The sequence below is a fragment of the Anomaloglossus baeobatrachus genome, chromosome 6, assembly GCF_048569485.1.
Source record: "Anomaloglossus baeobatrachus isolate aAnoBae1 chromosome 6, aAnoBae1.hap1, whole genome shotgun sequence".
Taxonomy (NCBI): domain Eukaryota; kingdom Metazoa; phylum Chordata; class Amphibia; order Anura; family Aromobatidae; genus Anomaloglossus; species Anomaloglossus baeobatrachus.
In genome coordinates, this window is record NC_134358.1 from 561,691,822 (window position 1) to 561,763,910 (window position 72,089).

Genomic DNA, 72,089 nt, shown 5'->3' on the forward strand with positions numbered 1-72,089 from the left:
TGTGTGTAGAGGGCACTGCTGTCTGTAGAGGACACTGCTGTGTGTAGAGGGCACTGCTGTCTGTAGAGGGCACTGCTGTCTGTAGAGGGCACTGCTGTCTGTAGAGGACACTGCTGTTTGTAGAGGGCACTGCTGTCTGTAGAGGGCACTGCTGTCTGTAGAGGGCACTGCTGTCTGTAGAGGACACTGCTGTACGTAGGTGGCACTGCTGTCTGTAGAGGGCACTGCTGTGTGTAGGGGGCACTGCTGTCTGTAGAGGACACTGCTGTCTGTAGAGGGCACTGCTGTCTGTAGTGGGCACTGCTGTCTGTAGAGGGCACTGCTGTGTGTAGGGGGCACTGCTGTCTGTAGAGGGCACTGCTGTGTGTAGAGGACACTGCTGTCTGTAGAGGGCACTGCTGTCTGTAGAGGGCACTGCTGTCTGTAGTGGGCACTGCTGTCTGTAGAGGGCACTGCTGTGTGTAGGGGGCACTGCTGTCTGTAGAGGGCACTGCTGTGTGTAGAGGACACTGCTGTCTGTAGAGGGCACTGCTGTCTGTAGAGGGCACTGCTGTCTGTAGAGGGCACTGCTGTGTGTAGAGGGCACTGCTGTCTGTAGAGGACACTGCTGTACGTAGGTGGCACTGCTGTCTGTAGAGGGCACTGCTGTGTGTAGGGGGCACTGCTGTCTGTAGAGGACACTGCTGTACGTAGGTGGCACTGCTGTCTGTAGAGGGCACTGCTGTGTGTAGGGGGCACTGCTGTCTGTAGAGGGCACTGCTGTCTGTAGAGGGCACTTCTGTGTGTAGAGGACACTGCTGTCTGTAGAGGGCACTGCTGTCTGTAGAGGGCACTGCTGTGTGTAGAGGGCACTGCTGTACGTAGGTGGCACTGCTGTGTGTAGAGGACACTGCTGTCTGTAGAGGGCACTGCTGTCTGTAGAGGACACTGCTGTGTGTAGAGGGCACTGCTGTGTGTAGAGGGCACTGCTGTCTGTAGTGCGCACTGCTGTCTGTAGTGCGCACTGCTGTCTGTAGAGGGCACTGCTGTCTGTAGAGGGCACTGCTGTGTGTAGAGGGCACTGCTGTCTGTAGAGGGCACTGCTATGTAGTAATTTCAGATGAGGTCAGTGCGCCCTCTAGTGCTTACTTAGTGAATAGCATTTGAGGAATTTTCCCGCCTTCTCGCTGCTGTCTTGCTGTGTGTAGAGGGCACTGCTGTGTGTAGAGGACACTGCTGTCTGTAGAGGACACTGCTGTCTGTAGAGGGCACTGCTGTGTGTAGAGGACACTGCTCTCTGTAGAGGACACTGCTGTCTGTAGAGGGCACTGCTGTCTGTAGAGGGCACTGCTGTCTGTAGAGGGCACTGCTGTCTGTAGTGCGCACTGCTGTCTGTAGATGACACTGCTGTCTGTAGAGGATACTGCTGTCTGTAGAGGGCACTGCTGTGTGTAGAGGACACTGCTGTCTGTAGAGGGCACTGCTGTCTGTAGAGGGCACTGCTGTCTGTAGAGGGCACTGCTGTCTGTAGAGGGCACTGCTGTCTGTAGAGGGCACTGCTGTCTGTAGAGGGCACTGCTGTCTGTAGAGGACACTGCTGTCTGTAGAGGGCACTGCTATGTAGTAATTTCAGATGAGGTCAGTGCGCCCTCTAGTGCTTACTTAGTGAATAGCATTTGAGGAATTTTCCCGCCTTCTCGCTGCTGTCTTGCAGTGTGATATCTGATATTATCTGATATTTCGGGGTGTCTGCGCCCCCTGGTGGAGCACCGCTGCCCCTTTGGCTTTTTCTCTATAAAAAAAATTGTCTTGTAGTGAATGCAGCCGCAGGTTTTTACAAGAAAAGTGACGGGGCTGAGATCCGAGTACATAGGGGCCTGAGCAGCGATTCCCCATGTATCTGACATTGATGACATATGCTGTAAACCATCAATAGGAGCCCGCCTCCAGCTGATACTACCAACACTGTATATAGGGGCACTCTATATCTGACACTGTATATAGGGGCACTCTATATCTGACACTGTATATAGGGGCACTCTATATCTGACACTGTATATAGGGGCACTCTATATCTGACACTTTATATGGGGGCACTCTATATCCGACACTGTATATAGGGGCACTCTATTTCTGACACTATATGGGTGTACTCTATATCTGGCACCATATATAGGTGCACTCTATACTGACACTGTATTTGGGGCACTCTATATCTGGCACTATATATGGGGGCACTCTATATCTGGCACTGTATATGGGGGCACTCTATATCTGGCACTGTATATGCCAGCACTCTATATCTGACACTATATATGGAGTCATGCTATATCTGGCACTATATGGGTGTACTCTATATCTAACATTATATATGGGGGCACTCAATATCTAACATTATATATGGGGGCACTCTATATCTAACATATATGGGGGCACTCTATATCTGGCACTGTATATGCCAGCACTCTATAGCTGACACAATATATGGGGGTACTCTATATCTAACATTATATATGGGGGCACTCTATATGTAACATTATATATGGGTGCACTCTATATCTGACACTGTTCCATATCTGACTCTATACATTTGCATGACAATGAATTTCATTTCGTATTTGCAGCGGGGCTTAAGGCCCCGTCACACTAAACAACATCGCTGCTAACGAACAACTTTTGTGACGTTGCTAGCGACCTCGCTGTGTGTGACATCCAGCAACAACCTGGCCCCTGCTGTGAGGACGTTGGTTGTTGCTGAATGTCCTGGGCCATTTTTTAGTTGTTGCTGTCCTGCTGTGAAGCACAGATCGCTGTGTGTGACAGCGAGACAGCAACAACTAAATGTGCAGGCAGCAGGAGCCGGCTTCTGCGGAGGCTGGTAACCAATGTAAACATCGGGTAACCAAGAAGCCCTGTCCTTGGTTACCCGATATTTACCTTTGTTACCAGCCTCCCCCGCTCTCACTGTCAGTGCCGGCTCCTGCTCTGTGCACATGTAGCTGCAGCACACATCGGGTAATTAACCCGATGTGTGCTGTAGCTAGGAGAACAGGGAGCCAGTGCTAAGCAGTGTGCACTGCTCCCTGCTCTGTGCACATGTAGCTAGCTGCAGCACACATCGGGTAATTAACCCCATGTGTACTGTAGCTAGGAGAGCAAGGAGCCAGCGCTAAGCAGTGTGCGCTGCTCCCTGCTCTCTGCACGTGTAGCTGCGTGCGCTGGTAACCAAGGTAAATATCGGGTTGGTTACCCGATATTTACCTTAAGGCTACTTTACACGCTGCGATATCAGTCCCGATATCGCCTAGCGTGGGTACCCGCCCCCATCTGTTGCGCGACACGGGCAAATCGCTGCCCGTGCCGCACAACATCGCCCAGAGCCGTCACACATACTTACCTGTCCGGCGACGTCGCTGTGACCGGCGAACCGCCTCCTTTCTAAGGGGGCGGTCCGTGCGGCGTCACAGCGACGTCACTGAAGCGTCACTGAACCGCCGCCCAATAGCAGCGGAGGGGCGGAGATGAGCGGGACGTAACATCCCGCCCACCTCCTTCCTTCCGCATAGCGGCCGGGAGGCAGGTAAGGAGAGCTTCCTCGTTCCTGCGGTGTCACACGGAGCGATGTGCGCTGCCGCAGGAACGAGGAACAACTTCGTTACTGCTGCAGTAACGATATTTGAGAATGGACCCCCATGTCGCCGATTAGCGATTTTGCACGTTTTTGCAACAATGCAAAATCGCTCATAGGTGTCACACGCAACGGCATCGCTAATGCGGCCGGATGTGCGTCACCAAATCCGTGACCCCAACTACTCCGCATTAGCGATGTCGCAGCGTGTAAAGCCCCCTTTAGTTACCAAGCGCAGCATCGCTTCAGTGCATCGCTGCTGGCTGGGGGCTGGTCACTGGTTGCTGGTGGGATCGCTGGAGCGTCTGACTGTGTGACTTCTCACCAGCAACCTCATAGCAACTTACCAGCGATCCCTATCAGGTTGTATCGTTGTTGGGATCGCTGGTAAGTTGTTTAGTGTGACTGGGCCTTAGGGTACGCTCACACGAGCGTATAACTCGCATGAGTATCGGACCGCATCACCCGGCGCGGCTAGCTTCTCTGCTGACAGGAGCGGCTCAGCTGCATGTATTTCTATGCGGCTGACATGCTCCTGTCCGGAGAGTGTGTGGCCGCACCGAGTGATGCGGTCCGATACTCATGCGAGTTATACGCTCGTGTGAGCGTACCCTTACTCTCAGGATAAAAGACATGTTTTTGGATGTTAAATGATCAGCTAATTACACAGATTTATCCTGAATGATGGTGCAGGATTGTTCCCAGGAAAGGGAACTCTCTGGGTGATCTTTTATCACCCCCATGTTTCAGGTTGCATCAAAGAATAAACAAACATCGTCAGTCAAAGGATTTTTTACCTGCGGAAAATCATGCGGTATTTGTTCACTAAGTAACAGCCGGAAGCTTACAGCGCTACCAAATGTGATATAAAGTAATTTATTGTGACACGGATCACTTCATTTATTGCAAAAAGTGTACAAAGTGCAATATGCACTAGATTAGATACACAATCCGTAAAATAAAAAAAAAAAAAAAGAATGTCAGAACATATACCGTATATAAAATAAAGAAAAATAAATAATAAATATTTGGGTGAAAAAAAACATTTTTTTGATATATAAAAAAATGGAAATTTTCATAGTTTAAAATGTTTTTGTGTTGCAAAAGTAACTCTTAAGAGATTAGCAGAAAAACGTTTTTAGAGAAATATACCTCATACTGCGCTTATTGAATGAAAGGGCTAAAAACGCTGGAAAACGCAAAACTTGACATGCTGCATCTTGAAAAACGCAGCCAACAAATGATGCCCAGTGTGGACAGCAACATAGAAATGTCGGACTTTGCTGGGGGAAGGAAATGGATGCAATTTGGTGCATCTTTGTGACCTCATAAACGCACCAAAAACGCAGCAAAAGATGCCCTGTGTGAACATAGCCAAACACCTAATGGCATGAATTTCTGCAATGACACCAGGTTATTATATTAAACTGTATTTGCTATGTATAAGTTTTGTATATAATTGTGTATTATTTTTTTCTTGTTACTTAGGTTGAAGAAAGCCCCCGCTCCATCTAGTTCACCCTCAATTATACATTTTGTCATTAAGGCTACTTTCACACATCCGGTTTTTGCAGTGCGGCTCAATCCGGCTGTGAAACCTATGCAACGGATGCGGCGAAAACACCGCATCCTTTGCATAAGTTTTTACATGCGGCCCGTCCGTTTTTTTTCCGGTTGCGGCACGCTACTGAGCATGCGCAGTGGAAGAAACCGCATGCGGCGGCCGGATGCGTTTTTTGCCGCATCGCGGCGCATCCAGCGTCCATAGGCATGCATTGAAAAATGCGCCGCAGCGGCCGGATGCCACGCGATGCGTTTTTTTTGCCGGAGAAAAAAACGTGCCAGGGAACGTTCTGTCCGGCCGCCGCATCGGCTAAATCTGCCGCATGCGGCAAAAACCGGACGGAATGTAAGCCCATGCGGCACAATGCGGCGCCAATGCAAGTCAATGCTGGAAAAAACGAAACCGGTGGCAAAAAAACCCAGTTTCTTTTTTTCAGCAGAGCGCCGGATTGTGCCGCACTGCTACAGCCAGATGTGTGAAAGTAGCCTAAGGCTACTTTCACACATCAGGTTTTTTCCATCAGGCACAATCCAGAAAAAAACGGGTAAAACGGATCCGGTACCGCATCCATTTTATCCCCATAGATTTGCATTGTTACCGGATTGTACCGGATGGCTTTGCGTTGCATCTGTTTTTTTCCGGATGCGGCAAAATTAATTAAAGCGGCGGCCGGAGGCAACGTATCTTGTAACTTTTTTTGTCCGGCAAAATAACCGCATCGCGCCGGATCCGGCACGTTTTACAATGGAAGCCCATGGACGCCGGATCCGGCGCAATGCGGCAAAAAACGGATGCGGCTGCCGGATCCCTTTTTGTAAACTGCGCATGCTACAATGTTTTGAAAAAACAGATCCAGAAAAAAAAAAAAAAAAGAAACGGACAAAAGGGATGCAAAAACGGATGCAAAACGGATCCACCGGATCCGTTTTTTTACGCATCCAGCATAACTGATCCGTTAAAAAATGGATCCGGTGGATACGGTTTTTAAATTTTTTGCCGGATCCGTTGGATCAGGAAAAAAAAGGATTGTGCCTGAATGCAGAAAACTGATGTGTGAAAGTAGCCTTAAGGGGGCTTTACACGCTGCGACATCGCTAATGCGGAGTCGTTGGGGTCACGGAATTGGTGACGCACATCCGGCCGCATTAGCGATGCCGTTGCGTGTGACACCGATAATCGATTTTGCATCGTTGCAAAAACATGCAAAATCGCTAATCGGCGACATGGGGGTCCATTCTTAAAAATCGTTACTGCAGCAGTAACGAAGTTGTTCCTCGTTCCTGCGGCAGCACACATCGCTGCGTGTGACGCCGCAGGAGCGAGGAAGATCCCCTTACCTGCCTCCCGGCCGCTATGAGGAAGGAAGGAGGTGGGCGGGATGTTACGTCCCGCTCATCTCCGCCCCTCCGCTGCTATTGGGCGGCGGTTCAGTGACGCTTCAGTGACGTCGCTGTGACGCCGCACAGACCGCCCCCTTAGAAAGGAGGCGGTTCGCCGGTCACAGCGACGTCGCCGGACAGGTAAGTATGTGTGACGGCTCTGGGCGATGTTGTGCGGCACGGGCAGCGATTTGCCCGTGTCGCGCAACAGATGGGGGCGGGTACCCACGCTAGCGATATCGGGACTGATATCGCAGTGTGTAAAGTAGCCTTTAGTCATTCTTAAATGTTGTGTGTAGTGAGGAATCCTCCAGCCCTGATATAAAGCTGTTATAGTATCTGCCATTACTACCTCTTGTGGTCGGCATTCCACAGTCTGACTGCTCGAACTGTAAAGAACCCTTTCCTATTTAGCTGCCGGAATCGCTTTTCTTCCACTCGCAGTGAGTGCCCCTGGTCCTTAGTATTGTCTTTGGAAGAAATAAGTCATGTGCAGTCCTTTATATTGACCACACATGTATTTATACATATAAATGAGATCTCCTCTGAGACGTCTTTTATCCTCCTCTCATCATACGGGCGGCCTCCATTACTCATCATACGGGAGGCCTCCATTACTCATCATACGGGCGGCCTCCATTACTCATCATACGGGCGGCCTCCATTACTCATCATACGGGCGGCCTCCATTACTCATCATACGGGCGGCCTCCATTACTCATCATACGGGGCGGCCTCCATTACTCATCATACGGGCGGCCTCCATTACTCATCATACGGGCGGCCTCCATTCCTCATCATACAGGCGGCCTCCATTACTCATCATACGGGGCGGCCTCCATTACTCATCATACGGGCGGCCTCCATTACTCATCATACGGGCGGCCTCCATTACTCTATGAATATAGAAATGTGGCACTCCTTGTTCGCTGGTGCTTGGATAGGGTCCCACCCCAGTTCAAAATATCAAAAAAATCCAGCACTCAAAGCATTGAAATGAAATTATTTTGAATTTTTATTTATTCGTTTTTAGAAAGCAATTTTGTGTAAATGTTAATTGACGTTTCGGTCTTCCGACCTTCATCAGATTACACTATAATAAAGAAATACATAAAGAATTTTTAGATGTACAGAAATATAATGGCATAATACAATCATGGTATCAGAAAAGGCAGAAATTTCACCTAGCAATAATACATTAACCATGAGAAATGACATATATATTCTTTTGATGTTCTTTGTTTTTACACTAGGGTTTAAATACAGAGGATGAAAAGTATATAAATATGATTATATATTGATTCTAAATATATACACCATTCCCCTAGTCCTCTCTTCTTATTATCTTTTGCTTCTCTTTATCTGTTTTTTTTTTTTTGTATTTTGTCTCTATACAATATTATAGATAGTACTTCTTATCTATTATATCCTTAATGTGCTGGTACACCACTCTCCGTTGTTTCAACGGACAGTGGTGCTCCTTTATTCTTATTATCTTTATATTATAGTAACCACATGATAAGGGGGCACTATTTGTCATTGTCGATTTACGTGGTCTATCCCTTATAATTCTTCCATCCGTCGCTTATGACCGTGTTTTCCGTCCAGTTGATTGGATGTGAAGTGGTGTGGGCTGTCTGCGCAAGTCCGCGCTTGCCAACCATTTGGTTTTACATGTTGCCAGCCAGGATCGTCACTTCCGGTTCGTGGACCGGAAGTGACGTTCCGCGACATGATATGCGCTAATTAAGCGGTCTATTTAAACTTGGGTATTGGGCTGTCAGATCACACAGACCGCAGACCCGGACGGGCAGCTTCTCCCTCTTCTCCAGGATTTCTCATATGTTATACTAGAGCCTTTTTGGTGAGTGTTACTGCACGGTATTGTTTCTTATCGCCTGTTTGATTTTACCAGATTAGTTTTTTAGTGCTCCTATTTTTCATTGTGCTTTCATTCTATGCAATTTAATACTGAATTAGCAAGACATAATTTTTGGTCCTTGCATTTTCCTCTATTTTTCTTCTCTTTTTTTTTTTTTATCATTTATTCCAGTATATCATATTTCCTACCTTTATTTCTAGGAGGACATTGTATCTGCCAGTGAAGTGGCTCAACTGACAGATCATCTATTCAGATTTTCTGTTTTTTTGACATTTTTGTATGTCATTTCTCATGGTTAATGTATTATTGCTAGGTGAAATTTCTGCCTTTTCTGATACCATGATTGTATTATGCCATTATATTTCTGTACATCTAAAAATTCTTTATGTATTTCTTTATTATAGTGTAATCTGATGAAGGTCGGAATACTGAAACGTCAATTAACATTTACACAAAATGGCCTCCATTACTCATCATACGGGTGGCCTCCATTATTCATCATACAGGCGGCCTCCATTATTCATCATACAGGCGGCCTCCATTACTCATCATACGGGGCGGCCTCCATTACTCATCATACGGGCGGCCTCCATTATTCATCATACGGGCGGCCTCCATTCCTCATCATACGGGAGGCCTCCATTATTCATCATATGGGCGGCCTCCATTATTCATCATACGGGCGGCCTCCATTATTCATCATACGGGCGGCCTCCATTCCTCATCATACGGGCGGCCTCCATTCCTCATCATACGGGCGGCCTCCATTCCTCATCATACGGGCGGTCTCCATTCCTTGTAGTAGTCTAGTTGCCCGGCTTTGAACTGACTCTAACTTCTGAATGTCCTTTTTAGGCCTCCGACACACATCCGTGCTGCTGGTACGTGTTTGCCAATTTTTTCACATACCGGCGGCATGGAGACACGTGGATCTATGTTTTCACTATTGTATGGACACACGTAAGTATTTTGGAATGGAACGTGTGTCCGTGATTTTTGCACGCTGACATGTCCACGTATTCTCCGGCCGCACGGGTGTCACACGTCCCGCACCCATACCACACGGATGTAGTGTGGCTGCGGTTCCGTGTGACACGCGCCGGAGAACACGTGTCATTAATTTTAAAATAAAAAAAACAAACTCACCTCCACCAGCCCCGCAGATTCTACCGCTGCAAACTGTTCCTGCCGGCCGCCGCTCGTTATGAGCGTGTAAAGGAGGTGGGCGTGATGTCACGGGCGCTGATCTCCGCCCCTCCGCTCGGCCAGAAGCAGCATCAGCGGGGAGTGGACGGAGCTGAAGCCGAAGATCAGGACCCTGGACAGCAGCGCGGACCACGTGAGTATGTAAATTACCTGTTCTCCGTGTGCTATCGCGGATAGCACACGGAGAACACACGTGGACCGCACGTACCCGAGACACGTACTTACCACACGCAACACGCAGGGAAAATACGTGTCTCGCGGCACGTGCGAGTTTTTAACGGAAGTGTGTTTCAGGCCTTAAAATGAGCCCAAAACTGGATCCCATTTTCCAGATGTGGCCTTACAAGTGGTTTATAGAGGGGTAACAATACACGGGATCTGATCTCTCTTTTTTAACACCCTAAAATCTTGCTTGCTTTAGCAGCTGCTGCCTGACATTGAGTGCTGCTGGTTACTAATAAGAAGTGATAAGAGGAAGACAGAAAAAGCTCGTGCATAATGGATGCGCAAACTGTGATACAATATTGCTATGGTCCTCAGTAAAAAACAGTAAATACACACACAGTAATAATAAAAAAACATGCAGTTATCAAAAACCACGTCCCCATAGATGGAAACAAGTGACATGACCAAGCGGTGAAGGTACAAAATGCAGCTGTAATCACAATTATGAAGAGTAATGCAAGTAAACCTCAGATGCATACAATTAAGTCAATACACCAAGAAACGCATATTCATGCTCAAATGATCGCCAATATCAATTGCAGGCACTTGTTGCAGAATATAGGTCCTGCTACACGTATGGGAATGCTGGGGTAAATGTAGCAAGGACTAACAGAGTTAAATAGATGGGTAGAGTGCTCAAAAAGGGACTAACGTAATCTCAACCCTATTTTAAAATGTGCAATTTTTATTAATATTCATTAAAATGTACCCACAAACAGGCACACAAACATAAATGAGAATGGATCACGTTATCCTTGTAAATAACCAAGGAGTTTTATATACACACTCACTTTAGGAAAGGGAAGGGAAAGTAATATAGCCCTATAAGGGTAGTGTATCCCTACCTAACAACGGAGGGTATGACACCATTTGGCAGTAATTGGCAGGGGTGTCTGTATCCCATTTTTCTTTCAGCTCCTGGGGTATAATGGGGAGATTATCTGAGCCCCTTGTGATATGACTCTAGGTGACTGTAATATACTTTTGGGGTATACCACCCTGTAACATATGTGGTTGTAAATAACTCTTATGGATCACTACCTTGCATAAAGATAATCTATTAGGAATAGAAGTCTATACGTCTTGTACAGTGCTAGTATCATGAATAGGGATTCCTGGTTATAGATCAGTAAATTGATACCTTCTTGATCTAAAGAAAACAATACAGGGAGGAGTATTACCATTTGGGAACTCATATATATTGTACTGTGCAAGCACCACTATAGGGCTTTCCATCCCATCCCTATATCAGGGTCAGGGAGAGGGAGAGCCGACGTGGAACGGGGGCGCCCGGTAACTTATGGTGTCATACCCACGGTATCATGCAGAACTCAGTTGATCCCAAACAATATGTGATTAACAAAAAAACCTGTCGTGGTGGCTCAATAATCCAGAACCCCAATAGAGCTGACGATGCACCCAACCTATAGGCAGGACAAGGAGGTCATGGTAATACCAGAAGGGGACGTGGGGTGACCCCCACGCGTATCGCTGTGGACAGCTTCGTCAGGGGAAAGTGTGCTTTGGACTCCATCACACCAGATATATATAGAGGCCAAAAGCAGCAATCAATGAGTTAATAATTAAATGATTAAACCTACCGTTGGTAGCAGCGTGGCATTATGATATGGGCGCCGCCATGATCGGAAGTGAGGTATGAACAGGAGCTCCGGAAACTGGAAGTTACGTGTCCACCATGTTATCAGTCAGAGAGCTTTACAAACCAGGACGCACGCAGTCATAATACAGTATACTAACATTCTGTGACACATTATACATGGCAAACTTGGCTTGAAACGGCAAAATAATAGCGCCGAGATATGGGCGCCGTCATGGCCAGAAATAAGGTCGGAGCTCCGGCTCCGGGAATAGCAACTCCCACCATGTCCACTGCGCACGTCTGAGCATGTAAGGGACGAAGCCCATAAGTTCTATGTTGCTACCAGGCATGTGCAAGGGGCGTGTATGAAAGGAAACGTGACCAAGTACCTGTTACGCCCGGGTGGTGGATCCTCTGGGCCGTGCACCGGACTCCCCCAGTGGAGCAACTCAGAGCTAACCCTATACAGGGACTGTCCGGTCACCCCACCAGAGGGCCTGGATGCACGGTTGCCAGAGCACGAAGTGGTACAAGAGCAGAATAAAACCGGTAGAGGTTGTCGGGTAAAGCCGAGGTCAGGGAAAGGGTTCAGACTGGAGCAGATAGTAGTGTCACAGCAGACAATCCCCGGAGGACCACTCGGACAGGTTGTAGACAGGACCAGGTGTAGCTTTGGTAAGACTGGTTCCCGCAGGACCTCTCGGACAGATTGTAGACAGGACTAGGTTTAGCTTTGTTAAGACTGGTTCTGTGGAAGACACAATGTTAGGCCTGAAACACACATCCGTGAAAACCACGTCCGTGTAAAACGGGCCGTTTTTCGGGTCCGTTTTCCGTTTTTTAGGTCCGTTTTTATGGTATGTGTGTCCAGCGTGTGTATCCCGTATGCTAGCCGTATGTGCGTGTGGAATGTCCGTGTGTGCGTGAGTGAAATAACTGACGTGTGTGTGTTGTCCGTGTGAAATGTACGTGTGTGATGCAAAATGTCGTTACTACATGTCGGAAGACAGAGTTGCGCGATGAGAATGAACTCGGGTGAACTTCACCCGACTTCATTGTCATGCCGCGGCTCTGTCTTTGTGCCGTGTACTGATTAGCGGTCACCTGTGAAGGATTCACCGGTGACCGCTAATCCCCCGAGTGACTGAAGTGCCCCCCCCCTCTCTCATACTCACCGATCCCCGATCACCGGCGCTGCACGGCGTTCACACTGCTCCGGCGGCTTTTTCTAATTTGAAAAAGCTGGCCGCTCATTAAACAATCTCGTTTTCCCTGCTTTCCCCGCCCACCGGCGCCTGTGATTGGTTGCATGCAGTGAGACACGCCCACCATGCTGAGTGACAGCTGTGTCACTGCACCCAATCACAGCAGCCGGTGGGCGTGTCTATACTGTGCAGTAAAATAAATAAATAAATAATTAAAAAAAAATGGCGTGCGGTCCCCCCCATTTTAATACCAGCCAGATAAAGCCATACGGCTGAAGGCTGGTATTCTCAGGATGGGGAGCCCCACGTTATGGGGAGCCCCCCAGCCTAACAATATCAGTCAGCAGCCGCCCAGAATTGCCGCATACATTATATGCGACAGTTCTGGGACTGTACCCGGCTCTTCCCGATTTGCCCTGGTGCGTTGGCAAATCGGGGTAATAAGGAGTTATTGGCAGCCCATAGCTGCCACTAAATCCTAGATTAATCATGTCAGGCGTCTCCCCGAGATACATTCCATGATTAATCTGTAAGTTACAGTAAATAAACACACACACACCTGAAAAAATCATTTATTAGAAATAAAAAACACAAACAAATTCCCTGAGCTGTCACTGAGGTTACCCGCGGCCACCGCTGGATCCAGCGGTGGCCGCGAGTTACCTGACTGACAGCAGCTAATCGCGCTACTCATCTCATTAGCTGCGTGGAGCTGACAGGAGCGGCGGTGTATTCTGCTGCTCCTGTCACCTGCATGCAGCAGAGCTGGAAGCGACGTTGGAGGTCCGTGGATTACGCCGGACATGGAGGGCTTTGTTGGGGTTAATAAATTGGTGATGAGGGACTTTGTTAGTGTTTTTTATTTCTAATAAATGATTTTTTCGGGTGTGTGTGTATTTTAAATGTCACTTACAGATTAATCATGGAAGGTATCTCGGGGAGACGCCTGACATGATTAATCTAGGACTTATTGGCAGCTATGGGCTGCCAATAACTCCTTATTACCCCGATTTGCCAACGCACCAGGGCAAAACGGGAAGAGCCGGGTACAGTCCCAGAACTGTCGCATCTAATGTATGCGGCAATTCTGGGCGGCTGCTGACTGATATTGTTAGGCTGGGGGGCTCCCCATAACGTGGAGCTCCCCATTCTGAGAATACCAGCCTTCAGCCGTATGGCTTTATCTGGCTGGTATTAAAATGGGGGGGGACCGCACGCCGTTTTTTTTAATTATTTATTTATTTATTTCACTGCACAGTATAGACACGCCCACCGGCTGCTGTGATTGGGTGCAGTGAGACACCTGTCACTCCACTCAGTGTGGGGGCGTGTCTCACTGCAACCAATCATTGGCGCCGGGTGGGCGGGGAAAGCAGGGAATACGAGATTGATTAATGGGCGGCCGACTTTTTCAAAATAGTAAAAGCCGCTGAAGTTTTTATAACAGCCGTGCAGCGCCGCGCCGGAGATCGGGGAACGGTAAGTATGAGGAGAGGAGGGGGAACTGACCGACAGACAGCGAGAGGGACAGATAAGACAGAGAGACCGACCGACAGACATAGAGACCGACCGACGGACTGAGGGAGAGAACGAAACAGAAAAAGAAAAAAGACCGACATCACATGAAAAAAGCACAAAACGTACAGGGAGCAAACAGAGATGCGTCCATGTCACTCGGACGTGCGCACAAACCCATTGACTTTCATTGGGTCCGTGCTGCGTGTTGCGTGCAGAAAACGGACATGCTTCCGTGCAAAACGCACACAGGTACGGATCACGGACACGGACAAACGGACATGCATCAAAAACGCACGTGGAGCTTTTATCATACAATAACATTGGTGCACGTTTGGCCGTGTCTCCAGTATACACGAAAACGGACCAAACACGCACGTGTTTCACGGATGTGTGTTTCAGGTCTTAGAACGAGACACAGCAAGATGGACCTGGACTCCTAGCTAGTGAACTTTTAGAACAGGTGACGCCCTCAAGGCAGGAAGCTCCTTAAATACTCTAGTCTAGATTTAGGCAATATCCTGTTTCAGGAGTGCTGGCCCTTTAAGAGGAGGTCAATGACCGCGCACCCTAATGCACATGCGCGATGCCCGAGTTCCAGAGGCCAGAGCAGGGAGCGGTGTCGAGGAAGCAGGGGAGTCAGGCAAGGAGTCCAGGGGAGCGCCAGGAGCGGGAGACCGGAAGCCTGGAGGGTGCCGAGGAGGACGTATGACTGAGGATAGGTGATCCGGGGACCGGGGCGGTGTGTGAGGAACGGCGTCGGGACCCGGGGAGCGTGACAGTACCCTGATATTGAAATAGGTATCCAAAGAATTTTTCAGGGTAAACCAGACAGAGACTTGAAGCCATGATTATAGAAGCCATTATCAGAGAACCCATACGAATATCCCAACCTTAGGCCTGCAACACACATCCGTTGAAAACGTGCGTGTTTGGTCCGTTTCCGTACATACCGGAGATACGACCAAACGTGCACATATGTTTTTTTATGTTTAAAGGCACAGGTGCGTGTTATTTGATCTTCCGTGTGTTCGTGTGCGTCCCACGTTTTTTCTCCGTTTGGCACGGAAGCATGTTCGTTTTTGGGACGGAGCATGCACACACGGACATAATGTTAGCCTATGGGAGTCCAAATAAAACGTTCCTTGCACGGATGTGTGGTTATGTTGTCCGTGAGAAATGTCCGTGTGTGATGCAAAATGTCGTTACTACATGTCGGAAGACAGAGTAGCGGGATGAGAATAAACTCGGGTGAACTTCACCCGACTTCATTGTCATGCCGCGGCTCTGTCTGTGTGCCGTGTACTGATTAGAGCGCTACTCACCTCAGTTGCTGCGTGGAGCTGTCAGGAGCGGCGGTTTCTTCTGCTGCTCCGGTCACCTCCATGCAGCAGAGCTGGAAGCGACGCTGGAGCATCCTGGATTACGCCGGACATGGAGGGCTTTTTGGGGCTTAATAAATTGGTGAACCAGGAAATGTGTTTGTGTTTTTTATTTCTAATAAAGGATTTTTCAGTTGTGTGTGTTTATTTACCGTAACTTACAGATTAATCATGAAAGGAATCTCGGGGAGACGCCTGACATGATTAAGCTAGGATTTAGTGGCAGCTATGGGCTGCCATTAACTCCTTATTACCCCGATTTGCCAACGCACCAGGGCAAATCGGGAAGAGCCGGGTACAGTCCCAGAACTTTCTGGGCGGCTGCTGGCTGATATTGTTAGGCTGGGGGGCTGCCCATAACGTGGAGCTCCCCATCCTGAGAATGCCAGCCTTCAGCCGTATGGCTTTATCTGGCTGGTATTAAAATAGGGGGGGACCGCACGCCGGTTTTTTAAATTATTTATTTATTTATTTCTATACTCCATAGTTACACGCCCACCGGCTGCTGTGATTGGGTGCAGTGAGACACCTGTCACTCAGCGTGGGGGCATTTCTCACTGCAACCAATCATATTTGCTGGTGGGCGGAGAAAGCAGGGAATACGAGATTGATTAATGAGCGGCCGGCTTTTTCAAAAGAGGAAAAGCCGCCAGAGTTTAGAGAACATCCGTGCAGCACCGCGCCGGTGATCGGGGAACGGTGAGTATGCGAGAGGGGTACTCCATTCAGTCACTCTGGTGATTAGCGGTCACCGGTGAGTCCTTCACAGGTGACCGCTAATCAGGACGCGACACAGACAGAGCCGCGGTATGAGGATGAAGTCGGGTGAAGTTTGCCCGAGTTCATTCTCAGCGCGCGACTCTGTCTGCTGTCTGCCGACATGTATCACCGACATTTAACATCACACACGGACATTTCACACGGACAACACACACACACACACGTCAGTTAAGTTTCACACGCACACACGGACATTTCACACGCACACGTGGTTACCATACGCCGGACACACAGCCACCACACGTGCGTTATTTACGGAACAAAAAAACGGATTACGGACATGAAAAACAGCCCGTATTACATGTGCGTGGTTATCAAGGACGTGTGTTTTAGGCCTTAAAGAGAGAATTATCCCCGTGGTGATGTGGTGAGTCCATACCACACAGTGTGCATTTATCACATAATTTGTTGTGTGTTTTCACACGGGACATACAAAGACAGAGTTAAATTCTATAAGTCAGATATTATTATACACATGGTATCAATTACCAGTGGGTTTAATCATAGGGTCATAGGTCATTCCCATTAGTACCGCCAAGTCTGCGGATTTATCATGTGATCACACCATGTAAGCCATTGTCACCCCGGTCTGAATATAATTCCCGCTGGTACCGCTGGATATGCGGATTTATCATATAAACGCGTCATGTAAACCATTGTGACCCCGGCCTGAATGTGATGAGAACAGAAACTCTCATCCGGCCCTGGGAAAAATAACAATGGAAAGAAATGGAACATCCCATCTATTGCCAGGCTCAATGTGCATACACCAGTTGGATTAAGAGTGGCCCATGCATATATGACCTATGGACAAAGGACGATATAAATAATCCCCTGTCATGGATATAACGCCTATAGGGAGAACCTGATACCCATAGAGAGAAAAGAGGAAGGAAAATGGATCCAACGTACCATTGTAATGGTGTAGAGTTATATAACATAGACAAAGGGGTCGGATTATTGAGCCAACCTTATCCAGCACACACCAATATATACATCCGAATACACGGATTGACATAAATATGTCCATTATCTCTCCTTTCAATCTAGGGAAATTCTTCGTTCTTTCAAAATCTTCATGGGTATTCGATGGATATGTTTCTCTTTGGATATTGATCTTCATTCCATCCATCCCCATTCGGGAAGGGGTAGTCAGTGTGTCCATTATGATATCCTGGATAGATAGAGACGGGGCGAGGGTCTTCTTTATCGTACAGTTAGGTCCAGAAATATTTGGACAGTGACACAAGTTTTGTTATTTTAGCTGTTTACAAAAACATGTTCAGAAATACAATTATATATATAATATGGGCTGAAAGTGCACACTCCCAGCTGCAATATGAGAGTTTTCACATCCAAATCGGAGAAAGGGTTTAGGAATCATAGCTCTGTAATGCATAGCCTCCTCTTTTTCAAGGGACCAAAAGTAATTGGACAAGGGACTCTAAGGGCTGCAATTAACTCTGAAGGCGTCTCCCTCATTAACCTGTAATCACTGAAGTAGTTAAAAGGTCTGGGGTTGATTACAGGTGTGTGGTTTTGCATTTGGAAGCTGTTGCTGTGACCAGACAACATGCGGTCTAAAGAACTCTCAATTGAGGTGAAGCAGAACATCCTGAGGCTGAAAAAAAAGAAAAAATCCATCAGAGAGATAGCAGACATGCTTGGAGTAGCAAAATCAACAGTCGGGTACATTTTGAGAAAAAAGGAATTGACTGGTGAGCTTGGGAACTCAAAAAGGCCTGGGCGTCCACGGATGACAACAGTGGTGGATGATCGCCGCATACTTTCTTTGGTGAAGAAGAACCCGTTCACAACATCAACTGAAGTCCAGAACACTCTCAGTGAAGTAGGTGTATCTATCTCTAAGTCAACAGTAAAGAGAAGACTCCATGAAAGTAAATACAAAGGGTTCACATCTAGATGCAAACCATTCATCAATTCCAAAAATAGACAGGCCAGAGTTAAATTTGCTGAAAAACACCTCATGAAGCCAGCTCAGTTCTGGAAAAGTATTCTATGGACAGATGAGACCAAGATCAACCTGTACCAGAATGATGGGAAGAAAAAAGTTTGGAGAAGAAAGGGAACGGCACATGATCCAAGGCACACCCCATCCTCTGTAAAACATGGTGGAGGCAACGTGATGGCATGGGCATGCATGGCTTTCAATGGCACTGGGCCACTTGTGTTTATTGATGACATAACAGCAGACAAGAGTAGCCGGATGAATTCTGAAGTGTACCGGGATATACTTTCAGCCCAGATTCAGCCAAATGCCGCAAAGTTGATCGGACGGCGCTTCATAGTACAGATGGACAATGACCCCAAGCATACAGCCAAAGCTACCCAGGAGTTCATGAGTGGAAGAAAGTGGAACATTCTGCAATGGCCAAGTCAATCACCAGATCTTAACCCAATTGAGCATGCATTTCACTTGCTCAAATCCAGACTTAAGACGGAAAGACCCACAAAAAAGCAAGACCTGAAGGCTGCGGCTGTAAAGGCCTGGCAAAGCATTAAGAAGGAGGAAACCCAGCGTTTGGTGATGTCCATGGGTTCCAGACTTAAGGCAGTGATTGCCTCCAAAGGATTCGCAACAAAATATTGAAAATAAAAATATTTTGTTTGGGTTTGGTTTATTTGTCCAATTACTTTTGACCTCCTAAAATGTGGAGTGTTTGTAAAGAAATGTGTACAATTCCTACAATTTCTATCAGATATTTTTGTTCAAACCTTCAAATTAAACGTTACAATCTGCACTTGAATTCTGTTGTAGAGATTTCATTTCAAATCCAATGTGGTGGCATGCAGAGCCCAACTCGCGAAAATTGTGTCACTGTCCAAATATTTCTGGACCTAACTGTATGTCGGTCCTCTCGGGCGTCCCAATCCATTGGAAACCTTCCCTTATTACAAGTCCCAATTTAGGAGGAAGCAGTCCAGATGGTACGCTATGATAGAATGATAGTGGTTAGAGTCATTTCTTTAAGACCCGCAACACACATCCGTTTTTTTTGTACGTGTGCGGTACGTATTTGCACGTACCGGAGACATGTACACACGGAGACCCATGTTATTCAATGGCAGATGGCACACACACGTAAAATCACACGGAACGTGTGTCCGTGTGATAAGTACGTGTGTGCGCTTTTCTACCCGGACGACATGTCCGTTTTTGGCCGGCAGCACGCAGGCACGGACCCGCTTTAGTCTATGGGTCCGTGCCTGCACGGACCGCACACGGAGTATGTCCGTGTTCAGCACGTATCGTCCGTGTCCGTTTTTAATCGCGAAATCTGAAACACTTGTTACCAATCTATCAGGCCAATTAATGGCAAACAAAAACACCAGGATCTCATGATGAATGATTAACAACGTTAATTGGGTAAGAATGCGGGCCTTTATAAACGGACAGCACACGTACGTATTTTATGTCAATACGGACATTCCACACGCACACACGGCTCGCATACGCCATCACACGGATGCCATACGTACCGGAGAAACGCCCCTAAAAAACGGAACACGGACCCAAAAAACGGACCGTGAGACACGTACGTTTTTTTTGCGGAAGTGTGTTTTAGGCCTCAAGGATCGTGATACCTCAACAACAGCAAACACCATGTATTAGCCAAAAACCCAGTATATAACAGTTCCTCATTAAGTCCCGATGGTGTAAGGGATTTTAGATCAAAGATCCATCTCGCCTCTGTTTGTAGTAAGTGTTTCAGTAAGGACCTGTACCGCCCCTGCGCCAGCAGCCGGGCTCGGATCTGGATCCGCAGTGGCTCGAGGGGTCTCCGGACCCGGGGGTCACGCGGCCACTCGATTAAAAGAAGGGGGGGGAGATGTGTACAGGGGTTTTTTGGAAAGTTCGTGACGCCACCCATGGTGCGTGGTAATGTGAAGGACCACCGCTGCTGTTGGAGAGCCCGGTGACGATGGTGTGGCAGCCTGATGTTTAACCCCTCCGTGGGTAGGGGGTTTGTGTCCTGGGGGCCCGTTGATGGTTGGGGTGATAATTGGGTGCCGTGGGGAGTAGGAACAGGGAACTTCCAATGTACTCATTCAGTCCTGGAATAACTACACCGACAGCTTGTAAACCAGAGTTCTGAGCACCGCTGCAGCCTGCGGGGAGCACGCCTGGTTCCGCACCCTTGGTGTTGCTGTTAGCCTGTGGCCCTGCCCTTGGCACCTTCGTCTCTGTTGGACCCTTGGGTATAAAACTCTTCGGGTCCCGCTCACCCGTATGGCCATAATGGAGTGAGCTTGCTCTCAGGGTTCACGCGTAGGATTTCTTTGGACTGTAGTGGGAAAGTCCTATTCCATCGGTGCGCTAGTACCCCGATTTTGGAGCAGGTTGGGGATGACACTTGAAATCTTCACCCCCGTCGGGTAAATTACTGGAACGTATTGTGGCACCCCTGACCTGGTCAGGCACCACTGAGTACTGCACCCATGCTGGGACAGTGCTTCCAGGTAATTCCAAAGGCCGGAAAGAGGTGTGTACGTACAGACACATAACAACCAGGTCTCCCACACCATTAGATGGGACCCTTGGGCAGACCCTGGAGGTGGCTAGCCTTCAATTCTTATCAATGGGTATAGCGGAGGGGCTGGAGGCTAGGATGCAGAGGCTGTCAGGAAAGAAGTGAAGCGAGCCAGTCTGGTAGTGGAGCGTGGCGGTTGCTAGGAGACGCGCGTGGCCACTAGGCAGACACTGCACGTGGAGTAGCCGTTAGCGGGGGAGAACGGTTTCCAGTGAGTCAGTCAGAAAGACGCGCTGAGAGAGACAGTCAGTCAGAAAGACGCGCTGAGAGAGACAGTCAGTCAGAAAGACGCGCTGAGAGAGACAGTCAGTCAGAAAGACGTGCTGAGAGAGACAGTCAGTCAGTCGACTATGGGGGCTGCTGGTGATTAGGCACACACGGGGTACTAGAGTAGACGTCCATTTATTGATCTGCTAAACCTGCTGGTGAGGGGAACTACAAGTACCTCACCAACCATACAGAGTCCGAGCCTCAGCAGCAATGAGGGGGCCCATAAGGGGATCGAGCCTGGAGCCATCTTACTTGGTCCACACTGCCGGCAAACGGGCCAAAAAGGGAGAAAAGGCAGCAGCGTCTTCCCTGGATGAATGCCACGGTACTTCAAGTCAGGGGTTATCCGAATCAAGAAGTGCTAGGAAGGCGAGTTAATGGTTACCCTCAGACCGGCCTGAAGGAGCTCCTGGTTTTACCTGGTTTGTGACAGTATCGCCCAGGTACCTCACATAACAGCAAAAGTGAGTAAAGATCAGTTGAAAGACATTTTGGACTCTGACTGGATTATTTCAAGACCCGCTTTCCCACACATCCGAGCCCCTGGGGCCAGCCTCACTCACGGGAGGCCACACCATCCAACTGCAGACTCCATCAGCCCCAGACGCTCGTTAAACCTGCAATGGCGGTCACCCTTATTCCTGACCGCAAACCATGAGTGGCGTCACAACTCCTACATACAAAACCTACATACCTGTTGCCATATATACTAAAGAAGACCCTGTGGCGTCCCTGAAGGTGGAGTGATGTCCCTGGGGCGACCGCTGAGCTTCACAGTATTACCATGACCTCCTTGTCCTGCCTATCGGTTGGGTGCATCGTCAGCTCTATTGGGGTTCTGGATTATTGAGCCACCACGACAGGTTTTTTGTTAATCCCATATTGTTTGGGATCAACTGAGTTCTGCAGTTATTATTTTCTGTATGATATTGTTGATGTTCATTCACTGATGTTATCTTGTTGTATGTAGTAAGGTGATGTGTAATCTTCCTATACACTGCAGCGCCCACGGCTCTGAATGTGATATAGCCCCTTGCTACGTTTACACCAGGATTCCCATAGGTTTAGCAGGACTTATGTACCGCCCCGCGCTCGGCTGCAGCCAAGCCGCTCGGATCCGGGCTCGTTGGTCAGTGGCTCGAGCGCCTCCGGACCCGGGGTCACTTCGCTCTGAAAGGGGCGCTGGCGCTTTTGGATGGAGGTAGGTAGGTTCATGGCCAGAGCCGCGCTTGAGTTCGTGACGCCACCCACGGGTTGTGGTGAAGTTGGACACCACCACTGCTATTACTGGGCACCCGGGGGAGATGGTAGTGCAGCAAGATGTTAACCCCTCCGTGGGTAGGGATGATGGCCCTGGGACCCGTTGGGGATAGCTGGGCGGTGCAGTGCGGTGCGTGGCCGGATGGCACTGTTGTACTCACAGTTATTGACACACACAAGTCTCTGGTAAACCAACTTGATGGTGGTCGGTGCCCGCAGCCGACTGCGTCTGGTCCCCCACCCGGTTTGGTGGTCTTGGCCTTTCTCCTGCACCATGTTGTAAACTTGGGCTGCCTGCGCCTCAGCGTCAGGAGTCCGCTCCCCGGCTTTGTATGTGTCTGGAGAGCCCTTTTGCCCGCAGACGCTGGCCCGTGGGATCTCTCTGTCTTTGCGGTGGCTTTCTATCCACCTCGGTGGGCTGTTGTCTTCAGTCGTGACTTGGGTGGGAAAGGACCTATAGTCCAGACCGCAATCAGTTAATTAACTAAGTCCAGTGGGTTCTGGACCTCGTTTCAGGGTCTGAGTACCCCCCTTTGTGCTCCGGTTTCCGAGTCGGTTCCCTGGGTCGGTACCGGCGGGCCACTACCCTGTCCCGGTCCACCACGGTTCCACCGAGCCGTCTTCCCGGCTCCTGCAGGCTAAGGCCACCGTTTGCCTCCTAACCAAGGTACCAGGGCTCCGACCCCGGCACCCGTCAAACTCCTTCCCTCCACTACTGACTACTCACTAACTAACGTTTTTTGTCCCGCCTCAGGCCCTCTGAACTCCTCGGTGGGCGTGACCAACCGCCTGGCTCCGCCCCCTGGTGTGTCCATCCAGTCCTAAGGGGGGTGACTAGGGTTTAAAGTTTGGCTGATGACACCTTATTGGGGGACAGGTGTAATGCGGGCGTCTACCTGTGACTACCTGGCTAGTCCAGGGCGTCACACGTATATTCTGCAACAAATGCCTGCAATTGATATTGGCGATCATTTGAGCATGAATATGTGTTTCTTGGTGTATTGACTTAATTGTATGCATCTGAGGTTTACTTGCATTACTCTTCATAATTGCGATTACAGCTGCATTTTGTACCTTCACCGCATGGTCCTGCCACTTGTTTCCATCTATGGGGACGTGGTTTTTGATAACTGTATGTTTTTTATTGTTACTGTGTGTGTATTTACTGTTTTTTACTGAGGACCATAGCAATATTCTATCACTTTCTGGTTTGCGCACCATTATGCATGAGCTTTTTCTGTCTTCCTCTTATCACTTCCTAATTTCATGCAGGATGCATGCAGTGTGTTGATTCATTTTGAATACAATTAGGCTGTGCACCCAATTTTTTGCTTATCACTTGTAATGAGAATCCCCCGGTCCTTCTCCTGTTCTGCAGTCCCGAGTTTACTTCCATTTAATGTATACGCAGCTATAGGATCACTCCGTCCTAGGTGCATTACTCTGCATTTGCCAGGTCGGCCGGAAACGCGTCAGTGCAGAGTTCATGACTGCTGAGCATGTTTTAATGGATTTTCAATAAAATAAATTTTGGATTTTATAAAGTGAATGATCTCAATCTTCATTTTCTATGTTTGTGTGATCGCTTTACTGCCGGGCTGCAGATGAGGTGGGGTCCATGATTACAGAGCAACCGGATTTATTCTCTTAAAAGAAATGTGGTGACGTCATAGAATAATTACTGTATATCGAGGCCCTCTATAATGACACCGTATATGGGGTGCTCTATATGTGACACTTTATATTGGAGCACACACCCTATATCTAGCACTATGATATTATTAATGGGGGCCACTATGTATCTGACAATATGGAGGCACTCTGACAGTATTTGTGGGAGCACTCTGATATTATTTCTGGGGGCACTCTGATAGTATTTTTGGGGACAGTCGGATACTTCTGGGGGCACTCTGATATTATTTGTGGGGGCACTCTGATATTATTTGTGGGGGCACTCTGATAGTATTTTTGGGGACAGTCGGATACTTCTGGGGGCACTCTGATATTATTTGTGGGGGCACTCTATTATTTGTAGGGGCACTCTGATATTATTTGTGGGGGCACTCTGATATTATTTGTGGGGGCACTCTGATATTTGTAGGGGCACTCTGATATTATTTGTGGGGGTACTCTGATATTATTTGTAGGGCACTCTGATATTATTTGTGGGGACACTCTGATACTTTTTACGGGGGGCACTCTGATAGTATTTGTGGGGACACCCTGATACTACCTGTGGGGACACTCTAATAGTATTTGTGGGGGCACTCTGATATTATTTGTGGGGGCACTCTGACACTATTTGTGGGGGCACTCTCTGACACTATTTGTGGGGGCCCTCTCTGACACTATTTGTGGGGGGCACTCTCTGACACTATTTGTGGGGGGCACTCTGACACTATTTGTGGGGGCACTCTGACACTATTTGTGGGGGCACTCTCTGACAGTATTTGTGGGGGCACTCTGACACTATTTGTGGGGGCACTCTGACACTATTTGTGGAGGCACTCTGACACTATTTGTGGGGGCACTCTGACACTATTTGTGGGAGCACTCTGACACTATTTGTGGGGGGCACTCTGACACTATTTGTGGGGGGCACTCTGACACTATTTGTGGGGGGCACTCTGACACTATTTGTGGGGGCAATCTGACACTATTTGTGGGAGCACTGTCTGACACATGAAGTTAAATTTAGAATGAGAACTTATGTGAAGAATAACCCTTGCCTCCCTCATGGTCTCCCACTAGCTCAGTGTGAGCACTACAACTCCCAGCATGCGGCAGCACTGGCCTGGAGAAGTCAGGGTACTATGCCCACAGCCAAGATGGCCGCCTGCGCCTGTCCGGGCCGTAGAGCGAGGCCGCGGTGTCGCTTTCCGGCGGTGGTTGCGGCAGAGATTTCATCATGCAGTGCGGAGTGTGATGCTCGTGCTGAGGTCCCTCCCCGCTCTGCTGCTGCTGCGCCGTCTGCCCGGCTCCCCCAGTCCACACACCCGGCACGCCCGAGCTCCAGTCTCCAAGAACCGACCCCCGGCGCCCCCCAGACTGCCCCCCACCATGGAGCTGAATGTGGAGGAGCTGCTGGCGCCCCTGAGGCTGGCGGTGAAAGAGCAGGTGAGCGGGGAAGAGAGGAGAAGCCGGGGGTCACTCACTCTATAATGGGATCTGCTCCTGTGTAATCTGGGGGAGCACTCATATAATGGGATCTGCTCCTGTATTATCTGGGGGAGCACTCATATAATGGGATCTGCTCCTGTATTATCTGGGGGAGCACTCTATAATGGGATCTGCTCCTGTATTATCTGGGGGAGCACTCTATAATGGGATCTGCTCCTGTATTATCTGGGGGAGCACTCTATAATGGGATCTGCTTCTGTATAATCTGGGGGAGCACTCTATAATGGGATCTGCTCCTGTATAATCTGGGGGAGCACTCTATAATGGGATCTGCTCCTGTATAATCTGGGGGAGCACTCTATAATGGGATCTGCTTCTGTATAATCTGGGGGAGCACTCTATAATGGGATATGCTCCTGTGTAATCTTGGGGAGCACTTTATAATGGGATCTGGTCCTGTGTAATCTTGGGGAGCACTTTATAATGGGATCTGGTCCTGTGTAATCTGGGGGAGCACTCTATAATGGGATCTGCTCCTGTGTAATCTGGGGGAGCACTCTATAATGGGATCTGCTCCTGTATAATCTGGGGGAACACTCTATAATGGGATCTGGTCATGTATAATCTGGGGGAGCACTCTATAATGGGATCTGCTCCTGTATTATCTGGGGGAGCACTCTATAATGGGATCTGCTCCTGTATTATCTGGGGGAGCACTCTATAATGGGATCTGCTCCTGTATTATCTGGGGGAGCACTCTATAATGGGATCTGCTCCTGTATTATCTGGGGGAGCACTCTATAATGGGATCTGCTCCTGTATTATCTGGGGGAGCACTCTATAATGGGATCTGCTCCTGTATAATCTGGGGGAGCACTCTATAATGGGATCTGCGCCTGTATTATCTGGGGGAGCACTCTATAATGGGATCTGCTCCTGTATTATCTGGGGGAGCACTCTATAATGGGATCTGCTCCTGTATTATCTGGGGGAGCACTCTATAATGGGATCTGCTCCTGTATTATCTGGGGGAGCACTCTATAATGGGATCTGCTCCTGTATTATCTGGGGGAGCACTCTATAATGGGATCTGCTCCTGTATTATCTGGGGGAGTACTCTATAATGGAATCTGCTCCTGTATTATCTGGGGGAGTAATCTATAATGGGATCTGCTCCTGTATTATCTGGGGGAGCACTTCATAATGGGATCTGGTCATGTATAATCTGGGGGAGCACTCTATAATGGGATCTGCTCCTGTATTATCTGGGGGAGCACTCTATAATGGGATCTGCGCCTGTATTATCTGGGGGAGCACTCTATAATGGGATCTGCTCCTGTATTATCTGGGGGAGCACTCTATAATGGGATCTGCTCCTGTATAATCTGGGGGAGCACTCTATAATGGGATCTGCTCCTGTATAATCTGGGGGAGCACTCTATAATGGGATCTGCGCCTGTATTATCTGGGGGAGCACTCTATAATGGGATCTGCTCCTGTATTATCTGGGGGAGCACTCTATAATGGGATCTGGTCCTGTATAATCTGGGGGAGCACTCTATAATGGGATCTGCTCCTATATAATCTGGGGGTGCAGTCTGTAATGGGATCTGGTCCTGTATAAACTGGGGCTCGCAAACTTTATCATGGAATCCAATAATGTATAATCCAGGGGTCACTCGCTTTATAATAGAATCTGGTCCTGTATAATCTAGGGGAGCACTCTATAATGGGATCTGGTCCTATATAATCTGGGGGTCACTCACTTTATATTGGGATCTAGTCCTGTATAATCTGAGGGTCACTCATTTTATAATGGGATCTGGTCCTGTATAATCCGGGGGTCACTCACTTAATAATAAGATCTGGTCCTGTGTAATCTGGGGTCATTCACTTTTTATAATGGGATCAGGTCCTATATAATCCAGGGGGTCACTCACTTTATAATGGGATCCGGCCCTGTATAATTTGGGGGTCACTGAATTTACAATTGGATCCGGTCCTGCACTTCTGCTGCTTTTCTGATGCATTCAGCTGACCTGACCTTTTGACCCGACCTGTTGACCTTTGTTGGGTGACTGGTATTAACCCTTCCTGTCCTGCAGATCCATTACTGGTGACCCCAGAGGTCAGACAGACACTAGGGGAAGCCAGCCCAGATCATCCCAGGGATCCTAGATTCTTGGGGGTCCGGCAGCTGTGGATGTACCGCTACGTAAAGGGGCGCTCCGGCTGCAACAGCGATAACCTGGGGTGTGATCTCTGGGACAGGGCTCTGCAGGGGAGGGGCGGACACAGCCAACAGCAGCCCCCGTAGGGAATGATTGGAGCGGCGGCTTGTTGGTGATCAATGGGGGTCTCTGCTGTCAGAAGCCCACCAATCAACAGGTGATAACTTGTAATGGTGGGATATTCCAGAACGTGCCGTCCTGTGAGGTCCAGCACTCGCCCTCCCTAGGTCTCCTCCGCTGCTCCCCATGTCTGCTATTGTCTGCAGCACTGACATCTCGTCGACACCGCTGCTGCCAATCACTGAACTCTGCACAAGTCACTTAGTTGCTGAGTTCACTGATTGGCTGCAGCGCTGATAGTAATAACTGACCCCTGGATCAGTGGGGGCTGATCATTAGGAATCATTTATGAGGTCTGATTGCTGGGGTGTAGTAAATCCTCCGCACAAGTAGGATATTCGGGCGGATTCCTGCGCCCCCCATTCCTGGCTGAATTGTATGGACCCCGATGTGATGGGGGTGATTATTTGGGGAGGATTTTGTGGAGACTCAACACGTGTCCACTGCTTGGATTTCCTCCATATGTTGCTGCCGGAGGATGATGAGGTCCCCCCCCCCACCCCCCAGGCGCCTCCTCCTGCCACGTTTTCTCCAGTCTTCCCTGCAGAGAAGAAGAAAAGAGAGAAGAGCGAGAGAATCTGAAGAGTCTGCTGCAAGAACTGCTCATCCTCCGCTGGGAGAAAAGGGATCCAACAGTTTATAGGACGCTGGCCCTTTAAATGCAATGTCCATGAAAATATTTATCCCCACAAGTTCTCCTCTTCTGTTTGTTTTGTTACATCAGTTTTGGCCGATCTTTACTCTTATAGCAGTCACCTGACATGACAAATAGAGATGAAAGTGTTTTGTTTTTTATTTGCTTGTTTATTTTTTAAAGTTTGTTTTTTTTTTTTCTTTTATATTTTTCTTTATTTTTTTCTTTTTTAGTTCTTTTTCTGTTTCTTCTTTTGTTGCTTTATTTGTTTTTTTTTTTTGTTACATTTTTTCTCGATTTTAATATTTTAAATTTATTTTTGTTGCTCTAGTTGATTTTTCCTTTACATTTTTTTTCTAATTTTAATCTTTTATTTTTATTTTTTTTGCTGTAGTTGGTTTTTCCTATATTTATTTGTTCTTTTATTTCTAAATTTGTTTTATTTTTATTTTAGTTTTTTACATTTGTTTTCTTACGTTAGTCATTTCTTTTTCTAGTTTTACTGTTATTTTTTATTTATTTTTTTGCTGAGTCGTTTTTCTTTTTTCTTTTTCTAGTTTTAATGTTTTCCTTCTTGTCTTTTTTTGTACATTTTTTTTCTAGTTTTAATCTTTTAATTTCATTTAATTTTTTTGCCTTTTTTTCCCCCCTTTATTTTTGTTTTTTATCTAGTTTTAATGGTTTTTTTTACATTTTTTGTTTGTTGCTTTTTCCTTTTTTTTTTTTTTTTTCTTCTAGTTTTAAGCTTTTTTTTTTTGTGTGTGATTTGGGTCCATTTCTGGGGGTTGGAGCTATTTCGCATCATGTGGGCTTGTTCAAATCGAGTTTAAAATCACAAAATCACATGGGGGACACGCGCTCATAGGTGACCATTGACCCTTGGTTATAAAATGTTATCACAAAGGTTCCCTGGAGTGGTCCGAGACCACCAGAGACCACCGACCCTCTTCCTACTGGCCGGGGCCTCTTCTGATCATTAATTGGGCCTATTGATCGGAAGTGACGCTGGTCGGTAGGAGGGGGTTCGCTGGTGGACACTTACTATCAGATCGTGGGGGGGGGGGTTCCCTGCAGCCGGACCCCCCATCTCAGCAATTGGTGACTTATTCCCTGTCCTTTTGGATAAGGGATAAGCTTCTATTTTCGGATTCCCCCCTTCTTAAAGGGATTGTCCACCATTAAGTCCAGCTCTCACAGCTGAGCATTTGTTGCAATGTATTAGTGCAGCATTTTTTCATACTTATAGCCTGGGTTGAGCTCTTATCTTCGCTCGTACACTGTAACAAACCATCAGCTGTCTCCAGCGGGGCTGCATTGTTGCGATTGAGCCTCTTCCTGTATAATATCATCGGATTAGGATGTTAAGTCTCCCCTAAATGTTACCAGGGGCCTGGCAGGTCGCTCGGCGGGGGCTTCTTTGGTTCACTAGGAGACTGAACAATGAGATTTCGACATCAAACGTTACCTTTTGTAGCAAAACTTTGTTTCCTATTTTGCATCATTTTCTAAATGAGTGCAGCCTGCAGTGTAAAGCATGGAGGGTTTCCATTCTGCTTGCCCAGGAAATTGTATAGAGCCTTTATATAAAACCTGTGTGTGCTTACTCCGCTCCAGGCATGTGATATTGTGTATGTGCTTGTTTATTATAGAGAGAGTAAAAACCTCCATGCTTTACACTGCAGGCTGCATTCAGAAAACTCCCTTATAAATGCAGACAATGATGTTGATGAGGTTTTCTCGTGGCCGGGATCAGACCTTCTCTCCTCGCTCCACTTTGCAGGGTGACGTCGTCCGGAAGCTGAAGGAGGAGAAGGCTCCTCAGGTGGACGTGGACCGGGCGGTGGCAGAACTGAAGGCCAAAAAAAGAACCTTGGAAGCCAAGGTAAGAGGACGCGGCCACGAACAGCGACTCTGGCTTACCTGCAATGTCTGGGGTAATCCGAATCCCCCTCATGCTTTACACTGCAGCTCTGCTTGCTCAGATCGGAATGTTAAGCAGCTCTGCAGGAGGTCGGTGATTGTAAACTGTGGGGGTGAAGCCTCATTAATGGGGAGAGCTGGAGTTCAACTTTAAGGAATATTTTTCAATAAAATCTTAAGATCTCAGAGCAAACATAAGTTACAGAATTTCTTCACCTCCGGAGCTGCATTCTGCAGTCAGAAATGTGCGAACCCTGCGTCCTCCACAATGCCATACAGAAGGGCATGGACTGTATGTACTCACAGGACGCAGCTGTGAGGCTGGAGGCGCTATTAGTCTGGCAGAATTATGAGCGCAGCTCTGGATGTACGCAAATAAGAATTCTGCTCAGAGTTGCGTGTCCTCCACAATGCCACACATCAGGGAATAGACTGCATGTATTCGCGTGACGCGGCTGTGAATTGTTGGAGACGCTATTTGTGTGGCAGAATTATGAGCGCAGCTCTGAATCTATACAAATTAGAATTCTGCATCGAGCTGTGCATCCTCCACAATGCCACACAGCAGGGCATGCACTGTATGTACTCACAGGATACAGCCGTTATGCTGGAGGCGCTATTAGCCTGGCAGAATTATGAGCGCAGCTCTGGATGTACACAAATTAGAATTCTGCTCAGAGCTGTGTTTCCTCCACAATGCCACACAGCGGGGAATTGACTGTATGTACTCACAGGATACAGCTGTGATACTGGAGGCGCTATTAGCCTGGCAGAATTATAAGCGCAGCTCTGGATGTATGCAAATTAGAATTCTGCTCAGTGTGCGTCCTCCACAATGCCACACAGCTGGGAATGGACAGTATGTATTCGCAGGACGCTGCTGTGAATTGCTGCACGTACCATTAGCCTGGCAGAATTAGGAGCGCAGCTCTGGATGTATGCAAATTTAGTATTCTGCACCAAGCGGTGTGTCCTCTATACAGCGGGGAATGGACTGTATGTACTTGCAGGATGCAGCTGGGAATTGCTGCAGGCGCTATTAGCCTGGCAGAATTATGAGCACAGCTCTGGGTGTGAGCAAATTAGAATTCTGCACAAAGCTGTGTCCCCTCCACAATGCCACACAGAGGGGACTGGACTGTACTTGCAGGATGCAGCTGTGAGACAGGAGGCACTATTAGTCTGGCAGAGTTATGAGCGCAGCTCTGGATGTATACAAATTAGAATTCTGCTCCGAGCAGAACCTCCGAGCGTTCCCTTCTTGTTCAGTGTCTGTATCGAGCGCTGATGTTTTTCATTCTTTACAGTATAGGTGGTCAACTGTGTATCTGTTGAAAAGCTTGCTGACTGTCTGTACGGCAGAATTGTGAGTGCAGCTCCTGAGACTGTAACCTTGTATTGTGTCTGTAGGAACTATCTCTACAACCCAAGGATGACATCGTGGACCGGACCAAGATGGAGGACACCCTGAAAAGACGCTTCTTTTACGACCAGGCCTTTGCTATATACGGAGGTGCGTGGTGCCCCTGTACTTGCCTAATGACTGTTCACAGCTGAACGTTTGTTACATTCGCCTCCAGTCTTGACAATCACAATCCTCTTTACCATCCTGATATTTCGCTACAATGTGTCAGCGCAGGAATAATGTCTGAATGATCGCCTGCATTGTGATTGATGGTCCAGGCAGGGCAGGCGGTCAGTTCCTGAATGTGCTCTCATCGCCCTCTAGTGTCCGTGGTGCAGTACTGCAGCTTATTATTTGGCTGCGGAGGCCGGGACCTCCCTGGGTGTGATCCCTGCGATCCCTCTATAATTACCTTTTATGCTGAGGTTTATTGTTCGCTCCCTGTAGCTTCATTTACATCCATAAACCTGAGATTATGGCACATTCTTACTGACGCTCAGCACTTCTCTTTTTTTTTTTTTTTTTTTTTTTTACTTAATTAGTTTTCTCGTTGTAAACTTTAATTAAAAAAGATAAATGGACTACGGCGGAAAGAAAAAAAACAAAAAACCTCTTCTCCCTGGTATTCCTCACCCTGGAAACCATTATTGGGGTCCGGGCATGCTTGGAGTTGTAGTTCCACACTTCTCGCAGCTGAGGGTTTGTGTCATTTGCGTCCAGTCTGAATTATGCTCTATTTTGTTAGGGTGGATCAGTCTGGATCCAAAGAGGATTCAGGAAATAAGTTGGAAAACGTTACCCAAGGAATAGGAAAGATAAGCTACTTTGTTTTCCAGTTGCTTTGTTTACAATGTGTCACCATGGTAACAGACTACAAAACAAGACTGTGTAGTCAGAGCCTGCAATCATTTTCAAAATATGGAATAAAGTGCAAGATTGTCTCGCTTTAGGATAGCGCCACCCAGGGTTTACCACCGTGACGCAGAGCGCCCCCTGTCTGCAGAGTTGTTAGAGTTTCCCCTTTAATTCTCTGATTTCAGGCGTCAGCGGCCTCTACGACTTCGGACCCGTCGGTTGCGCCTTAAAGAACAACATCATCCAGACGTGGAGACAGCACTTTATCCAAGAGGAGCAGATCCTGGAGATCGACTGCACCATGCTCACCCCCGAGCCCGTCCTCAAGTAGGTGCCCCCTTTTATTGAGTAACTCGCCCAGCGTCCTCTTCTTGCACAAGTCGTCACCTTCTCATCTGTCGTCTCAGGACGTCCGGACACGTGGACAAGTTTGCAGACTTCATGGTTAAAGACGTTAAGAACGGAGAGTGCTTCAGAGCTGACCATCTTCTGAAAGGTAAGTCCTCCTTCCCCGGCTGTCTGGAGCCCCCTAGTGCTGGAAAGTGGCTGTCTCCTTCCTCGGCTGTCTGGCGCCCCCTAGTGCTGGAAAGTGGCTGTGTTTTTTTTTTTGTAGATGTGATATCCCTTTAAGATATTGGATAATTCTCGGCCTGTTCCTTCCCCGTAGCTCATCTTCAGAAGCTAATGTCTGACAAGAAGTGCTCGGCGGAGAAGAAAGCGGAGATGGAGAGCGTCCTGACTCAGGTGACGTCTGCGCAGCTGCCTCGATATTAACCCCTCACCAAATAAAGAGACAGTTATACTCAAAAATGCTGAGAAATCTTAACAATGAATATAGGAATATGAACATATAAAAATTGAGCTACTTGGCATATAAAAATGTCCAGTTTTATATGAGCCCAGCAGCCAACGTCAAGGCGTATCTCTTAATGTTGGGCCCCTGTGTACTCTAATGCCTCTTTGGGTTACTCATCAGCCTTGGGCAATATTAATTCTTTGTCAGGTTCCAACCCGCCCATAAATTGGAGAGTTTCTTTAACCCAGAGACAGGCATTAGAGTAGACGTTGGGATACGCCTTGATGTTGGCTGTTGGACTCAGATAAAACTGTCCATTTTTATATGGTAAGTATCTCACATATAAAAAATGAGATACTTTGCAAGTTAAAAAAAGGCTGGTTTTATGTGAGACAAACAGTCAACGTCAAGGCGTATCTCTTAATGTTGGATCGCTATTTATTATAATGCCTCTTTGGGTTACTCATAAGCCTTAGGCAATATGAATTCTTTATACGGTTTATACCTGCCCATAAATTGGAGTGTTTTTTTTTTTTAATCTAGAGAGAGGTATTAGAGTAGTCAGGGACCGAACGTTGGGATACTCCTTGATGTTGGCTGTTGGGCTCAGATAAAACTGTCCATTTTTATATGCTAAGTACAGTATATCACATATAAAAATTGAGATACTTAGCATATAAAAATGGACAGTTTTATGTGAGCCCAACAGCCTACATCAAGGTGTATCTCTTAATGTTGGGCCCCTGTGTACTCTAATGCCTCTTTGGGTTAATCATCAGACTTAGTCGATATTCTTTATCGGGTTCCACTTCCTACCCACCCACAAATTGGCTTTTTTTCAACACCGAGAGAGGCATTAGAGTACACAGGTACCCAACTTTGAGATACGCCTTGACATTGACTGTTGGGCACACATACAACTGTCCATTTTTATATGCTAAGTATGTCAGACGTAAAAATTCAGATACTTAGCATATAAAAATGGCCAATTTAATGTGAGCCCAACAGCCAACGTCTCAATATTGGGCTCCTGTCTACTCTAATGCCTTTTTGTGTTACCTTAGGCGATGTTAATTTTTTATTATTGGGTTCCTTCACATAAATTGGAGGGGGGGGGGGGTTTATCCCAAAGAGAGACATTGGAGTAAACAGGGACCAATGTTGAGATACGCCTTGACGTTGGCTGTTGGGCTCACATAAAACTGTCAATTTTATGTAATAAGTGTCTCCTACTTTACATATATATATTTTGTTAGCAAATCTTAGCATATGAGAGTGCAACTGTCTCTTTATTATAATATATCTCATGCTCCTGTTTACACTTGAGTGTTGGGGAATGCCACCAGTGTTTTAGCGTTAACCCCTCACCGACCTGCCATATGTATGTTTATCCGTTTAGTCCGTATTCTGTGAAATAAACCGTTTATCTCGTCGTACAGATGGACAACTACGGTCAGCAGGAACTGGCGGAGCTTTTTGTCAAGTACAATGTGAAATCTCCCATCACTCAGAACGATCTCTCCCCTCCGGTGTCCTTCAATCTGATGTTCCAGACGTCCATTGGTCCTGGGGGCAACATGACAGGGTACGTGGCCAGTGTGACCCATCAAAACCTTACTGTCCACTATACTGGTTCTAACATATTTCCTTCTATAGCCCTCCTGTAACTGTTCCTGGCAGCCAATTTCCTCCCCAGCCCTCCTGTAACTCTTCTTGGCAGCCAGTTTCCTCCCCAGCCCACCTGTAACTCTTCTTGGCAGCCAGTTTCCTCCCCAGCCCTCCTGTAACTCTTCTTAGCAACCAGTTTCCTCCCCAGCCCTTCTGTAACTCTTCCTGGCTTCCAATTTCCTGCCCAGCCCTCCTGTAACTCTTCTTGGCAGCCAGTTTCCTCCCCAGGCCTCCTGTAAATCTTCTTGGCAGACAATTTCCTCCCCAGCCCTCTTGTAACTCTTCCTGGCAGCCAATTTCCTCCCCAGCCCTCCTGTAACTCTTCCTGGCAGCCAATCACCTGCATAGATACATGCGCCATCAAATATTTGTATCTAACAAGATTGTGACCGGCTGTGGAGGAAGAATAGAAATGAATGTAGCTGCGATCTGAGAAATATTTTATTTTTCTCCCGCCCCAGGTATCTGAGACCGGAAACTGCACAAGGAATCTTCCTCAACTTCAAGCGTCTCTTAGAATTTAATCAGGGAAAGCTGCCATTCGCCGCTGCTCAGATCGGGAACTCCTTCAGGAACGAGATCTCGCCCCGCTCCGGGCTCATCCGAGTGCGGTACGTTCCCTTAAAGGGGCTGTCTGATATTAGACACTTAAGGAATATCCTTGTGCTATGTCTTAATGTCCAATGAACCACAAACCTTAACCCTTTAGCAGATCCACAAAATATACATAAAATGTCACTTACTTAGTTTTGATAAAAAAAATAAATAAATAAAATCAGTTTAATCATCAGTAGATTATCATTACAGGACTACTTGGAATGCTGCAGATAGTCCAGCATATTCATGAGCTCTAGATCTGCACCAGTCAGTGACACATCGCTGGAATCAGGGTCTCTGCCCCTACATTATGCTGCTCTCTAGATGGGGGAGGAAAAACCTGGTGACATGTTCACTTTAAAAGTGTTTCACAGGTCACTTCTGCATCAAGAGGTGACTACTACTCACCTGGCAGGTATCGAGCGAGCGTCCCAGCAGACATCAGCGTCTTCTTATCTACTTGACTGCTGGGACGCTCACTCAATACCTGCCAGGCGAGTAGTAGTCACGTCTTGATGCAGAAGTGACTGCTACCAGGTTTTTCCACCCCCCCCACCCCCCCACCATCTGAGAGCAGCATAATGTAGAGGCAGAGACCCTGATTTCAGCCATGTGTCACTTACTGAGCTGTTTGCTGTCATATTGATAAAATCACGGTTTGCTCTGCTGCAGATCTAGCGCTCACAAATATGTTGGACTACCTGTAGCACACAAAGTAGTCCTGTAATGATAATCTACTGATGACTAAACTGTTTTGGTTTTTTTTTATCAAAACTGCACCAAGCAGCGCAGTAAGTGACACATCGCTGGAATCAGGATCTCTGCCCCTTCCTTATGCTGCTCTCAGATTGGGTGGCAAAAACCTGGTGACAGATTCGCTTTAAGGCTGATCTGACACAATTTTGACCCTTTGCAATACACCATACATGGGGTATGTATCCACTCCCATTCAGACTTGTGTGGGGTCTTCCCATCTCACACATCAGTTGCATATTTATAGGTGGACGCATTTTCCATTCACTAATACAAGCATTAGAGCAACGGGCACGCAGGTGCCGCTGTATTGAGGATCCATTCTGCATCCTAAGGATGGAAACCGTCCTGACCAAACACTTCTATACAGTTTTACCAGTACATTCTCCTCAACGCCCCAGACTGGATTTTACCTGCACTGATACATTGTAACAGACCTTATCTTACCTGATACAGGTGGAGAAATTAAAGAATTCTCACTACCTGTAGCCACCACTAGAGGGAGCTCAATGAACACTTTAATTCAGTATGCTGTGAGCTCCCCCTAGTGGTGGCTGCCGGAACATAATCATCTTCATAAGCAGGAGGTTTGTTGCTCTGTATCAGGAATAACGGCAAAACTATAAAGAAATCAGTGCACAATGTGCCATCTAGGGTAAAGGATATGGACATCTTTGGGCCGTCAGACAAGCATTACTGTCTGACAGCAGAATAGTGAGTGCAGAATAGTGAGTGCAGCAGACAGCAGAATAGTGAGTGCAGCTCTGGAGTATAATACAGGATGTAACTCAGGATCAGTAATGTAATGTATGTACACAGTGACTGCACCAGCAGAATAGTGAGTGCAGCTCTGGAGTATAATACAGGAGGTAACTCAGGATCAGTAATGTAATGTATGTACACAGTGACTGCACCAGCAGAATAGTGAGTGCAGCTCTGGAGTATAATACAGGAGGTAACTCAGGATCAGTAATGTAATGTATGTACACAGTGACTGCACCAGCAGAATAGTGAGTGCAGCTCTGGAGTATAATACAGGAGGTAACTCAGGATCAGTAATGTAATGTATGTACACAGTGACTGCACCAGCAGAATAGTGCGTGCAGCTCTGGAGTATAATACAGGATGTAACTCAGGATCAGTAATGTAATGAATGTACACAGGGGCTGCACCAGCAGAATAGTGAGTGCAGCTCTGGAGTATAATACAGAAGGTAACTTGGGTTGTTGGGCTCACCTGCAACCTATTTTACAGTGCCTCAGTACATTGAGGCTGTAGAAGCTAAAGGGTGCAATATTTTTAATCAAACCTTATTGCAAAAAAAATAACTTTTTAGCAAAAAAATTCACGTATTTGTTAAAAACCCCATACTATAAAAGGTGATATTGGTAATGAGAGATCTGGCGCCATCTAGTGTCCATGTGTGGAATTGCACTTTCACATGTTGGGACCGGTTAGCTTGGCCGATACCGGGCGTCTCCAGGGTGTGTGCAATTGTGATCAATGTTTTATGATGATCAGTTTTGCATGCAGTTAACCCTTCCCATGCCACACCCCACAGAGAAAACCTTAATTTCTGGCTGAGCGCCATTTTTTCCCCCTTGTTTTGAGAAGTGTATACAAACCCATCGACGTTTCCCCGGGTTATTTTTTTTTTTTTTTTTGTCGTGGCTCTGTTCCCTCTAGTCACATCCAAAGCTGCGTCTGCTTTCCCTTTTGCACGTGCAGAGTGATTCCTGTCCGTAACGGAGCCGCAACGTAAAACCGTACTTGTGTATGTTGCAGGGAATTCACGATGGCAGAAATCGAGCACTTTGTGGACCCCAGCGAGAAGGTTCACCCCAGGTTTGAGAACGTGGCCGACCTGAATATCCTCCTATATTCCTCCAAAGCCCAGCTCAGCGGGGAGTCGGCGAAGAAGATGAGGCTCGGTGACGCTGTGGAGCAGGTAGGTGGCTGGATCCCCCCCTTTTATTACCGCCATATGCCTTGGCCTGACCCCCATTAGTCCTGCTCTAATCCGGTCTCTCCGCAGGGCGTCATCAATAACTCAGTCCTAGGATACTTCATCGGAAGGATCTACCTGTACCTCACCAAAGTGGGAATCTCTCCGGAGAAGCTGCGATTCCGGCAGCACATGGAGAACGAGATGGCGCACTACGCCTGCGACTGCTGGGACGCCGAGTCCAAAACCTCCTATGTGAGTAACCGGGGGACCTGAGATCACCCCACAAACTGGGGGACGCCGGCACTTCTTCTCCCCAATGCGGGGACTTGACAACTCCTGATAGGTTTTCTTCAGCATTGGCGCCATCTGGTGGCCACTGCTGTGAACTGCACTGAACATTTTCTTGTATTACTACTTACTGACTGTCTCCTTGTCTTGCTCTCCAGGGATGGATAGAAATCGTTGGCTGCGCCGATCGTTCCTGCTATGATCTTTCTTGCCACGCTAGAGCCACGAAAGTACCGCTTGTGGCTGAGAAACCTCTTAAGGAACCTATATCCTTATTAACTTGTATATACACGTCCTTATAATAACTGGTGATGTGATTAACGCGTTACCACCTGCAATCCGAAATACCGTTAGAGAGGGGAAACTCCCATCATTCCCTATTTGTTTAGTAATAGAGCTCTGATTTGTAAAACACCTGATATCATAGCAGAATAGCGAGTGCAGCTCTGGAGTATAATACAGGATGTAACTCAGGATCAGTAATGTATGTACACAGTGACTGCACCAGCAGAATAGTGAGTGCAGCTCTGGAGTATAATACAGGATGTAACTCAGGATCAGTAATGTATGTACACAGTGACTGCACCAGCAGAATAGTGAGTGCAGCTCTGGAGTATAATACAGGAGGTAACTCAGGATCAGTAATGCAATGTATGTACACAGTGACTGCACCAGCAGAATAGTGAGTGCAGCTCTGGAATATAATACAGAAGGTAACTCAGGATCAGTGCAGGATCAGTAATGTAATGTATGTACACAGTGACTGCACCAGCAGAATAGTGAGTGCAGCTCTGGAATATAATACAGAAGGTAACTCAGGATCAGTGCAGGATCAGTAATGTAATGTATGTACACAGTGACTGCACCAGCAGAATAGTGAGTGCAGCTCTGGAATATAATACAGAAGGTAACTCAGGATCAGTGCAGGATCAGTAATGTAATGTGCCTGCAGGTGGCGCTATGCCTCCATTATAAGCCTTGTCTTTCTAGCGTTACTTTGTCTCGTCGGTTTTTGATCCTTTTTGCTGCGTTTTCTTCGTTTTCTTAACTCCATCGCACAAAACCATAAATGTCGTCCAGTTTGAGGCCAATAAGGGAGCCATCGGGAAGACGTACAAGAAGGACGCCAAGCTGGCCATGGAATATCTCGCCATCTGTGACTCCTGCTACGTCTTAGAGATGGAGAAACTTCTGGAGGAAAAAGGGTGAGTGCGCCGGCTCCACGGTGTGTGTGTGTGTGTGGGGGGGGGGGGGTGGGGACAGCTACGACCTCCGTATTTATTGTGAGAGACCGTCGGGTGTCGGATTAGTGGGAGGTGACCGGGTGCGAGGTGTCAGATTATCGCTTTCTCGGTGCCGTCATTTTAATTTTTTCTTCTGTTTTCAGGGAATTCACTATTGAAACAGAAGGGAAAACGTTTCAGCTGACGAAGGACATGGTCAGCGTGAAGAAATACCAGAAAACGATACATGGCAAGTACCAGACCCCGCATAACCCTGCGTGCTGAAATACTCTGTGCTGCTGAGTGGCTTACCTCTGTCCATGGCCCTGAAATACTCTGTGCTGCTGGGTGGCTTGCTGCTGTCCATGACCCTGAAATACTCTGTGCTGCTGTGTGGCTTACCTCTGTCCATGGCCCTGAAATACTCTGTGCTGCTGGGTGGCTTGCTGCTGTCCATGACCCTGAAATACTCTGTGCTGCTGGGTGGCTTACCTCTGTCCATGACCCTGAAAAACTCTGTTGCAGGCAAAATCAAAGTTCATTTCAAAGTTCAAGTTTCCCTTGGTCCCCCGCTTGTGACTGCAGGTGAACTGACCTCAGGTGAACTCCATGAAACCTGCATCTCCTGGAAGAAAACAGTGTTTTATTTTTGCAAGGAGATGCATAAATTCCAGCACCAAATCTGTATCTCCTGGCAAAACCCCCTGTGTAGTTTTCTGCCAGGAAATGCAGGTCTCATGGAATTCTTGAGTTCACCTGAGGTGAGGTCGTGGAGTTCACCTGAGGTCAGGTTACCTGCGGTCACAGGTGGAGGACCGTGGGTAATCTTAGCTGAAACATTATAAAAAAAAAACTCTGTCCAGTCGGTCCCACTGAAGTGCATGGAGCGGCCATCACACTTACACACCACCACTCACGGTCACTGGGGGTCTCTGCAGTCAGACCCCTCATAGAGGAGAGGTGATAAAATGTATTTAGTATGAAAAACCCCTTAAAGTGTCAGCGTCATTAATGGGTGTCCTTGTCGTTCTGCGTGTGCAGATGTGCCCCTGAATGGTTAACCCCTACCTCCCCGCCTGATGCAGATGAGTCCTGGTCGTCCTTGTACCCGGGGGTCTCCAGAGCTCAGCGGAGGCCGTAGACCATTAGTGAGGATGGGAGGGTGGCATGGAGTGCCGCTGATCCCCCTCCTCTATCGGCATCCCACGCTCGCCGCTCCCTGCTGAAAACCTTCACTGCACAGGAACGTTTTACCGCGGCTTTTAACAATTGCCATGGCAACTGCCAAGGACGGGATCCGGGGGTCTGTATCTGAAGAAAACAAAAAAAAAAAAAGTAAGACGCTTAAACAATAAAAGATAATTCTGATCGCACGGAACCGATCGACATTTAAAGGGGAACTCCGAAAATAAAGAAGGAAAAGTGTATCTGGCACTGTGAAACCATGTGATGTGGACACTGCTGTTTATCCGCTTTGCCGCCCGTTGAAGGGACTACAGGTCCCAGAATGCCTCACAGGTGGTTCTCCTCCCTCAGTTTAGGGTCGAGTATCGGGACCGCAGCGATCAGAGACCCCCAGAGGGAAAGATTAGTAGATGGAAAAATAACGGTCTATCCTCAGGTCGTTGCCTCGTTGTCGCTCTCTGATTAACCCTTTTTTTCCCCTTTTCAGTGGAGGAGATCGTGCCGAATGTCATTGAGCCGTCGTTCGGTCTGGGGAGGATCATGTACACCGTTTTTGAGCACACATTCCAGATCCGACAGGGGGACGAGCAGAGGACGGTAAGGCTTCACCGCGCGGACGCTGGCCGTTATCACTAACACTGTATTTTTGCGTAATGTTTTTGGAATGTGTGGACTCTCCGCAAGGAGATCCGGGCAATGCACCCTGGGAAAATTATGCAAATAAGCTTCCCTGTAGAGGTGGTGGTCACCGATAGGTGAGGCCGGTCTCTGGGGATCACGTCGGTCCAGTCATTGATGTCGGTGTTCGGATGTTATAACATTATAATGGCGACTATTCGTCTTTTATCTTTACAGTCAGTAATCGGATCTTGTTTTCTGTTTCCTTCCTTTTTAGTACTTTAGTTTTCCAGCCATTGTAGCGCCATACAAGTGTTCGGTGCTGCCGCTCAGCCAAAACCAGGAGTTTATACCATTTGTCAAGGAGCTGTGTGAGTATCTGTCATTGAAGCCTTTTGTCACCACTAGAGGGCGATCTGTGCGTGTTTCTTCATTCACCCTGGATGTGATGTACATAGCTGTCACCACTAGAGGGCGATGTGTGCGTGTTTCTCCATTCACCCTGGATGTGATGTATATAGCTGTCACCACTAGAGGGCGATGTGTGCGTGTTTCTCCATTCACCCTGGATGTGATGTACATAGCTGTCACCACTAGAGGGCGATGTGTGCGTGTTTCTCCATTCACCCTGGATGTGATGTATATAGCTGTCACCACTAGAGGGCGATGTGTGCGTGTTTCTCCATTCACCCTGGATGTGATGTATATAGCTGTCACCACTAGAGGGCGATGTGTGCGTGTTTCTCCATTCACCCTGGATGTGATGTATATAGCTGTCACCACTAGAGGGCGATCTGTGCGTGTTTCTCCATTCACCCTGGATGTGATGTATGTAGCTGTCACCACTAGAGGGCGATGTGTGCGTGTTTCTCCATTCACCCTGGATGTGATGTACATAGCTGTCACCACTAGAGGGGGATCTGTGCGTGTTTCTCCATTCACCCTGGATGTAATGTATATAGCTGTCACCACTAGAGGGTGACCTGTGCATGTTTCTCCATTCACCCTGGATGTAATGTATATAGCTGTCACCACTAGAGGGCGACCTGTGCGTGTTTCTCCATTTACCCTGGATGTGATGTATATAGCTGTCACCACTAGAGGGTGACCTGTGCATGTTTCTCCATTCACCCTGGATGTAATGTATATAGCTGTCACCACTAGAGGGCGACCTGTGCGTGTTTCTCCATTCACCCTGGATGTGATGTACATAGCTGTCACCACTAGAGGGCGATGTGTGCGTGTTTCTCCATTCACCCTGGATGTGATGTATATAGCTGTCACCATTAGAGGGCGATGTGTGCGTGTTTCTCCATTCACCCTGGATGTGATGTACATAGCTGTCACCACTAGAGGGCGATGTGTGCGTGTTTCTCCATTCACCCTGGATGTGATGTATATAGCTGTCACCACTAGAGGGTGACCTGTGCGTGTTTCTCCATTCACCCTGGATGTGATGTATATAGCTGTCACCACTAGAGGGCGACCTGTGCGTGTTTCTCCATTCACCCTGGATGTGATGTACATAGCTGTCACCACTAGAGGGCGATGTGTGCGTGTTTCTCCATTCACCCTGGATGTATGTACATAGCTGTCACCACTAGAGGGCGATGTGTGCGTGTTTCTCCATTCACCCTGGATGTGATGTATGTAGCTCTCACCACTAGAGGGCGATGTGTGCGTGTTTCTCCATTCACCCTGGATGTGATGTATATAGCTGTCACCACTAGAGGGCGATGTGTGCGTGTTTCTCCATTCACCCTGGATGTGATGTACATAGCTGTCACCACTAGAGGGCGATGTGTGTGTGTTTCTCCATTCACCCTGGATGTGATGTATATAGCTGTCACCACTAGAGGGCGATGTGTGCGTGTTTCTCCATTCACCCTGGATGTGATGTATGTAGCTCTCACCACTAGAGGGCGATGTGTGCGTGTTTCTCCATTCACCCTGGATGTGATGTATATAGCTGTCACCACTAGAGGGCGATGTGTGCGTGTTTCTCCATTCACCCTGGATGTGATGTACATAGCTGTCACCACTAGAGGGCGATGTGTGCGTGTTTCTCCATTCACCCTGGATGTATGTACATAGCTGTCACCACTAGAGGGCGACCTGTGCGTGTTTCTCCATTCACCCTGGATGGGATGTATATAGCTGTCCCCACTAGAGGGCGATGTGTGTGTGTTTCTCCATTCACCCTGGATGTGATGTACATAGCTGTCACCACTAGAGGGCGATGTGTGTGTGTTTCTCCATTCACCCTGGATGTGATGTACATAGCTGTCACCACTAGAGGGCGATGTGTGTGTGTTTCTCCATTCACCCTGGATGGGATGTATATAGCTGTCACCACTAGAGGGCGATGTGTGCGTGTTTCTCCATTCACCCTGGATGTGATGTACATAGCTGTCACCACTAGAGGGCGATCTGTGCGTGTTTCTCCATTCACCCTGGATGTGATGTATATAGCTGTCACCACTAGAGGGCGAGATGAATAGAACAAATAATCACCAATCGCCCTCTAGTGGTGGAAACTGGAAATTTTATATATCTCCATGGTAAAGATACAATGCATTACCCTGACCAAGTATATATTAGAAAAATACTCCGTATCCAAGCACTGATGTTTATTTTGTAAGAAAACTTTACATTTGAAGGGTCCCTTTAAGCAACATTTATGCTCTTGGATTTTCTGCATGGGAAGAGGAAGGACTGGAGAGAAATGTCCGTGCAGTGGTCTCTAGCCTATAGGAACGCTTGGTATTCCCCCGACATGGCTTGGGGATCAGTGGCAATTAAAGGGGAAGATCAGTCTTGTATCAAAAGCTATACAGTGCATGTGACCCGTCAGATATTTGGGGGTCGTCCTTCCTGGGGTTGCAGATGATTTGAATTGAGATTGCAGCTCCGGAGGTAAGACCCACAACGCTAATATTTACTTTTTTTTTTACTGTGTAGCCGAAGCTTTAACCAGAAACGGAAGTGTCGCACAAGGTAGACGACTCGTCTGGATCCATCGGGAGGCGCTACGCCCGGACGGATGAGATCGGTGTCGCCTTCGGTATCACAATAGACTTCGACACAGTGAACCGCACACCACACACGGCCACGCTCCGGGACCGCGACACCATGCGACAGATCAGGGCCGAGGTAAAGGGTTTAAGTTCTATTTTGCGCCACGATGTAACACCGCTCCGCCAAGTGTCATGTGACCCCCCCCCCCCCCCCCCTTAAGATGCAGCATGTCGCACAAGTGCAGAACGCCACCTTCCTGATTTATCCCTATAAATATAGCAGTCAATAGTGGCCATGGCTCTAAGCAGTCAGAGGGGCCAAACACTGTCAGCCCCCCCCCGTCACACGTATGTGGGGGTATTGGTCTGTCATGGCTGCTGTGACCTGGGGCGGCCCTGGGCTCCTGCGTCACCGTTCTCCCTCTTATTCCAGATTTCTGAGCTCCCAGCGATGGTCCGAGATTTATCCAACGGTTTCCTCACCTGGACGGAGGTGGAGAAGAAATATCCGGTGTTCGAAGGACAAGAGACTGGAAAGAAGGAGACCACAGAGGAGTAACGGCCGCGTGGATACTTTTTACCATTATTGTTAATATGCGTTTTATCAATTGACATTTAAGGGAACAGGCGCAGTCCGGCATCAGCGCTCCCCGCCCGGCACCGGCGCTCCCCGCCCGGCACCGCAGTCCCAAACTGTCATTAAACCATGTACGATGCTCATCGCTCTGTCTGCCTGTGCCGTCCGTGAGCGCCAGCCGGAAACCAAGAACATCAGAAGACAGGAAGGTGCTCAGGGGAAGGCGGCGAGAAGAAAGTCAGGGTAAGAAGAGGCAGAGGGCAAAGCCTGCAGGGGAAGAAGAGGCAGAGGGCAAAGCCCGCAGGGGAAGAGGAGGCAGAGGGCAAAGCCCGCAGGGGAAGAGGAGGCAGAGGGCAAATCCCGCGGGGGAAGAGGAGGCAGAGGGCAAAGCCCACGGGGGGAAGAGGAGGCAGAGGGCAAAGCCCACGGGGGGGAAGAGGAGGCAGAGGGCAAAGCCCACGGGGGGGAAGAGGAGGCAGAGGGCAAAGCCCGCGGGGGGGAAGAGGAGGCAGAGGGCAAAGCCCGCGGGGGGGAAGAGGAGGCAGAGGGCAAAGCCCGCGGGGGGGAAGAGGAGGCAGAGGGCAAAGCCCACGGGGGGGAAGAGGAGGCAGAGGGCAAAGCCCACGGGGGGGAAGAGGAGGCAGAGGGCAAAGCCCGCGGGGGGGAAGAGGAGGCAGAGGGCAAAGCCCACGGGGGGAAGAGGAGGCAGAGGGCAAAGCCCGCGGGGGGAAGAGGAGGCAGAGGGCAAAGCCCGCGGGGGGAAGAGGAGGCAGAGGGCAAAGCCCGCGGGGGGGGAAGAGGAGGCAGAGGGCAAAGCCCGCAGAGAAAGGAGGAGAGAGTGAGGGGAAGAAGAAAAGGCAGAGAGACGTGCAGAGAGAGGAGCATGCAGTGAAATGAGGCAAGAAGAAAGTCATAGGAAGGAGGCCGGGGGATCGGCAGGGGGGGATGACTAAGGCAGAGGGGGGGTGACGAGTCGCGTAGGGGACGAAGGCAGGGGGGGGACAAGTCACGCAGGGGACGAAGGCAGAGGGGGATGAAGGCAGTCAGACAGGCATTCAGGGGATGAGGAGAAGCGCAGAGGAAGGAGATGGAGACGCGCAGTGAGGGGTCTAACGAGGGTCTCCCGTCCTTGGGAGACACGTAACAGGTTTGGGATTTAAGTCTCACATTGCCTTGTAAGGCTCTGGTTTTTAAACATTTTTCTTTTGGTACAGCAAGGGATAAGGACTCGCTCCTTGTTAGTGCTATCTAAGGTCCAGCTGTTTTGTGACCACTCCCCTTCCCTTTAAATAGTCACATGTTCCATCACCTGATGTCGAATATAGAATTAATTTCTGAACTGACCACCGTGGAGGGAGGAAGTCTCTGGAGTCCTGTCGTTTGCAGCCCTGGTGTTTTCCTGTAATTTTGGTGTTGGTGTATATCCTTTTGTCTTCATTCCCCTGTGTTGGACTATTGTAGTGGTGAAGTCTAGTGCACTCACTGGCCTTTGCACTATTCGGGGTGAGTGGAGAGACAGCTCGGGGCTAGATATGTGACGGCGACAAGGGGAAGGAGCTGCATAGGGACGTTACTGAGCTCAGAGTTAGGGCACAGTTTAGTGTCGGGAGATGATCTATTTTCCCTCTTCCCACTCTTAGGGCCTTCATAACCCTTTCCATCCCTGTTGTAACCTCAGTATTGCGCTGTGCAGTCCCTTGTGTGAGTGTGACAAGGGAGATGGGGGAGACGTGCAGCAGAGGGGGGTGCAGGGGGAGAGGGATAGGAGGGTGCAGGATCATGAGGGGGGGGCTAGAGGCGCAGGGGGGGGAGCACAGCAGGGAGAGAGGGGCAAAGGAGCAGTAGAAATTATGGAGAAATGAGAGAAAATTAAGAAATGCATATTATATGGAGTTTCCCCGCAGCTGTCACACTGCTTCCTGGTCTGCTCATTAATACTTATGAACATACACTGCTTCCCCCGCCCACCCTCTGTAATAGTGTCTGTGATTGGTTGAAGTCCTATTTCCCCCGCCCACCCTCTGTGATTGGTTGACCTCACACTAGCTATCTGGGTTCTGGGTTAGAGGAGTGTAAATATAAATAAATGGAAGAAAAAAAAATGCCGCTGGGACCTTCGTATTTTGATATCCAGCACAGATAAGCCGATAGTTACAGGCTGCCGCCCCCCAGCTCTGCATGTTATCTTGGCTGTGTATCTAAATACAAAGGATCCCATTTGGTTTTTTTTTTTTGTTTTTTTTTAGTTAGATCATTTACAAAAGAATCCCCCCCCCCCGCCCCTAATTTTGATACCCAGCCAAGATAAAGCAGACAGCTGGGGGCTGGTATTCTCAGCCTGGGGAGGGCCATGGTTATTGAGCCTTCCCCAGCCTCAAATTAGCAGCCCACAGCTGCCCCAGATTTGTCACATCCCTTAGATGTGAGTCAGAAATGCATGCAGGCATCTTCCCCATGCTGTTCCTGTTTGGTTTCAGCATTTTTCCATCCATTGCAGCATTTTTACAGCACTACCTGATCTACATCCAAACTCCTCCAGAAAATTTGTTTCGAATGGTCTTGCATTAGGTTTGTTATTTGGTATGAATGCACGATTACACAAAGCCTCCGAACTCGAATATTTGACCATTTGCCCATTTCTTATCACCTGTGGATTTGTTCCTCTGTATTTGGTCTCGCCCAGCCTCTGTGGAGCAGCCTGCTGTCACCATTGGTTACATTGCGCTGACATTGATACATTGTATTAGTGCGGGTTCTTCTCTGTACAGAAGCTTCTCTAGCCTGGGTACAACTGTAGCGACCCCTCTCCTGTTTCACGTGGCCCCATGATCAAATCCCATTAGTTGTAGGGCTCCGTTTTCTTCTCTCATTTCTGAATTTGTGCCACCGCCTTTGATTCCTTCCTGTGCTGGATTTAAAGGGATTGTCCAGAATTACATAAAGATGGCTGCTTTCTTCCTTTCTTGTCCACAGCTCCTCTGACTAGCATACAATTGTGTAATAATTGTGAATATACACTAGTTCCCCCCCCCAGTAGTAAATGAACTGCCCCCCCTTTCTTACAAGCAGCGGCACAATGCAAAGACCCCAGAAGAAAGCTCCCCCTTATCGCAGCTTCTTAACCCTCTAAGACTTTGGAGTCAGGGAATGTTGTGATAAATCCTGAATGTCCAGACTTGAGGTGGAGTTGTCCTTTAAGCCTGATGTTACCTTGCATTTGGCCACCAGGTGGCGCTCTCGCTCCTTTGGACGCCTATTTATTGACATTCACATTCGGAATAATAAGGAATAATGCTTCATTTGATGGTGATTACAGGAGAGAGCGCAGATTCGGGGGCTGGATCGGCAGCTCCGCTCCCCCGGGGCGTTCTCCCTGTAATGGGATTCATTACATATTGATGCGGTGATGCGTCTGTGTCGGCGCCTTGTTAGTACATTATTCATCTGGTGTAGAAATCTCCCTGAGATGAAATCCATTTACAAATTTCCATATAAATCTGAGTACTTACAACTTCAGATGAAGAGTCGCAGGGTGAGCCCCCCCACAGGAGAGGTCGGGGGGCTGGAGGCTGCAGGATCCCGCAGGAGAGGTCGGAGGGCTGGAGGCTGCAGGATCCCGCAGGAGAGGTCGGGGGGCTGGAGGCTGCAGGATCCCGCAGGAGAGGTCGGGGGGGGCAGGAGGCTGCAGGATCCCGCAGGAGAGGTCGGGGGGACAGGAGGCTTCAGGATCCCACAGGAGAGGTCGAGGGTCCGGAGGCTTCAGGATCCCACAGGAAAGGTCGGGAGGCTAGAGGCTGCAGGATCCCACAGGAGAGGTTGGGGGCTAGAGGCTGCAGGATCCCACAGGAAAGGTCGGGGGTCCGGAGGCTGCAGGATCCCACAGGAGAGGTCGGGGGTCCAAAGGCTGCAGGATCCCACAGGAGAGGTCTGGGGGGCTAGAGCCTGCAGGATCCCACAGGAGAGGTCTGGGTCTGGAGGCTGCAGGATCCCACAGGAGAGGTCGGGGGTCCAAAGGCTGCAGGATCCCACAGGAGAGGTCTGGGGGGCTAGAGCCTGCAGGATCCCACAGGAGAGGTCTGGGGTCTGGAGGCTGCAGGATCCCACAGGAAAGGTCGGGGGTCCAAAGGCTGCAGGATCCCACAGGATAGGTCGGGGGGATAGAGGCTGCAGGATCCCACAGGGAAAGGTCGGGGGGCGAGAGGCTGCAGGATCCCACAGGAGAGGTCGGGGGGCTAGAGGCTGCAGGATCCCACAGGAGAGGTTGGGGGGCTAGAGGCTGCAGGATCCCACAGGAAAGGTCGGGGGTCCGGAGGCTGCAGGATCCCACAGGAGAGGTCTGGGGGCTAGAGCCTGCAGGATCCCACAGGAGAGGTCTGGGGTCTGGAGGCTGCAGTATCCCACAGGAGAGGTTGGGGGGCTGGAGGCTGCAGGATCCCACAGGAGAGGTCGGGGGGTCCAAAGACTGCAGGATCCCACAGGAAAGGTCGGGGGGCGAGAGGCTGCAGGATCCCACAGGAGAGGTCGGGGGGCTAGAGGCTGCAGGATCCCACAGGAGAGGTTGGGGGGCTAGAGGCTGCAGGATCCCACAGGAAAGGTCGGGGGTCTGGAGGCTGCAGGATCCCACAGGAGAGGTCTGGGGGGCTAGAGCCTGCAGGATCCCACAGGAGAGGTCTGGGGTCTGGAGGCTGCAGGATCCCACAGGAGAGGTTGGGGGGCTAGAGGCTGCAGGATCCCACAGGAGAGGTTGGGGGGCTGGAGGCTGCAGGATCCCACAGGAAAGGTCGGGGGTCCGAAGGCTGCAGGATCCCACAGGAAAGGTCGGGGGGCTAGAGGCTGCAGGATACCACAGGAAAGGTCGGGGGGCTAGAGGCTGCAGGATCCCACAGGAAAGGTCGGGGGGCTAGAGGCTGCAGGATCCCACAGGAAAGGTCGGGGGGCTAGAGGCTGCAGGATCCCCCAATGCAAACAAAATCCAGTCCAGCTCACCTCCGCCTGACATCCAAATGTTGAGCACGGAACCGGTCCTGCACAGCTGTTTAAACATCCAAAATGCAAACTGATCTCACAGAAGCTCATGGTGAGCCAGCTAAACACCGGGGTAATGTTTGTAGACCAGGGTGGATACTTAAAGGGAATCTGTCCCTTTCTGAAATTCTTAAAGCACCAGGAAGAACTACACTTTTCTATGACCTTCCCTTTTGTCCATATGCAAATATGGTATTTGGAGCATTGTGGGTGGGGCTACACAGTCCAGAGCCGCCTCCTACAGTTTATTCAGCCATCCGCCTTTCCCCGCTTATACTTGTTGACGCTGCGGCTTTGCTTTGGAATCCTGAACATGCACGAGTCATCAAATGCATGAAATGCGTCCTGCAGTGCTTGTAATGTATGATGCAACCATCCATATAGTGGGAGTTTTCATGTAAAGCTGCAGGAGCCGTCATCAAGAGCACTTACCAGGTGCTATCAGACTGTGGAGGCATAAGAAGGCGCAGAATCTCAGAAAACATTTAGGAAATGGGAACAGGGGAGAGATGGTTTAGTGAGTTTAGGTGATCGGTCGGTCTAAAGAGATGTTTTTAGAGCAGTATTAAAAACACGACGAGGGCTAGGTATCAGTAGGATCATCTGTGTTAGTGCACTCCAGACAACTGGTGCAGCACGAGAAAAGTCAGGGAAACAGGTGCGAGGTACAGATTATGGAGGAGTTTAGCCTTAAATCAGTTGCAGAATAGAGAACACATTGATTGATTAGGGTGGCACAAAACTGGAGATCTTTTGGGCTACGAGAGAAGTTTGTAGTGAATGGGTAACCAGTGCAATAACTGGCACAGGGTGGAGGCATCAGTGCAACAGCTGGACAGAAATATGACCCTGGCTGCTGCATTCCATACAGATTAGAGAGGAGAAAGTTTGGTAAAAAGGAGACTGGTCACTGCAGAGTTGCAGGAGTCCAGACAAGTTTTTGCAGAGTTAAAGGTCAGATTTTGGAGATGGTTTTATGATGCAGACAACATGAGCAAGTGATGATCGGATCTAGGGAATAGAAGAAAGCTCTGTCAAATATGACCCCAAGACAGCAACACTTCAATGTCTCACTACAATACCGGAGCTGGCACTGATGATGGAAACCCGCAAACGTGCCGATCGTCACATTGTCAATGCACAGAGCAGTCCGCAAAAGCCAGAGGAAAACTGCACGAGCCTAGAGTGTGAATATCTGCACATGCACCAGCAGAGTGCGGCAGGGGCTGAAGATGGACAACCAAACTGTCGGTGGTGGGGTGTGCTGGATCGTATAGTCCACCGCAACTAATTTGCATATAAACAAACAGGGTTTTTTGCAGATGTATCAACTGATTTTTCTTGAAGGGTTCTAATGTAAAGCCTTCCCAAACTCTAGTCCTCACGCCCCCCCCCCCCACCCCCCCAGGTCAGCTTTTTATCATTTTCTAAGTATTGCATCGGTGATAATTTGAAGGAAATCTTGCAAATCTGATCTGTTGCGGCCCTTAGGGCCGGAGTTGGGGGACATTGTTTTACAAGGAGCTGTGGTTACTTTGGTAAGGGTGAGAGAGATAATGGACTAACTAAATTTGGCAGCATTTTAGCCACAAGAAATCAGTCTAGTCAGCCCAAGCGGCAAAGGTTTGTATGGCCGGTCAGCACAATGCCAGGCGTCTGCTGGAAAGCCACTGCCATTGATCTTTAGAGCAGTGGAATCATGTTCTGCCATTAGATGGGAGTCTACGTGTCTACGTATAATATATATATATATATATATATATATATATATATATATATATATATATATATATATATATATATATATATATATATATATATATAAAATTAGTACAGACCAAAAGTTTGGACACACCGTATCATCTCTAGAACAACTGTTAAGAGGAGACTTTGTGCAGCAGCCTTCATGGTAAAATAGCTGCCAGGAAACCACTGCTAAGGACAGGCAACAAGCAGAAGAGAACACAAGGAATGGACATTAGACCAGTGGAAATCTGTGCTTTGGTCTGATGAGTCCAAATTTGAGATCTTTGGATCCAACCACCGTGTCTTTGTAGAAAAGGTGAACGGATGGACTCTACATGGCTGGTTCCCACCGTGAAGCATGGAGGAGGAGGTGTGATGGTGTGGGGGGGCTTTGCTGGTGACACTGTTGGGGATTTATTCAAAATTGAAGGCATACAGAGCCAGCATGGCTACCACAGCATCTTGCAGCGGCGTGCTATTCCATCCGGTTTGCGTTTAGTTGGACCATCATTTATTTTTCAACAGGACAATGACCCCAAACACCTCCAGGCTGTGTAAGGGCTATCTGACTAAGAAGGAGAGTGATGGGGTGCTACGCCAGATGACCTGGCCTCCACAGCCACCAGACCTGAACCCAATCAAGATGGTTTGGGGTGAGCTGGACCGCAGAGTGAAGGCAAAAGGGCCAACAAGTGCTAAGCATCTCTGGGAACTCCTTCAAGACTGTTGGAAAACCATTTCCGGTGACTACCTCTTGAAGCTCATCAAGACAATGCCAAGAGTGTGCAAAGCAGTAATCAAAGCAAAAGGTGGCTACTGTGAAGAACCTAGAATATAACACATTATCAGTTGTTAAGTATGTCATGCCACATGTGGTAATTAATAGTTTGGATGTCTTCAATGTGAATGTACAATTTTTAGAGTCATGAAAATAAAGAAAACTCTTTGAATGAGGTGTGTCCAAACTTTTGGTTTGCACTGTAATATATATATATATATATATATATTATACAGGGTGGTCCAAAAGTAGGTAGCCAGTATATGTAATAGGGGTGTAAAGTGAAAGACTCAGTTGTCCTTAGCAACCAATCAGATTCCACCTTTCATTCTTCACAGACTCTTTGGAAAATTAAAGGTGGAATCTAATTGGTTGCTAAGGGCAACTGAGTCAGTTTCACTTTACACCATGTTTGATAACCCTGTATGTGTGTATGTATATGACCAAATCTCTTATCAAGGGGTTGTCTACCATTAATGAAAAATAGCTTCTTTCTTCCAAAAACAGCGCCACACCAGTCCCCGGTATTGCAGTTCAGCTCCATTAAAGTGAATTCTGCTGACCTGCAATACCCGACCCATCCTGGGAACAGGGGTGGCGCTGTTTTTGGATTAAAAGTAGCTAAAATTTTGTAATCCCAAGCAAAGGTGAAACATCAGAGTAGTGACAAGCCGGGTAGAAATGTGATACCTGTAGTGCTGCCATATACTGATGTGATGCTCATGTATTCACGTTATTTTGTACAAATGTAGCAGAGCTGACTGTGTTCTTTACCTCTGTGAAGTGCATTGTTGGTCCATGCACATGACGGGGCAGAGTTAGAATATTTCTCGGTGGAAATTGTGACGTTATAATGTAAAACCACACAAACAAGTTGTCATCCTCACGTCTGTGCCAGCGACAAACTCGGCCCTGCTACATCTGCATCGAGGAGACGCTCCTCTATTTCCTTATCCTTCCTCCCCCCAGCACAACGCTCTTACGTTATTATCCGAGATGATCACCGGCCTTTTAATTGGATCACGGATAATTTGTTTGTGGTTCACAGGATAATCTTTGTCCGTGATCTTTAAATGGCAGCAAAAAGGCGACGACCGATGACATTAAGACATTTCACTTTCCAACAGCTGAGAACTGAATTAACCTCAGGAACGAGGTTTTAATGTGCGGGTATGTGGCTGCCATTACTCCACAGCGCCCATCTGTCAGCTCCGCTAATCATCACTAACGATGCGACAATTAGAGAGGATTGCGAGAGATGAAGTAATGTCAGTGTCACATTAATATAACCGCCGATAATGGATTATACCCCCATATACACACAATGTGACGTATGGTAGATGTCTACTGCTTATAGGAGTCATGTGTAGCTTCATAGATGGATCAGTAACAACATAATTATACAACTACTATAATACTGCCCCTATGTACAAGAATATAACTACTATAATACTGCCCCTATGTACAAGAATATAACTACTATAATACTGCCCCTATATACAAGAATATATCTACTATAATACTGCCCCCTATGTACAAGAATATAACTACTATAATACTGCCTCCAATGTACAAGAATATAACTACTATAATACTGCCCCTATGTACAAGAATATAACTACTATAATACTGCCCCTATGTACAAGAATATAACTACTATAATACTGCCCCTATATACAAGAATATAACTACTATAATACTGCCCCTATGTACAAGAATATAACTACTATAATACCGCCCCTATATACAAGAATATAACTACTATAATACTGCTCCTATATACAAGAATATAACTACTATAATACTGCTCCTATATACAAGAATATAACTACTATAATACTGCCCCTATGTACAAGAATATAACTACTATAATACTGCCCCTATATACAAGAATATAACTACTATAATACTGCTCCTATATACAAGAATATAACTACTATAATACTGCTCCTATATACAAGAATATAACTACTATAATACTGCTCCTATATACAAGAATATAACTACTATAATACTGCTCCTATATACAAGAATATAACTACTATAACACTGCTCCTATGTACAAGAATATAACTACTATAATACTGCTCCTATGTACAAGAATATAACTACTATAATACTGCCCCTATATACAAGAATATAACTACTATAATACTGCCCCTATGTACAAGAATATAACTACTATAATACTGCTCCCATGTACAAGAATATAACTACTATAATACTGCTCCTATGTACAAGAATATAACTACTATAATACTGCCCCTATATACAAGAATATAACTACTATAATACTGCCCCTATGTACAAGAATATAACTACTATAATACCGCCCCTATATACAAGAATATAACTACTATAATACTGCTCCTATATACAAGAATATAACTACTATAATACTGCTCCTATATACAAGAATATAACTACTATAATACTGCCCCTATGTACAAGAATATAACTACTATAATACCGCCCCTATATACAAGAATATAACTACTATAATACTGCTCCTATATACAAGAATATAACTACTATAATACTGCTCCTATATACAAGAATATAACTACTATAATACTGCTCCTATATACAAGAATATAACTACTATAATACTGCTCCTATGTACAAGAATATAACTACTATAATACTGCCCCTATATACAAGAATATAACTACTATAATACTGCCCCTATGTACAAGAATATAACTACTATAATACCGCCCCTATATACAAGAATATAACTACTATAATACTGCTCCTATATACAAGAATATAACTACTATAATACTGCTCCTATATACAAGAATATAACTACTATAATACTGCCCCTATGTACAAGAATATAACTACTATAATACCGCCCCTATATACAAGAATATAACTACTATAATACTGCTCCTATATACAAGAATATAACTACTATAATACTGCTCCTATATACAAGAATATAACTACTATAATACTGCTCCTATATACAAGAATATAACTACTATAATACTGCTCCTATATACAAGAATATAACTACTATAATACTGCTCCTATGTACAAGAATATAACTACTATAATACTGCTCCTATGTACAAGAATATAACTACTATAATACTGCCCCTATATACAAGAATATAACTACTATAATACTGCCCCTATGTACAAGAATATAACTACTATAATACTGCTCCTATGTACAAGAATATAACTACTATAATACTGCCCCTATATACAAGAATATAACTACTATAATACTGCCCCTATGTACAAGAATATAACTACTATAATACCGCCCCTATATACAAGAATATAACTACTATAATACTGCTCCTATATACAAGAATATAACTACTATAATACTGCTCCTATATACAAGAATATATCTACTATAATACTGCCCCCTATGTACAAGAATATAACTACTATAATACTGCTCCTATGTACAAGAATATAACTACTATAATACTGCTCCTATGTACAAGAATATAACTACTATAATACTGCCCCTATATACAAGAATATAACTACTATAATACTGCCCCTATGTACAAGAATATAACTACTATAATACTGCTCCTATGTACAAGAATATAACTACTATAATACTGCCCCTATATACAAGAATATAACTACTATAATACTGCCCCTATGTACAAGAATATAACTACTATAATACCGCCCCTATATACAAGAATATAACTACTATAATACTGCTCCTATATACAAGAATATAACTACTATAATACTGCCCCTATATACAAGAATATAACTACTATAATACTGCCCCTATATACAAGAATATAACTACTATAATACTGCCCCTATATACAATAATATGACTACTATAATACTGCTCCTATGTACAAGAATATAACTACTATAATACTGCCCCTATATACAAGAATATAACTACTATAATACTGCCCCTATATACAAGAATATAACTACTATAATACTGCCCCTATATACAATAATATGACTACTATAATACTGCCCCTATGTACAAGAATATAACTACTATAATACTACCCCTATATACAAGAATATACAGTGCCTACAAGTAGTATTCAACCCCCTGCAGATTTAGCAGGTTTACACATTCGGCATTAACTCGGCATTGTGACATTTGGACTGTAGATCAGCCTGGAAGTGTGAAATGCAGCAAAAAAGAATGTTATTTCTTTTTTTTTTTTTTTTTTTTTAAATTGTGAAAAGTTTATTCAGAGGTCATTTATTATTCAACCCCTCAAACCACCAGAATTCTGTTTGGTTCCCCTAAAGTATTAAGAAGTATTTCAGGCACAAAGAACAATGAGCTTCACATGTTTGGATTAATTATCTCTTTTCCAGCCTTTTCTGACTAATTAAGACCCTCCCCAAACTTGTGAACAGCACTCATACTTGGTCAACATGGGAAAGGCAAAGGAGCATTCCAAGGCCATCAGAGACAAGATCGTGGAGGGTCACAAGGCTGGCAAGGGGTACAAAACCCTTTCCAAGGAGTTGGGCCTACCTGTCTCCACTGTTGGGAGCATCATCCGTAAGTGGAAGGCTTATGGAACTACTGTTAGCCTTCCACGGCCTGGACAGCCTTTGAAAGTTTCCACCCGTGCCGAGGCCAGGCTTGTCCGAAGAGTCAAGGCTAACCCAAGGACAACAAGGAAGGAGCTCCGGAAAGATCTCATGGCAGTGGGGACATTGGTTTCAGTCAATACCATAAGTAAAGTACTCCACCGCAATGGTCTCCGTTCCAGACGAGCCCGTAAGGTACCTTTACTTTCAAAGCGTCATGTCAAGGCTCGTCTACAGTTTGCTCATGATCACTTGGAGGACTCTGAGACAGACTGGTTCAAGGTTCTCTGGTCTGATGAGACCAAGATCGAGATCTTTGGTGCCAACCACACACGTGACGTTTGGAGACTGGATGGCACTGCATACGACCCCAAGAATACCATCCCTACAGTCAAGCATGGTGGTGGCAGCATCATGCTGTGGGGCTGTTTCTCAGCCAAGGGGCCTGGCCATCTGGTCTGCATCCATGGGAAGATGGATAGCACGGCCTACCTGGAGATTTTGGCCAAGAACCTCCGCTCCTCCATCAAGGATCTTAAGATGGGTCGTCATTTCATATTCCAACAAGACAACGACCCAAAGCAAACAGCCAAGAAAACCAAGGCCAGGTTCAAGAGGGAAAAAATCAAGGTGTTGCAGTGGCCTAGTCAGTCTCCTGACCTTAACCCAATTGAAAACTTGTGGAAGGAGCTCAAGATTAAAGTCCACATGAGACACCCAAAGAAACTAGATAACTTGGAGAAGATCTGCATGGAGGAGTGGGCCAAGATAACTCCAGAGACCTGTGCCGGCCTGATCAGGTCTTATAAAAGACGATTCTTAGCTGTAATTGCAAACAAGGGTTATTCCACAAAATATTAAACCTAGGGGTTGAATAATAATTGACCCACACTTTTATGATGAAAATTTATTAAAATTTAACTGAGCAACATAACTTGTTGGTTTGTAAGATTTATGCATCTGTTAATAAATCCTGCTCTTGTTTGAAGTTTGCAGGCTCTAACTTATTTGCATCTTATCAAACCTGCTAAATCTGCAGGGGGTTGAATACTACTTGTAGGCACTGTAACTACTATAATACTGCTCCTATGTACAAGAATATAACTACTATAATACTGCCCCTATGTACAAGAATATAACTACTATAATACTGCTCCTATGTACAAGAATATATCTACTATAATACTGCCCCTATGTACAAGATTATAACTACTTTAATACTGCCCCTATGTACAAGAATATAACTACTATAATACTGCCCCTATGTACAAGAATATAACTATTATAATACTGCCCCTATGTACAAGATTATAACTACTTTAATACTGCCCCCTATGTACAAGAATATAACTACTATAATACTGCCCCCTATGTACAAGAATATAACTACTATAATACTGCCCCCTATGTGCAAGAATATAACTACTATAATACTGCTCCTATATACAAGACTATAACTACTATAATACTGCCCCTATGTTCAAAGTATATATGTACTATAATACTGCTCCCTATGTGCAAGAATATAACTACTATAATACTGCCCCTATGTACAAGAATATAACTACTATGATACTGCCCCTATGTACAAGAATATAACTACTATGATACTGCCCCCTATGTACAAGAATATAACTACTATAATACTGCTCCTATGTACAAGAATATAACTACTATAATACTGCCCCTATGTACAAGAATATAACTACTATAATACTGCCCCTATGTACAAGAATATAACTACTATAATACTGCCCCTATGTACAAGAATATAACTACTATAATACTGCACCTATGTACAAGAATATAACTACTATAATACTGCCCCTATGTACAAGTATATAACTACTATAATACTGCTCCTATGTACAAGAATATAACTACTATAATACTGCTCCTATGTACAAGAATATAAGTACTATAATACTGCCTCTATGTACAAGAATATAACTACTATAATACTGCCTCTATGTACAAGAATATAACTACTATAATGCTGCCCCTATGTACAAGAATATAACTACTATAATACTGCCCGCTATGTACAAGAATATAACTATTATAATGCTGCTCCTATATACAAGAATATAACTACTATAATACTGCCACTATGTACAAGCATATAACTACTATAATGCTGCCCCTATGTACAAGAATATAACTACTATAATGCTGCCCCTATGTACAAGAATATAACTACTATAATACTGCCCCTATGTACAAGAATATAACTACTATAATACTGCCCCTATGTACAAGAATATAACTACTATATTGCTGCCCCTATGTACAAAAGTATAAATACTATAATACTGCCCCTATGTACAAGAATATAACTACTATAATACTGCCCCTATGTACAAGAATATAACTACTATAATACTGCCCCTATGTACAAGAATATAACTACTATAATACTGCCCCTATGTACAAGAATATAACTATTATAATGCTGCTCCTATATACAAGAATATAACTACTGTAATACTGCCACTATGTACAAGCATATAACTACTATAATGCTGCCCCTATGTACAAGAATATAACTACTATAATATTGCCCCTATGTACAAGAATATAACTACTATAATACTGCCCCTATGTACAAGAATATAACTACTATAATACTGCCTCTATGTACAAGAATATAACTACTATAATACTGTCCCCTATGTACAAGAATATAACTGCTATAATACTGCCCCATGTACACTATTGTAATTACTATAATGCTGCCCCTATGTACACTATTGTAATTACTATAATACTGCCTATGTATACTATATTCTGTCCTGACGGTGTGTTTCTTGGCTGTACGGTGAGTCTTTTTTACGGTCTATATTCCTTCAGTAAATTGACCATTGGTGATTTATTGATCGCGGTGCTGCGGGTGTCGCTGAGATTTGGGCCGGGAATACTGTGCGGGGAGATAACACCATTAGATTATAATATATCAGTGCAGGGGTCAGGTTCCGGGGGTCGAGCTCTTGTGATTTCTATTCCAGAAGATTTTTGACATTTACCAGATGACAAGCAGAGTGGTATCCGCACAGCCTCAGGACGATTGTCGCTGTGTGCAGATTATTTGTATCATCAGAGGCTCCGTCTGTGATTTTTGCTGATGGAGAATGTGTTTATCACCAGGTTCTATTATAATTCTGATGTAAGAATGTAACAGCTCAGACCAGAGACCGCAGTGATCCATGGGGTGCTCACCACTGAGCGCAGCATAGTAGGGTTATGTGCGGTAGTATTATACTGTCACTGTATGAGAGCATAATATAGACACTGCATGGCAGTGTTATTGTGGTAGTGCTATTTAGGCACATGACAGGCAATTTTTAGTAGTATTATTCAATCATAGTATGCCAGCATTATTTAGGCATTAACTGTATTATTAAAGCATTGTATAGCAGCATTTTTTATAGTGGTATTATCAAATCATTGTATAGCGGCATTATTTAGGCATTGACACTAGTATTATCACACCACTGTATAGCAGCATTATTTAGGCATTGCACGGTAGCATTATTTAGGAATTATATGACAGCATGCAAGCATTGTACGCAAGCATTATTTAGACATACAGTAATATAATTTAAGCATTGTATTGCAGTATTATTTGGGCATTGCATCAGTATAGTAGTAGTTAAGTTTATATAGCAGCTTTTTTTAGGAATTGTATGGTGGTATTTTTATAGCATATTATTGAAGCATTATTTTGGAATTGTTTGGTGGTATTATTAAAGCATTTTACAGCAGCATTATTTAGGAACTATATGGTGGTATTATTGTATTTTATGGCAGCATTATATAGGAATTGTATGATGGTATTATTAAAGTACTTTATGGCAGCATTATTTAGGCATTGTATGGTTGTATTATTAAAGCATTTTATGGCAGCATTATTTAGGCATTGTATGGTTGTATTATTATTGCATTTTATGGCAGCATTATTTAGGAATTGTATGGTGGTATTATTTAGGAGTAAATCAACAATACTGCCTGGTTTGTAATTGGGTGTTGCTCTTCAAAAATTACCAGCAATTCCTTTATAATATAGAGTGAATTATCTGGATTGTCTGCTCCTGGGGGGACTGAGAACTGTAGGAAGTTTCTTCTAGATGATGCACAAGAAAGTCCCGCAAACAGTTTGCTGAAGACAAATAGACTAAGGACATGGATTACAGAAACCGTCCTGTGCTTTGATGAGACAAAGATAAACTTATTTGGCTCAGATGGTGTCATGTGTGGCAGTTCCAGGTGAGAACAAGACAAGTGTGTCCTGCCTACAGTCAGACATGGTGGTGCGGTGTCATGGATTGGGGCTGCATGCGTGCTGCCAGCTGTAGGGAGCTACAGATCATTGAGGGAACCATGAATACCAACGTGTCCTGTGACATACTGAAGCAGAACATGATCCCCTCCCTTCATATTCCAATATAATGACCCTGAACATCTCCAAGACAACCGCTGCCTCACTACAGAAACTGAGGGTAAAGGTGCTGGACTGGCCAAGCGTCTCCAGACCTAAACCCTATGGAGCATCTGTGGGGTCTCTTCAAACAGAAGGTGGAGGAGTGCAAGGTCTGTAACATCCACCTGCTCCGTGATGTCGTCATGGAGGACGGAAGAGGATCCATTGACTCGTGAAGCTCTAGTGACCTCCAGGCCCAAGAGAGATAAGGCCGTGCTGGAAAATAATGTTGGACACACAAAATATTGATACTTTGGACGCATTTTGGCCATTGTCACTTTGGGGTGTACTTACTTTAGTTACCAGTGGTTTAGACATTAATGGCTGTGTGCTGAGTTATTTACACTGTTAGGCTACTTTCACACTTGCGTTGTATGGCATCCGTTGCATTGCGTTGTGTGACGGATGCAACGGATGCGTTGCATATAATGGCACAATGGATTCAACGGATCGTACAAAACAACGGAAAGCATTTTTTTTTTCTTTACCGTTTTACCGGCAGCAGACTATTGTAAACGATCAGCTGAGCGCTCTCACATGCCGGCGGCCGGGCGATCAGCTAAGCGCTCTCACATGCCGGCGGCCGGGCGCTCAGCTGAGTGCTCTCACATGCCGGTGGCCGGGCGCTCAGCTGATCGCTCTCACATGCCGGTGGCCGGGCGCTCAGCTGAGTGCTTTCACATGCCGGCTGCCGGACGCTCAGCTGAGTGCTCTCACATGCCGGCGGCCGGGCGCTCAGCTGAGTGCTCTCACATGCCGGCGGCCGGGCGCTCAGCTGATCGCTCTCACATGCCGGCGGCTGGGCCCTCAGCTGAGTGCTCTCACATGCCGGCGGCCGGGCGCTCAGCTGATCGCTCTCACATGCTGGTGGCCGGGCGCTCAGCTGATCGCTCTCACATGCCGGCGGCCGGGCGCTCAGCTGAGTGCTCTCACATGCCGGCGGCCGGGCGCTCAGCTGAGAGCTCTCACATGCCGGCGGCCGGGCGCTCAGCTGAGTGCTCTCACATGCCGGCGGCCGGGCGCTCAGCTAATCGCTCTCACATGCCGGTGGCCGGGCGCTCAGCTGATCGCTCTCACATGCCGGCGGCCGGGCGCTCAGCTGATCGCTCTCACATGCCGGCGGCCGGGCGCTCAGCTGAACGTTCGGCCACCGAGAAACAAAATAAAGTTTCTGTGATTTAAAAAAAATGAGCATGCGCAGTGAAAAATAAAGGTTTTCGCCGCTCAAAAAAACGTTACATGCTGCGTTCATTCCGCCTGACGCAGCGTCAAAATAACGACGTTGCATCGTCCAGCAGATGCAACGCTGACATTTGCGTTACAGTGCGTCGTCCATACAAGTCTATGGAGAATAGCGCAGTGCATTAACGGACTGCGCTATTCTCCATAGTGACGGACTCCGCTGAACGCAAGTGTGAAAGTACCCTTATACAAGCTGCACACTGACACTGTACATTGTATACAAGCTGCGCACTGACACTGCACATTGTATACAAGCTGCACACTGACACTGTACATTGTATACAAGCTGCGCACTGACGCTGTACATTATATACAATCTGCGCACTGACACTGTACATTGTATACAAGCTGCACACTGACACTGTACATTGTATACAAGCTGCACACTGACACTGCACATTGTATACAAGCTGCACACTGACACTGCACATTGTACACAAGCTGCGCACTGACACTGCACATTGTATCACAGGGTCAGATCTGCAGTGTTGTCCCAGAAAATGATATAATAAAATATTTGCAAAAATGTAAGGGGTGTACTCACTTCTGTGATATACTGTATGTCTTTAAACACTACAACCAAAAAGTTATAATATGGTTTAACCACCAGGTATATAATTTAATGACCACCAGGCCATTAGGAGTATATTTATTTACCATTAAAATGCCAGGATTATTTTTGTAACCACCAGACAATGTGGTTTATTATTAATTAAATATAAGACTAGCAGTTGTATTATTTATTAACTCCCAGACCTCTGGGTATATTATTGATTAACCAATTACTACCCAGATGTATGATTTATTAACCACTATTATTTATTTTATTCTCTTTACTAACTACTAGACTACCAGGAACATTATTTAATGACCACCAGGCTATAAGAAGTATATTTATTCACCGATGTATCTATTATTTATTATAATATTTATTATTATGTATTAAATGTCTGCAATAAATTTGCATCTCCTGGCAAAAATTGCATCAATATCGCATCAAAACCGCATCACGTTTAGATTCATTTTTTTTGTCAGAAGATGCAGATTTGGTGCAGGAATTTGATGTATAAATTTCAGCACCATATCTGCATCTCTTGGCAAAAAAATTGTGGGTTTTCTACCAGGAGATGCAGGTCTCATTGAACTGAATGAGTTCATCTGAGGTCAGGTGACGGAGTTCAATAAGGTCACCCGAGGTTGGTTTACCTGCAGTCACGGGTGGGGTACCATGGGAACCTCCAGGTGTGACCGCAGATAAATTGAGTGATGTGACAGCTGCGGCTCAATCAGTCTCTGTCTGAAGCCACAGTGTGCAGACATGTTCTGTGCCCGCGCACAGGCACTTCTGTATGTAGCAGAGCCGGGATCGTTGTGGGACCTTGTGTGGATTACGTTAGACCTGGGTGTTTGGGGTTAATAAATTGGAGAAAAAAGTTGTTTTTTGTATTTTATTTCAAATAAATGATTTTTTTAGTGTTTGTGTTCATTTTTGTCACTTACAGTATTAGTAATGGGGAGTCTCATAGATGCTTTCCATTACTAATCTAGGTCTTAGTGGCAGCTGTGAGCTGTCATTAACCCCTTATATTACTTACCCTGATTGCCACCGCACCAGGGCAATCGGGATGAGCCGGGTAAAGTGCTGGTATTGCAACCTCTTATGGATGTGACAATTCTGGGCAGCTGCAGGCTGCATGGGCCTCCCCAACCTGAGAATAACAACCCCCAGCTTTTGGCTTTATCACGGCTGAGTATGAAAATTGGGGGGGACTGCACACCGGCTTTTAAAACTATTTATTTAAATAGCTTAAAAAAGCCATATAGGGTCCCTCTTATTTTGATACACAGGCAAGATAAGCGCACGGCTGGGGGCTGCAGCCTGTAGTCGTATGCTTTATCTGTGCTGGGTATCATAATAAAGGGGGACCCTACGCCAATTCATTTATTTATTTTTACACTGCTATACAGACAGCGTGTGTGATTCCAACCAATCACAGACGCTGTCACACAGGGTGGGTGCGCTTTCTGACTACAACCAATCACATGCCAGGACTAACTGGGGCAGGGGAAGCAGTGAGTATGTATGAAGGCTAATGAGCGGCCCTGCAAGTAGTGTTACAGCCGCACAGGAGACTCTAAGTGTAACGGTAGTGCTCTAAGCCCTTTCTTCCACCATTTTACAGCACAATGTTTGGGTTCCCATAGATTTGTGTGGGGTTCGGCGTCTGGCAGATGTTCGGGTTCAAGTCCGGTTCCGGATCAGATTTTTTTTGAAAATCTGTCTGGACCCGACAAACCCGAGTATCTGCAGGTTTGCAGATCTCTAGTCAAAGGTATTTCAATTATTGTTTGAAGGATTTTCCTCCAGTCTTCCAGTTCTGTGAGATTCCTGGCTCGTCTTGCATGCACTACTGTCTTGAGCTCTAGCCACAGATTTTCCATGATGTCCAGATCAGGGGACTGTGAGGAACATTGTAAAACCTTCAGCTTGAGCCTTTTGAAGTTGTCTATTGTGGATTTTGACTTGTGTTTAGGATCATTATCCCTTTGTACAAGCCATCCTCTTTTCTCCTCTTTCTTTTCTCCTCTTTCTTTTCTCCTCTTTTCTCCTTCAGCTTTTTTACAGATGGTGTTATATTTGCATCAAGAATTTGTTGAAATTTCATTGAATCCATTCTTCCCTCTACTCATGAAATGTTCCCTGTGCCACTGGCTGCAACACAACCTCAAAGCATGATGGATGCACCCCCATGCTTAATGGTTGGCGAGTTGTTATTTTCCTGAAATTCTGTGCCCTTTTTTCTCCACACATACCTTTGATCATTGTAGCCAGAGGGTTCTTTTTAACCTCATCGGTTCACAGGACTTGTTTCCACAATGCATCAGGCTTGTTTAGCTGTTCCTTTGCAGAGTTCTGATACTGAATTTTATGGTGCGGATGCAGGAGAGGTTTTCTTCTGATGACTCTTCCATGAAGGCCATATTTGTGCAGGTGTCTCTGAACAGTAGAACAATGTATCACAACTCCAGAGTCTGTTAAATCTTCCTGAAGGTCTTTTGCAGTCAGGCAGGGGTTCTGATTTACCTCTATAGCAATCCTACCAGCAGTTCTCACTGAAATATTGCTTGGTCTTCCAGATCTTATCTTGACCTCCACTGTTCCTGGTAATGGCCATTTTTTAATTACATTTCAATCTGAAGAAAGGAGAGCTTCAAAATGCTTTGCTGTCTTCTTATAGCTTCATCTGCTTTGAAGCCTCCACTATTTTCAGAGTGCCAGGCAGCTGCTTAGAGGAACCTATGGCTGCTGTTTTTTTGGACAAGGTTAGAGGAGACCGAGTTATTATAAAGCTGTGAAATATGTATCACCTGATGATAGTGAACAAGACATAACCCTAACAGGCTAATTAAGATCTGAAACCTTGGTCAAAGTTATCTGAGCACACAAATCTCCAAGGGTGTGCAAACTTTTGCAATGTTTTCTTTTTGTAATTTTTAAAATGTAAAAGAGGAAAACTATTTTATTTATTTTTTTTGCTTCAAATACAATGGAAATGTGTCATCTGTCACTTTATACCTTTTATAGATCATTTCATATTCGACTTGCCTAACTGTGCACAATAACAGTAATTTTGACCAGGGGTGCCCAAACTTTTACATACCACTGTATCTATCCCTCCATCCCTCTATTCCTCTATCCCACTATCCCTCTATCCCACCATCCCTCTATCCCACCATCCCTCTATTCCTCTATCCCACCATCCCTCTATCCCACCATCCCTCTATTCCTCTATCCCACCATCCCTCTATCCCACCATCCCTCTATCCCTCCATCCCTCTATCCCTTTATCCCACCATCCCTCTATCCCTCCATCCCTCCATCCCACCATCCCTCTATCCCACCATCCCTCTATCCCACCATCCCACCATCCCTCTATCCCTCCATCCCTCCATCCCACCATCCCTCTATCCCTTTATCCCACCATCCCTTTATCCCACCATCCCTCCATCCCACCATCCCTCCATCCCACCATCCCTCTATCCCTTTATCCCACCATCCCTTTATCCCACCATCCCTCTATCCCTCTATCCCTCCATCCCTCTATTCCTCCATCCCTCTATCCCTCCATCCCACCATCCCTCTATCCCACCATCCTTCTATCCCACCATCCCTTTATCCCTCCATCCCTCCATCCCACCATCCCACCATCCCTCATACATTAACTCCTATATAATAAGAAGGTTATGATGAATAGATAGAGAGACAGACGGATTTCTCTCTCGCAGCCCCTACCTTTTTGCTCGTTAATAGCCGCCATTAGTGGTAATTATAGATAAATAGATTAAAAGATAAATGTATAATTGAAACAACTACATTTCCCTGGTTCTCAGCGTCGCCGCATTGTATCCAGCACGCGGTCTCCCTTCCTCCTCGGTAATGAGATAATTTCGGTGGTTATTGTTTAATGATAACATAGTAGATACAATGGGGGTCACTTCGCTCCTCACCCTCCTTCGCCCTCGTGCAATTTCGCATTGACCCCCATGATGGGTTTTGCATTTTGATAGGATAATTGTTAGGTAGGGTATGGGAGCAATGCTTCAGTTTCTCAGCCCTTGAGTGATGAGCCGGGGTCATCGGGGGGCAGCGCTGGGTTTTACTTTTCTCTTTTGTTATGGCAGGGAATTACAGCTCGGCATTCTGGGTAATTATTTGTGTAAATTGCTTTTCACTCCGACTTTACTACAAGTTGAGCGCTTAAATTTGACTGCCATTTCTAATTTAACATCCAATCTGTCATTAGGTATTATTACATCATTACGTCTTGGGAGATATTTATTTTTCCATCGCCCAAAAAACAAGGTGAATTCTTTTTGCAGCTTTTTTATGGTTTTTATTGATCTAAACAAAAAAAAATAAAGCTACTTTACTTGTGCATTAAAAAAATGTATCGTTTTGTGTATACAATTCCAACTAAGGAACGTCTCCATGGTTACAGAACACAGTCTGTGTGTTCTAAATACAAGTGATACTTTCCCTGCCTTCACATTGCTGATGATGGGCAGACAAATCTGGAAGTTGTAGTAATGGACATTTTTGGACGTCACTCAGTTTTGCCGGTGATTAGATATCTAAGAAATGACAAAAAGGGACTTTTTATTTGAAAAAAAAAATAATAATAATAATTTGATAGAAGACTAATTTTTAAAAGGGATTTTAGCAGCAGCAGATGGTGAGTAGCAAGAGCTGAAAGTTGTGGTTGGGCTAAATTAAATTGACACTTACCTTTTCTACGAACAGATCTCTAAGAAATGATTCATTAAGAATGTTTCAGAAGAAGATTTATATTTACAGCCAGGTGATTACAGCAGCATCAGCAATTGATTATGGGCAGCAACAACTGGCACTTGTAGTAGAGGCTATATTGGTTATTACTTATTTTCAGGAACAGATATTTAATAAACAATGGCATGAAACTTTTGACATTCTGACAGGATTTATATTGACAGGTGCTCACAGCAGCATCGGCTAATGATGGGCCGAAACATCTGGGAATTGTATTAGTGGCTATTTTGGTTATCACATAGCTTTTTCAGGAAGAGGTATTTAAGAAAAATAACAATTAAATACGAATGTTTCAACAGTTTTAAAGAAGAGAATTTCTATGTATAAGTGATCACAGCAGCATCAGCTGAACGGTAGCAACAATTGGGAATTGTAGTATTGGCAATAATGGTTGTCACTCCGCTTTCCCTGGAAAAAGTATTTTATTGTTTTAATATAAGCATATTTCAACAATTTGACAGAATAGGATTTCTGTTTACAGGTGATCACAGCAGCATCGGCTGATGATGGAAAGCAGTAACTAGGAGTTATAGCAATGGTTATATTAGTTGTCACTCAGCTTTTCCAGGAACAGATATATAAGCAATAATGAAATAAAAATGTTTCAAAAATTTGATAGATGAGCATGAGGATTTATGTGTACAGGTGATCACTTTAGCATCAGCTGAGGATGCAAAGCAGAAACTAGGAGTTATAATAATGGCTACATTGGTTGTCACTCAGATTTTCCAGGAGCAGATATGTAAGAAACAATGAAATAAAAATGTTTAAAAATTTTGACTGATCAGAATGAGGATTTACATGTACAGGTGATCACAGCAGCATCAACTGATGATGATGGTAATTATAAACTTGGAGTTACTGTAGTATCCAGTGGTAGTTTTGGCTATATTGGTTGTCACTTGGCTTTAATAGAAACAGATATATAAGAAACACTTAAATAAAAATGTTTCAACAACTTATAGAAGAGGATGAGGATTTACATGTACAGGTGATCACAGCAGCATCAGTTAATGATGATGGTAATCAGAAACTTTGAGTTATTGTAGTGGCTAGTAGTGGCTGTGACTATATTGGTTGTCACTGAGATTTTCCAGGAACAGATATGTAAGAAAAAAATGAAATAAAAATGTTTAAAAATTTTGACTGATCAGAATGAGGATTTACAGGTGATCACAGCAGCATCAACTGATGATGATGGTAATTATAAACTTGGAGTTACTGTAGTATCCAGTGGTAGTTTTGGCTATATTGGTTGTCACTTGGCTTTAAAAGAAACAGATATATAAGAAACACTTAAATAAAAATGTTTCAACAATTTGACAGAAGAGGCTGAGGATTTATGTGTACGGGTGATCACAGCAGCATTAGTTGATGATTGTAAGCAGGAACCTGGGAGTTATAGTAATGGCTATATTGGTTGTCACACAGTTTTTCCAGGAACAGATATAAAAGAAACAATGAAATAAAAATGTTTCACCCATTTGACAGAAGGGGATGAGGATTTACATGTACAGGTGATCACAGCAGCATCAACTTATGGAAATCATAAACTGGGAGCTATAGTAGCTAGTAGTAGTTTTGGCTATATTGGTTGTCACTCAGCTTTTTCAGGAACAGATATGTAAGAAACAATTAAATAAAAATGTTTCAACAATTTACAGAAAAGGATCAGCATTTATTTGTACAGGTGATCACAGCAGCATCAACTGAGAATGATGGTAATTATACACTGGGTGTTATTGTAATGGCTAGTAATATTAGTGCTTATATTGGTTGTCAGTTTTTTGCATCAGCAGCTGATGGTGATAAGTGGCCACAACTAGGAGATTTAAAATCACTCGCTTCTTGCCAGAAACTGACATCTAAAGGGGGCTTTACACGCTATGATATCGCTAATACGAAGTCGTTGGGGTCACGGAATTGGTGACGCACATCCGGCCGCATTAGAGATGTTGCTGCGTGTGACATCTATGAGCGATTTTGCATCGTCGCAAAAACGTGCAAAATCGCTCATCGGTGACATGGGGGTCCATTCTTGAATATCGTTTCTGCAGCAGTAACGATGTAGTTCGTCGTTCCTGCGGCAGCACACATCGCTCCGTGTGACACCGCAGGAACGAGGAAGCTCTCCTTACCTGCCTCCCACCCGCAATGTGGAAGGAAAGAGGTGGGCGGGATGTTACGTCTCCGCCCCTCTGCTTCTATTGGGCGGCGGTTCAGTGACGCTGCTGTGGCGTCGCTGTGACGCTGAATGAACCGCCCCCTTAGAAAGGAGGCGTTTCGCCGGTCACAGCGACGTCGCCGGGCAGGTAAGTGCGTGTGACGGGTCTGGGCGATGTTGTGCGGCACGGGCAGCGATTTACCCGTGTCGCACAACAGATGGGGGCGGGTACCCACGCTAGCGATATCGCAGCGTGTAAAGCCCTCTTAAGAAAGAAGAAAGAAGTAGAAGATTTAAACCACATGTGATCGCAACAGTGGCAGAAGTATTTGTGCATTTGCATCACTCCCATAGAGTTCCATAGACATTTCCATAGACTCCCATAGCAGCTGGCATTGTAAAAGTGACTTCCGGTTCACATATAAACCCCAGTGTGATCACGTGAGTCAGGAGAGGATGGGATCGGTGCTGGAAAATGGGCAAGATGGCGATCGGTAAGTGTTTTATCGCACTTAAGGGCGGCTTTGAACGTTGGAACATCGCAGGTGCGATGTAGGTGGGGTCAAATCGAAAGTGACGCACATCCGGCGTCACTTTCGACATCGTAGTGTGTAAATCCTAGATGATACGATTAACGAGCGCAAAAGCGTCGTTATCGTATCATCGGTGCAGGCTCCGACTTTTTCAAAATTACGCTGCTGCGACGGGTACAATGTAGTTCCTCGTTCCTGCGGCAGCGCACATCGCTGTGTATGAAGCCGCAGGAGCGAGGAACATCTCCTTACCTGCCGCCGGCGGCTATACGGAAGGAAGAAGGTGGGCGGGATGTTTACATCCTGCTCATCTCCGCCCCTCCGCTTTGATTGGCCGCCTGTCGTGTGATGTCGCTCTGATGTTGTACAACCCGCCCCCTTAGTAAGGAGGCGGGTCGCCGGCCAGAGCGACGTCGCAGGACAGGTGAGTGCATGTGAAGCTGCCGTAGCGATAATATTCGCTACGCCAGGAATCACGAGATATCGCTGCTGCGACGGGGGCGGGGACTATCGTGTGCGACATCGCAGCATCGGCTTGCGATGTCGCAACGTGCAAAGCCCGCCTTAAACTACTACACACATACTTAGCTTTAGGGGATAGACAATTTGGAGTGCTTCTTTAAATGGCCTAATACTGGATTCAAAAAAACTATTATTTTCTTAATTACTTACTGCAGGGTATATGGACATTATTTTGTTTCTATCTTAGGTTTGGCCTGTAGTGCCTTTTTATGGGGTTTATTATGTAGATATTTTTTTTTTTTGTTTGCCAATAAAAAAAAAAAAAAAAAAAATACCAAACCCGTCAGCTGGAATAGTTATCAAAAATAAAGAAAA

The 72,089-nt window shown here is 46.2% G+C and overlaps 1 protein-coding gene across 1 annotated transcript; it reads left to right on the forward strand.

Moving 5' to 3' along the window:
* Positions 1–25,310: 25,310 nt before the first annotated feature.
* On the forward strand, positions 25,311–45,528 carry GARS1 (glycyl-tRNA synthetase 1). Its single transcript, XM_075315733.1, is given in 18 exon segments — positions 25,311–25,545; positions 30,314–30,415; positions 31,864–31,966; positions 32,899–33,040; positions 33,121–33,209; positions 33,381–33,457; positions 34,949–35,094; positions 35,639–35,788; positions 38,313–38,475; positions 38,563–38,727; positions 38,922–39,034; positions 39,828–39,968; positions 40,151–40,236; positions 41,659–41,768; positions 42,067–42,160; positions 44,751–44,773; positions 44,775–44,942; positions 45,240–45,528. Coding segments are annotated over 18 exon segments (2,190 nt in total). The 5' UTR covers positions 25,311–25,353; the 3' UTR covers positions 45,366–45,528.
* Positions 45,529–72,089: the final 26,561 nt, after the last annotated feature.